Source organism: Manacus vitellinus, unplaced genomic scaffold (genome assembly GCF_001715985.3).
Source record: "Manacus vitellinus isolate BGI_N305 unplaced genomic scaffold, ASM171598v3 scaffold_7_pilon, whole genome shotgun sequence".
NCBI lineage: Eukaryota > Metazoa > Chordata > Aves > Passeriformes > Pipridae > Manacus > Manacus vitellinus.
The window spans coordinates 5777980-5850068 of record NW_021940813.1 but is presented as its reverse complement, the minus strand read 5'-3'; positions in this window follow the sequence as shown (position 1 = coordinate 5850068).

Sequence of the window (72089 nt, the reverse complement as noted above, 5' to 3'; positions counted from 1 at the left end):
GCTCAGAATTTTTAAGAGGTGCATAACTACAGTATTTGAGCACTTTAATTGAAATATTGTTTTATATTAAAAGCATATTTCATCCCTTCTTTGGAATCACAGACTTTGAAATAAATGGCTTCTTTTATTATCAAGCTGGCTTCATGTTATACCAAATTAACTTTCAGTGGTTTAATTACCCATAATATATTCAGCTTAAAAGAAAACTGCATCCATTTTGCCTAGCACAGCAAACCAAAAGTTCTCATAGAAACGGACTGCTTAATGCAGAGAGAATTAATAATTTTCTAGCAGTGAAAGCAGTTATCCATGGCAGTAATATGGAGAATAATTCTGGCAGTATTGGACCAGATTAAATGGACCTGATTAAATGCACCTGATTCTAGCAATTTCTGTGAAGCACTGAAGATAGAAGACTAACCCCATTCCTAAACCCCCCACCACAGGGGAAAATAATTCTTACCTATTTTCCTTCTTGCTGTTCACTGAATATTTAGGATGCCTACAGTGACTCTACTCCCCTTATTTTGGTTAATTGTAAGGCTCTAGTCATCAAATCTCCTGGTCTCCCTGATCCCTATGCACTGGTTTACTGTATTCAGAGGGAACCCATTAACATGCTCTATGTTTGATGTTGTTTACTCTCTATCATGTTAATTCCTTGGTGTGTCATACTATATGGCATGATAAGTTATTAATGTTCTCCAAGACCTCAGATATTTACATTCACTGTTCTTTTATTAGATTAAAAAAACAATACAGTCCATTAAGCTATCTTAAATATTGATAATTATATTAATACTATTAAAATAATGACAATGTTATCCATTTCAAACTTTACTTATTTGGAAAAAAAATCCTTTTGTTTTCATCTGGAGCTTGTTGGATGACTGCACCTACAGTGAAGTGCCAAAATGCAGTCTTCTTATTCCTCCCTCTAGAGACTGAAAAACAAAACAAGAGTAAGTAATTTCAACCACACTGAATAATCATGCTGAGCTCTCCCAGGACAAAATAATTTTGTGGTTATAGGAATTCTGAGGCAGACCTACAGTACATACTTAGCTGCTCTCTGTGGAAAGACAAGAGCTGTTCAAAAGCGCTGATTTAATTATATCAGTCAAAACAGAGTCCTTACACTGAAAACACCAACACTGGTAAGATGTCAAGGATTGCTCTAGAATACCATGGGCCAGGGAACCACCCTCACACAGCCATGACTCCCTTCCTCCTCTTCTCCATCATATACAACAGCTAAGCAGAGACAATAAAAATTATGGGAAAATATTTGGGGGGGGGGGAGTATTTCAACCCATTTAAATTGTAAATAAATCTTATTAAAAACTTGATTTTCAAGCAGCTTTATGTCAAAGTAGATAATAATTATTAAAGATATATCATGTCTTTGATAGTCATCTGGAGTTGTGTGTGTATGACCCATTTGTTTCCTGGGTTAAATTCAAAAGGGAAGAGGTCAGTGACTAGAACATTCAAATCAAAGTGAAAAAAAAGAGCTAAAATACATATAGATTCAATTAGTACTTTTTCTTTTTTTCCTACTGTCATACAAGTAGTATCCAAACACAAATGTCTGAAAGGGGAGGCAGATTTAGAGACTAGTTCCAAACTTCTCACATCTACTGCCCATAAATATAGTCTCCAAAAGTGCTTACAGGAAGTAAGTTTTTGATACCATGTGAAGGACAAGAGGTGTCCTTTCTCATCATAAAGGAACCCTGAAAGAACTCTGTTTACTGCTCTACTGATCAAAAATTAAAATTTTTTCACTTTATGCTTTTCAGAAAGATCAAATTCAAGTCTGATTGTATAAGGAAGAAGAATTGTGTAAGTTTAGTTGTAATCTTATTTTATATTCCTTTGGGTGGCATAAAATCTTGCATCCTGCACATTTCAAATCTAAATGTTAATTGAGGTGCACTGAAAACATTCCATCAGAAATTACCACGTATACACACCATTTAAGCGACTACAAAATACTCTGTAAGACCATTTTAAACATCTTTGTAGGATAATAAGATGATTCAAATAGCTGTCACTGAAGTAAATATAAATCATAGCTTCACTAATCATAAACAAGCATTGTTATAAAAAAAAGTACTTTTTTGTAAGTGAAACTTCTAATGCAGTGCCTTTTTTTTTTTTCCCAAATCCTTCACTGGGGGAAGTGCTGGTGGCTTTATCTTTACTTTAGAGCTGAGTTGAATCTAAAGGTTATCTTGATCATTCAGGTTTTAAAGCTTATATTTTACAAATATTTTGTTCAGACAAAGACCATGCTTTTCCTGAGTCAAAACAGCAGACACATTGTATTCTAAAGGCACTGCGCATTTATAAGGTGACCTTGCAAACGGGCTCTTCAAATCTGTGTAGGTGGGCTCCCCACCTGGAGAATTTTGTTTGCTTGGGTTTCTTGTTTTCCAGAACAAGCATGTACCTCTTCCCCCTACTTTTTGTTCTGATTTTCAACTTGGTCCCTTGTTAACCACCGGTTTGAACAGCTCCTGCCCGGTGTCTGTGTCACTGCAAGTGCTGATGTGTGTGTGTGTGTGCACAGATAGGGGAAGATGGAGGAGAACAACAGTGAGGCTATAAAATTAGGATATAACATTATAAAACACAGCTAATAACTTAACAGTATTCCGTTTTTCAACAACTGTTTCCACCAAGAGCTTATTTCTATTCTTCTTTCTCTCTCCAATTTCTTTTAATCGTAGCTCTGTTTTGAGTCCATGCCTTCAGCAACTTCTGGTTTCATGCCATTCAGTTTTTCAAATCACAGGCACAAGCAGATCTGGTAAAGTTCCTGACCACAGACACCTGAATTTATGGCTGTTTTGTTGGCGTAAATTCCCATAAGTATTTTAGTTGGATTTAGCATTTAAGTCTTCTCTGAGGAATGCTATGATTTTGAAAGGGCATCGGCAAAAAATTTTAGCAGTGAGATTTGTCTGTGAGAGATACAGCATACTCCTACTGTTTATCCTCTTGCCTGACATTTACCATTATTGGACTAACCTGTGGCTAGCCATGGATGTGAAGCTACTTAGAGACTGAATGATGAGTAGAAGGATTGTCAAACCTACCAAAATCTCTGCTGCTCAGTTCCTCTGAAGCCCTTGAGGAGCAGGCAAGTGTCCTCTGCAGTCCTCCATGCTCTGATGAAAAAGGGAGCAGAAGATTTTGGAATTTCTTAGGATAAAAAAAGAAATCCTCACATTGCTAAAAGATTTTATACAGAAAGAAATTCAACTCTAATGTTCAATGTTTGTCAAAGTTGAGGCATTCCGTCAGTACTTCATCACTATAGAGACATGCATATTATTTTTATAGAGGAAGAACTATAAGAAAAGAAAACATAATTGGCTTCTCTTCTCCTACCTGAAATGTGATGGATTGTTATAAGCCTATGATTTACTAATGAGGTAGTATTTATTGCTTTCACAGAAAATAGGGTAATTTTAGCTAATGGAATCATCTTATTTCTAAGAGCTTACTTGTAAGAAAGGAGAACAAGTTAAGAAGCACTCGCCATAGTAGGAGCCCCCATGCCTTTGGCTAAGAATCACTAATTTGCACATCAGAATTGAGTTTGAAAGCCAGTTCACTACCAGATTTATTACAGGATGTAATCAAACTCTCACTGAGCTCCGCATTTCACTGGTGACGCGACATAATCCATTTTCTGTCTGTTAAAACCAGAATAAGCTCTTTCTAGTGTTGAAATGTCAACCATGCAGCCTGACACATGTTTTGATTGAGTTCGGGCGTCCTGTTGGGCCGCCTGAGAAACTGACTTTTAAATCGGTGCTTATGAAGAGCCTTTGGTACATTTATCTTTGCAACTGTCCCCTTGTTCTGTTCACACAGCGTGCTGCAAAGAGAATTTTTTTCTTTCAGTTCATAAAACGTAACTAACCAAACATGTTTCTATGTAAAATTTAAAAATAATATCCATAATTAGATAATAATCAAATTAAAACCTGACAAAGGATGTTCCACTCTACATTCCATTAGATATCACAAAGGAGCAGAACAGCAGGACAGATCAGAAAAAGATAAAATATAAAAGGACTTCAGAAAAGCAACAGAACAGGGAGAGCTGAATATGAGATGAGACAACAAATTGTAATGGAATTGAAGGACAAAAATTTAAAAAGGCATAAAAAGGAAAAGGAAAGTCTGAATGGAGACTGGTATTGTTCAATATGCAATAATAAAAAAAAAAAGTGTGGAAAAGTGGAATTCTTTGAGTTCTTTGCAGCTACTGTTCTAGCCACCTGATTTTCTAAAAATAAAACAAATCAAAACAAAAAAACCTCCTGAATGTGGTGAGGGTGATTTTCTAGTTAAATCATAACCAATGACATGTCTTACTTGGTAAAACTAATTTTATATATTACAGATTGTTAAAGTGTAATTTTTCATTAGAAATTTTCACTTGTGTATTTATCATGTTCTGCATTAAGATACATTCAATTTTCATTTTCCTTTTTCATGTAGACACCATTCAGTTATATGATAGTCAGCAACAGGAGTTCTATCATAACAAAAATATCATGAAAGGTTCAACATTCAGAACAACACACCTTTTTTCCTACATGTAATGAAGGGTTTTGTGCCACACTCACAGGTCACAGAGAAGGAATTTGTAGCAGAATCCCACATTCTAGCTGGCAGTATATAAAAACTGGGACAAAGTTTGTCAGGATCTCTTTTACAAGCCTGTTGGAGTCTCATTTATTTTTTGAAACATCTTGGGAAGGTTAGCATCTTTACTGGTTGGACTCCACAGTGCTCTTTTGTTTGCTCTTTGTATTCCTGTGGTGTCTTTACGATATTATAATGGATTTCACATAAATCTTCTTACTAAATGCGTATAACTATATGTGTGCTGCAGCAGGTTAGATTGGTTTCTGTGGTCATTAAAACGTGGATGCAACAGTCACTGTTCCAAAGCAGAGCTAATGCTAAGCATGATCACCCTGCCTGTTACAAAAGTTGCATTGCTAACTCTATGACCTTGGATGGTGTTTGGTTATCACATACTGCCTTTCATCTTGTGACACAGAAAAGAATTTCATCTTCTTTCACAGTGCAGTCCATTTACTGTATGTCTGAGCATGGTGATTTTCATCCTCAGACAGACATCTATCCTCCTCCAAGGAGATAGACCTTACATTTTAACCAATTGTGTCACTGAGCCTCATAGCACTAACTGGAAACTCAAATGTATATGGTTAACAACTCCTATTTGAATGCTTAAATGCATTAACTTACTCCAAAGTACTTCAAGAACAAATAGATATTTGTAAATTTGCAGTCCATTCAATGGATTCTTCTGATAATTCAAATAAAGAAATATTTTACCATTTAAATCTGTAATGGTAACAGGCAGCTGAATCAAAGAATCATAGAGTTGTTTGTGTTGGACAGGACCTTAGAGATCATCCAGTTCCAAACCCCCTGCCATGGGCAGGGACACCTCCCACTAGACCAGATTGCTCAAAGCCTGATCTGAACTCAACTGTACTGTCTACAAGTTATCTTGAGTACTGTGGAGGTATTTCCTTAGAATCCAACAACAAAATCCTGTGGCATCTGAAATATTGTTCAATGAAGGTGGCTATATAAAAGAACTGCCACTTTCTCCTGTTTACTTAGAATTACACAGTGAAAATGAACTTTTAGTTCTCTGTAGGTGTATTGACAGAACTTGTTTCGGCTTTAAACAAGCAGAATTCCCAGACTTGCTAGAATAAGAGTATTTGGTTGTATTTTAATAAATTAAGGGTTTGTTTTTACTTTTTAACTAGTCAAATAAGAATAAAACTGGCAGCTTGGAAAAAATGCTAATGCATAAGAAAAGTTGGGCTGTAACCCGTGTGACTAAATCCCATCTAATTAATGCTAGCATAAATCCAGAGGAATTCTATGGAAATAAAATTACTTACACTTTCTTTCTCTGGCCTAATGGACTGCAACAGTCAGTCCACATTGTTTAATGTAATAGAATTCACTTTTTATATGCAAAATATTTCAACTGCCAGGACTCTCATGCAAGAAGAAAGGAAGAATCTGAGTAGCTGCCAACATGAACTCTGAATGCAGTACATTTTCATCACATAGTCTCAACAAACACTTCTTGCATTAACTTTACTCTTCATTGAGAATAAATATCTCTTGTAGTTTCATCAGATCAGAAGTATCAGTTCATTAGGAGCAAGTAGGATGGTATTTAATGGAAAGCTTGAACTATTTGTGTCATCATATATTTTTTTGCAAATGTTACAAAAGAGACAGGTGAAAATATTTTGACTTTTAACAGTGACTGTGTCAGTCTAATGAAGCACGAACTTACTTCATGAGCAGGCCATTTCTGCATGACACAAACTTTATGACATACAAAAATAACACAAGCTTAAAAGACATGTCAATAGCAAAAATCATTATTCAATGCCACATACATGTGACAAAAATAATAATATCACAATTCTTCTCCTGCAACATAATAAAAACTTCACAATCACTCAAATGTGTGCAAAGATGTCACTATGCTATTTCTAAAATTCACATAAGAACGACTTTTATAAAACATAATGAACCCAAATCCTCAGGCTTGCATATATATTCAGACTAACTTCTATGTTCTAAGGTCAAACCTTTTATAATTTTAATCATGCAATCATGCGTAATAAGCTAATTTGGTACAATATCCCATTGAATCCCTTGCTGATACATGTTTGATGTTACCCTACTCTTGCTCCCAAATAATTTTTAACACAGATTAGGAAAACAAATAAAATAAAATAGGAAAACAAAAGTTATTTCCTTGTCATTGTGTCCTGACATCACCATCATCCACCCCTTGCAGGAGCCCGGAGATGTACAAGGTACTTCCCATGAGCTCCCTTGCTCCAGAATAACAACACAGCACAACGATTAGAGCAGTGTTTCCAACTGGAAGAGCCAAGATAGGAGGTAATGAGCAGACTAAGCATTTAGAAGTATGGAAGCCTGTGAGTTAAGGTAATAAAACTGCATGACTGCTTGAATAAACTACCTTCCATTATACTAAAAGTCTGTTTGACTCTACTAGGTGTTAATAAAGATGGATTACTATATTCTGAAGCATCTTTGAAGGCTTTTTTTTTCTTTTTTTTCCCAAACATTATGCCTTAGGTCAATAAGATCTGTTTGTTTCGTGTTAATGTTATAGATAAGCTCTATGTTATGTTCTTTTCTTACTCGTCCTATAGATAAGCAACCTTTGCAAACCTAGCGATGAAGACTTTAAAATAAGACCTGACTGCCATGCAGCTCCACAACTCAGAACAACAAAATGGGTTTCCATTAATGAGAACTTTCCATTTAAAGGAAAAAGTGTAAACATTAGAGAAAGGGAGTTGTTTAGATTTCATGATAGAGAATAAGGTGAGAAAATTGATAACATCATGAAGGACTTACATATCCAATTGAAGAAATGAACATGCTCTCAGATAACACTCTTTTGTTCATGTGAATTATGAGTAGATTCTTCATACCTATTTTACTGAAAATAAACTGGTTTTGTGCAGCTCGAAGGTCTAGCAATTTACTAAAAACAGTGTTCACCATCACTCTGATTATTTTACTGCACATTAACTGTGAGAACTAAACTTGCAGCCAGTAAGATGCTCTAGCAAGTGCCCAAAGTCGATGCATATGCAAAATACATGGTTGCAGATACACCAAATGAGTAATTGTAGATGGAGAGGTAACCACCTAGAAAAGCAGGGTTTTTTTCACAAAGAAATAGAAATCAATAAATAATTACAACTTATTTTTGTCCATCTGCACTTGCCTTATGAACAGAGCATGTTTTATTTGGTTGCATGTCTAATCTATCACATCATTAGAGTATCTAGTTATAATCTAGTGTAGCAGCAAGGGTAAACTAGGTCTACTTAGAATATCTACTAGTATAGGCCCATGAATTTTAACTGTTTGGTTTCTATATGTAGTAGAAGCAAACAAAAATATGACTTTTTCTAAATAGCAGAAAAATTTTGGTGAGCCCAAGGAGGTGAAGGGGTAAACAACCCATTGATCAAGAAATGCAGAAATGTCCAGAGCTCTACCGACTATGGCAACAACAAATAACAAAGTATCCCTTCTGGATGCACAGCCTAAGAATCATCAGGATATTCTCTACTGAGTCCTAAAACAAAGGGTACGAAAGAATACTGGAGTTGATGAGAGTTTCTGAATATTCTCAGGCAGGGACACCCCATGACCCTTCACCAGGATCTGAGATACTCTCTCCAGCCTCAGGGAACACAGGGAGCAGAAAAGAGCCCAAGTCCCTGTGTCAACACTGTACACAACATGCCAGAAGGCACCATGGTGGCCCACCAACCTCCCTTTGGGTCTGTGTCATCCCTCCAGTAGAACAGGGAAGTTGTGCAAGTCATGTAATTCCATATATCTGTAATTAAACTGCTTTAGTAACCAAATCCATTTAGCCCCACGCCATCATTTTTTCTTCAACATTGACATCAGGATACTTGAGACAACATAAAAACACTTGACAAGTCCCATTCTTTTAATGAATAAATGCAAAGTTTATATGGGTGAGAAAAATGTAGACCTCTTCTAGATAAGCAAGACAGTAGAAGAAACAGTGGCTAAAATACAGCAATTGCCACTGCACCTTTTCCTGGCTGAATATATGCAGAGACAAATTTAGATGAATTTGAATAGCTTTTAAGACAAATGTTCACAGCACCATCATATTTTATCTTGCTCTAATTGACAACTTATCTATGGAAGAAAATGGTCTTCATAATAAACTTTGTAAAATTGTTTTAGTACGAATTGCTTTCTGTACCTGCAATTAAGAACAGATGCACTCTAAAAAAGTTATCTGTGTCATAATTTGGGGCTTCTTACAGTATATTTGGTGGCTTTTTAAGGAATATTTAAGTACATAATAGTTCTAAGTGAGACAAAGAAGTGCACTATATTTTATGTAACATCTAATATCAATATCACCACATTCCTGCAAGAGCAGACGGATGTAGGAAGTACCTCAACTGACAGGTGTGCAAGTTTCAGAATGTATCCAGAATTCCTCAGGCTGACAAAAGACTGAGGTCAATATGAGTTTTACAGGTGTTTAGTCTGCATAAGGAATATCAAGCTCTCAATATTGTTAGATGGATATTAGAAAATCAATATATTATAGAAAATCAAATGTGGTCTCAAGTTAACCATGTAATTTGATGCTAATCTGATAGACAATTTTTATATTATTTTGGGAAACGATACTGTGTCGGTATGTGAGCCACCAAAAAAACCCCCAAAAATAAAATGAAAAGGAAAAGAAAAAAACACAGAGTATATTAGTAGTACATGCATTCATACTTTAAACGGGGATACAGGTGTGGAAGAAGGAAGTAGTTTTTGGTCACTGATACCAAGATGCCAGACAAAGACCCTTGGGCACCCTGTGCACACTCTGTTCTTAGAGAAGAGCTCACTGGCTTTGGAGCCTCACTTGATGGCTCCCTCCTCCACAGTGCAAAAAGGATTAGTGGGTACTTCTTTTATGAAACACACAAGGCCAATCTAAAAATTGGGACTCCTGATTTTACTAGCCACTGCACAAATACAGAGCTAGGGACAGTGCCTGTGCTAAAGGGATTACAGTAAAAAACAGATTAAATAAAGATTACTGTATCCTCCTTATGTAAGATGGTGGAGAAGCTCAGTTCACATGAGTGAGTTCTTTCAGTCACAAAAAAAGAGGAATAGAAGAAAACAGATTTAATCCTAGACGCCTTGAATATTGCACTCATCATTTGTATTGCCAATATTGTTCATGACACTTGTGAAGTTTACATGCTTATGATCCTTCCTCTCACTACAGCATCCTCACTGCCAGGGACTCACAACTCAATTTTATGCAGAAATCTGCAGAAAATCATGTCTTGTGTTGAAAAGAAGAAACCAGTGAAAAGTTAAAAAAAAAAAAGTCTCTTCTACCCTCTAGATGCATTTTTCATACTCTACCCAGTCAGACATATTTGCATAAGTGTGTTTTAAAAATAAAAAACATATGAGTCATCACATGGCTTTTCTGCAAGAAAGGTACACCAAGGAAAGGTAGGTCTAGGATAAGAACTGCAATAGTGAAAGTGGATTGAAAGCAAAAATGAAGTGTTTGTTATGCAGTTACAGCCTTGGCTCTGAGGGACTCTATGGATGTGGGGCACCCTGGAGGAGCACCACCCCAGGGTCTAGTGTCCATACATGGGACCATACAGAAAGCAAAGATTAACCATGAGACATTCCTCAAGATAAGTATGAAGAGGAAGAAGACACCACCATGTCTGTCCTTTAGCCATGTGCATGAAAAACTAGGTGGAGGGACCTTCCCCACAGGAAAAGAAAGTTCTACTGAACTTACATCCTTACACAATGAGTGGATTAAAATTCTAAATCTTACAGATCACCCATAAAAACATGTCCAGCCTTTACCAGGCAAATGTGATCTAAAAAAACATTAAATCTTCAGCTGAGTTCAGGAAAACACAATCGTAGGTAATCAAGAATTTTAAGTCTGTCAAAGGTCTATAAAAGAGTGCTTTTCAGGCAAAGAACCCCTTCCTCTCTTTTGCTAATGCTGCCTGCATTAGAAGAGAAGACAGTGAAAAGAGTATTCAGGCTACCTTAAAAGCACACATCAGCAGTGAAGGCACCAACGTGTCACCATCTAACTCAGTAGGGACCAATTTATCCAACTTACTTGTTGATGATAAAAAATTTGGCAGCTGAGGATGCTAAAATGCAGAGTTATGATGCTGTCACTGTAGAGAAGTAAACATTTAAATTGTCTGAATGCTAAAGAGAAAGTGACACAGCAGTGTGCTGGGGTTAGGGTGTGACATTCTGCAGCATGAACGGCACTGTGGTGTGGAACATGACCACAAGACTCTTGTGATCAGAGGTGGAGTATCTACAGGGTGGTGAGCCAGTGTCATAGCCTGACTGGATTGCTAAGAAAAAAGGGGAATGAAGTAGAGGTGGAATAACAGCTATTACGTTCAAATACCAGGACTGTTTGTATGACCAAAGTGTGGGGAAAGAAAGACAATCTGGAGAACACAGGGTCTCAGGAAGGTGAGACTGCTTTTCCCTTGGGAGACGGAGCCTTGCAGTGTAAAAATGGTCCACTTCTGCTGTCAAAACAAATCTCTGGAGATGAGAGAAGGGCAGCAGAATACAAAAGACTCTATACCCTGACTGCAAAAGGGAGGATTTTATTAAGGCGGTTAGTAATCTGCAAAAGAAATAAAATGATACAAAGAGTCCTCTTTCAATTCAGAAGGAAGGAAGGAGATCAGACTCTTAAGAGAATGTGAATTCATCTGACCCAACACTACTAAAGTGGAAATTTTGAGGCAATTTTACTTCTGCAGACTTGCTAATGTGTTTAGTATTTTCTTACATATAAGAAAAACAAACACACACCCCAAAGAACTGACTAGGTGAAGATGGGCTGAAGAAATTTCAAGTACTGACAATTTCAAGACATTACAAGAGAGATTCCCTAATGCACACTTCAATGTAAAACTGTTCCTGCAACTAGTGAGTAATATATTTCTAATATTTCTTCCACCAGTTTATAAGCCCAATTTAGAAAAGACACAGCTGTATTGCCGTGAATTACAATGTTGTTCTTATCCATCTGAATTAACAGCAACACCCTTCAAAAACAACTTGCATTTCACATAGCTACAACATTAAAAAAGTAAATAAACTATGCACTGCTTAGGAACAGCATTACTGATTGCAACCAATGCATAAGAAACAACATGTGCCCACTACCCAATTTCTCATCAGGAACATGTAAAACAAACACAATTAAGCCAAAAAAGCCAAATTGCATTAGAAAAATAGAGTTTGCTCTGCGGCTGCATGCAAAATAAGCATGTGAGAAAAATTATCCTGGGTAGTAGTAGTAGTCTGGCTGTAGAGTGAAGTATACACCTTTTGTCTTTGCAAAAACATGGGAACTTACTCATTGCATTGCTCATGGTGTGTCCATGCTGTGACTATAATCACCAGCTATCCAGATAGCCAGGAGATTCAAGCCCTTCATGTCTTCCTAAGACCTGCTCTTTCAAAATGTGGTATGGAAACTAAATAAGTAAACAAGAAACTTTTACTGTTGCAAAACAGGAAACACCTTTGCATTCTATGGCGGCAAGTCTAGAATAAAAAATCTTGGATCTTAACACTTATGGCATTTCTGTGTTGACTTACACTTGAATTTGGGGCCTAACAGTTACTCTAAAAAAACGACCAAGAAGAATCTTGAGTGTATGAGCTTTCACTGCCTGCACATTTGCATAGTATATTCACTGCATTCCCAAAGATAACAGAAACCAAACCTCTTTTATGTCTGGTGTCAAAATGAGTTATAGACTGATATGAAGCAAGCATTTTTAAAAAAGAGAAAGTATGCAATCCTATTATTCATAGGTTACAAATGATTATCCACAGTATCTGTAGAACAATAGAACAACAACTGTTTACAGTTCAGAATTTTGCACGAGGATCTCCAGACTGATACAGTGGGGACTCAGTGACATGTGTGTACCAGCAGGAGGTGGTTGTACTGGTCCAGTTTACCTCAATCTACTACACAGCTGCTGCAGCTACAGGGTCGTGAATTGCCAGGGAAGAGCAAAGCAGTTCTGCTCAGCTAACAGAAGTTTTTAGAACCATTAAACCTTCCCACTCTCAGTAGTTTGTTAAAAATCATATTTAGAACAGATCACATGCTGTGCACTGGGGACTCTGTCATCCAGAGCATTTAGATGGGTCTGTAATACCCCTGTAAGCCGCTTTCTGCCTCGCAGGCTGCATCCCTGAGGGGTAGGTCTTTGCTCTCAGGCTTGCTTTCAGAGACCTTGCTGTCTGCTTGATTAAGTGTGCCAATTATTGGGACAGTGTGGTAGCATCCAATTTCCTTTCTCTCTTAGCCCCAGATGTCTTCTCTCCCCAGCCAGGCCCTATCCTCCTGTAGAAGGCTTCTCAGCGGCTTTTACTGAAGGACCACACCAAGCAACTGGGAAAGCACCACCCAGACTGCCACTGTTCATCAAAAATAATTTTAGAAACTAAAATATTCTGGGAAGGAATTAAGTTTTTTTTTTCTGTTGTCACTTTGGGTGGAAAACTTTGCTGCATCCAAAATTCAGTTTAGCACCAGGAGGTTTGACAGACACATTCTGTCAAATTCTCATAAGGGAGAGTGTCTTCAGAAGACAAAATTTCTGTTTTAACAAAGATTGCTTATTTTATCTGGTATTAATAATGCTGCTTTGGAAAAACAACATGTCCATTTTTAATGCTAACACATACAAGGAAGTTTGCATTGCACAATGAGCTGGAATGTGAATACTCTTTTCAAGTTTCACAAATATTGAAAAAGCAGAAAAGTAAAATGTGACTCAGCTAAACCAGTTGTGAACCACAAGCATGAAAGCTGTAAATGAATAAAGGTAGAGTATTGATTTAACCTAGTAATTATCCAACAAATTTTTGTATGACTTGTCCACTGAAATTGCAGAGCATAACTCAAGGCAGCTCAGTTATTATTCCAGAATCCTAAGGCATATCCAAATTTTACTTCTAATAAAAAGAAAAAAAAAATGTCAAAGTTTTAAGGCATACCTTCATTTTATGGACTCCAGAGCAGACATCTCTGAATTTGGGTCACTGTGAAAAAGGCAGCACAAAAGTTATGATGCCAACAGTAAGAAAGAAGATTGGTAGCGAAGTGCTAATCCCTCCTCTCAAAATTCTCATATCCCTCGTCCAGCAACTCATTAATGTGCAAGCAGTCTTTGGAAGAGGGAGATGAACCTTGACCCCCTTGAAGTCACCATTCTCATCTCTAGACTAGGAAGTCCTGTTCCTTTGGACTGGTTTTAGTGTGGATGGAGTTAATCTCCTTTACATTAGCTTTTATGGTGCTGTGTTTTTTATGTGTGATCAAAACAGTGTTGATAACACACTGATGTTTTAGCTGTTGCTGAGCAGCTCTTGCACAGCAAGCAGTCTGCTTCTCAGACTGCCCTGACAACGAGCAGGCTGGGATTGCAGCCAGCAAGAAACTGGGAGAGGACACAGAGGCAACAGCTGACCCCAACTGACCAAAGGGATATTTGACACTGTATGACCTTGTGGTAAGAAATAAAAGCTGTCAGGAAGAAGGAGGAAGGGAGATATCTGGAGTTATGGCGTTTGTCTTCCCAAGTCTCTGTTATGCATGATGGAATTCTACTTTTCTGCCAATTTTTCTGGCTGCCAATGGAAAGTAGTGAATTAATGTCATAGTTTGCTTTCCTTATGTGTGCAGCTTTCCTCTACCTGTTAAACTATCTTTATCTCAACCCACAAGTTTCTCACTTTTACCCTTCTGATTCTCTTCTCCATTGAGCAGTTGTGTGGGGCTTAGCTGCCTACTGGGGTTAAACTACAACATCCTTCAAACTTGTTTATCATTAGGATCCAGAATTTTCCCAGTAATGGCAAACAGACAGTGCCTGACTTTTCTAGCCTTCCTGGTCGTCTGCTGTCTTGGGAAGATGGGTTGCTTAAATTGATAATCTCATGCTCAGGAAAATGTAAGTGTGCTTTCCTAGAAAAGGCTTCAAGCTCCAGGCTGTAATATGAAAGCTGGGTTTATGCTGCCATTGTCTGCTTCTTTATTCCAAAAGGAGAATACACAGTTGGTTGTCAAAGCCTACCAAAGTAATTTCTGGGGACAAATCTCTATAGACTTGAATGAGAGATGCAATATTACACTGCAACAAATGCTCTAAGCCACACAGGTGGAATTCATTTCTGATTCAGCCTTTAATAGAAAGGGCTGGAGCCGCTGACTTTGTGTAGCTTCCTTATGTGTGTCATTTTCTTATCAACTTGAATTGGAGCTGGTACTTAAATAGGAATTGAATATTGAAGTGCCTGTGTAGACTGCACTTTCTCTGCCACTTTAACCACGTGTAAATCATATCCCAAGTTCTGGTAACTATTTTTTATGATCAAACGGTTATGAGTATCCAATAAAATACCATCAGTGTTTACGTTTGGTATCCCACAAAATATTTTCAATATAATAGGAATAAAATTGAGTCAATTAATAAGCAGGATTATTCCTATCAGTGCTAAGAGATAAACACATGAGGATGGGTAAAAAGGGAAGAAAACTAACCTCATCCACACCTTTTCAGCGAGAGATAATGTACTTGAAACTTCAGGACTTTAGACTGTAGGGAAAAAAGTAAAACCAAGTAACCATACAACCACCTCAAAATTATTCTTCTAAGTTAAAACTAATAAATGTTTAGTTCAAATTAACTGTGGGAAAATAAAACCAACTTCAAACTACAAAAAAAAAAAAAAGAAAACCGGTTCTAAAAAGCTGTAAGTAATCTAGGTACACTCTGTCACTGTTCATTCATTAGATCAAAACTAATGACAGTATTCAATCTTAAGGCAGTGAACTGTAAAACACGACAGAGTTAAAGCTGATGTACTTCGTGGCACTGTGCTTGCTTCCCATGTCTGTGTTTCCCAGACAGGATCCCTTCTCTACCCTCAACACAGGAAAGATGCAGCCATGGATCCTTGTGGGTCACTCAGTGTTTAGGAGCTTCTCAGTCTTTGGAAAGATACCTTGTCACGCTCCCTCAAGGCACTGTCTCCAGCAGGTTCACTGTGCCACAGCAGCAGTGCAAACCATGTCACACAGAGCTGCCAACAATGGTCTTAGAACAAGTTCTGTGCACGAGGGGAGCTGTCACTCAGCTATAGACCAATTTGTGTCTTTCCAGCAATAAGAATACACACACACATATTTAATACACATAACATTGAGTGGTCAAACATCAACACACACACATACAATTTGCATACATATATCTCTCTATTCATTTTAGAGATGAGAGACTCTGAAGCCACAGATGCTGTTATGCTCTGCATATAGATGTGAAAAGATGGGAATGGATGGAGAATATCATATAGACATTTGGGAAGTTACCCATCTGATTTTCTGTGACAAATAGTGCAGTATTTTTAAAGTTTCAAAAATGGGTGGAAGGAGTTGGAAAACAATGACCTCAGACTGTCTTATTATAGATGGCCACAGGGTGTCTAGACATTATAAGCAATCAATAGTCATGGTGATAGAGAAGTGAGTCAATTTTTGAATTTTAACCTTGTTAGGCGAGTTCATCGTACTGCACAGAATAGCTCTTTGGCCAGTTCTTCCTTGGGAGCCATTTCTGGGATAATTAAAGAGTTTGCCTCTCCTCCTCTCCCCCAGCCAAGAGTTTATCCCTCTTGCCTGCAGCCGTGGGTATTTCATTTAACACTCCAGTGCCTCATCAATAATAAAAAAAATCAAATCACCCAGACCACTGAATGGGTGATGATTTTTTTTTCCAGGATGTGACCTTCAAGATGTTAAACAAATTTAAGTTTCCTCCTCTCTTCAGGTTTACGATTTCAAATCTTATAGTCAAGATTGTTGCAAAATCAGGTTGTTATGTTGAATATTCCTCTCAGGGGTCACACACCACTAAAACCCACTTGGGCCCACCAAGGTATTTTGATCTGTACCCAAGTATGTGAACATTCCCACCAATTGTTATGGGATTCAAACAAATCACAGGTGCTTTGGTAAACAGGGATGGAGTCGAGTACATACCTAAAATTGAGCTAGCACTTAATATTTTCTCCAAGCTCAGAATGAATATTGGAACTTTTCATGCCTGCATTGTTCCAGAGATACTCCACTGACTTAGAGTTTTCCACTGTAGTTTTACTAGTTGTATTTGTTCATGACTTTAGCAAAGTTTTTTAGGCTTACCTCTATAGAAAGTTAATTTGCCTGACAGATCATAAAAATGTTTCTGATATGCAAAATCCTCTTTCCCTAAATCACTAATGCTAATGCAACTTACCACAACCCAGTGGTTTTTCATTTGCTTTGCAAAATATACTTTTGATCTGTGTAAATTTCACCACGGTCAAACATCCATACTGGGAACTCATCAGTACCTTTTCTAGCAATAACATTGGAAAGCCACGTCTAGAGAGACTAATGAGCTGCTTCATTAGACGAGGGCACTTCACCTCAGAGTCAAGTGCCTCAGCACAGAAACAAGGAAGAAGCTGTCGTTGTTGGTGGTGCTAGGCAGGCCTCGCAGATAAATAAGCTCCATTCTTCCGCACTATCAGCCCAACGTCTTTTTAAACACTATATTTATTTGAGGGGAAAAACTGGCAAGGAGGATTTTTCTATTTTTCCTTGTGAGGCGTTTCAGATCTTGGTGTCATCATCTACAAAATTCGTATTTCACACATGACAAGATTCGTATAAAAATGTCATGTAGTAGTGCTTGTCATAAACCAAACCCAGACTACATTTAGAGAAAAATATATACAGAGAACAAGGATTTAGGATTAAGTGGAGCTGAAAGCTAAAAGTGAGAGGTGGACTACTTTAAACTGAACTAGAAGTGACTCTGGTTTAATTTTTATTCAGTTAAGTTTTTACCAATTTCTAAGATATTGAAAGCCATGAATTTAATCAGTAAGCAAGAAAAAAAAAATTCTAAAGCAAGTAATATAAAAACAACCAAGTAAAAGAGCAGATATACAGTTGTTGAACACACTGATTGAATAGAACTTACATCAGGGTTAAGTTAGCTAATTTATGTTCAAAGAGGAACTTAACTACAAGAAATATACTTTGGTTTCATCTATGAATGAATATTGTTTAGTGTTGCTTTGATTTCAAGATCATTACAATTTTTGTGTAGATATATTAGTTATCATCTTTTTCTCACAGAAGATAACTTTGTGTGCCAAACATTATAAAAATATTTTCCAAGCTAGACATCTTGGTACGGAACCAAGAACTTCAGTTCTGAGAATTGCTGGATTTTACATGCAGGATGTCTCTGCAACTGATAAGAATTCAGTATATAATAGAGAGAATTCTTTTAAAAAAAACCCCAAATTTACCCTGCAACACTGAAATAATTTAGGCTAGAAACCATTTTTAAAATCCCAAACACTACCTAAAGTTATCCAGCGAGCCATAAATAATCCCAATGTACCAGGAAAAATCAAGAGAGAAAGAGAATGGAAGGAGAAAGGTTGAATACATTTTCAGCTGAAATCAATGCTTGAGGAAAAAAAGCAAAAAATATTCGAAGGGTCATGAGCTAAGTATACAAAAATTTACAGACTAGTTACAATAATTGCGCCAAAATCAGCAACAGCAAAGAAATTACATAATAAAACAAACACAACTAAAGAAGATACACATTTTATAGGTCATATCTATCATCACTTTCTCTTCTCTGCTTTATGATCTGTCTCTAATGTTCCTCATTACTTGCTCATCAAAAAAAAAGAAAACAAAAACTTCCTTTTTTGGTATTAGATTTATTTCTGGGGAAGAAATTACAATTCTTTGTACCTATGAAGTCTTTTCCAGATGATGTTACCTACTGCAAAATAAAACCACAGCTTAAGAAAAGGAAAAAAACAAGGCAGTTTTGCTCCAGCCATGTCTCACCACTGGCATGTCTACAATCTTAGAGAGGGAGAGTTCTAGGAGTTTTGTGAAATAGAAAGGATTTGTGCAGAAAAGTATTTACTCTGGCATTCCTAAGAAACCTTAACCTTAGGACTCGATACAATATAAAATTCAGTCAGTTTCTCTGCTCGCCTTACCCAAATTCATCTTGGAGCAAGATTTCTTTGTACACAGCACAGGGTGACATCTTAAATTGTGTTAGGCTGTGACAATGAGACCTCACTACCTACACTGTAAAACCAGGGTTTCCTGTAAATACATTTCCCATCTATCCATGGGTATGCAGGGATCATAGTCTGCAGACGGATGGTGAGGATACATTTGAAACCATGTGAAGTGATGCAACTACAGCTCATTATCACACAGCAGTACCACACACCACGGTACAGATTTTTATTCCCACTGTGATTTTAAATGTCTCCTTACAAATAAGCTTCTCAGAGGATTAATAGTTGGATTTTTTCTTCTATATGGCACAAGTTCAAATGAGGCAGGCTCAAAAGTCTCTGACAGGCTTGTGCTCTGACATTCGTTTGTCAGGCAGGACAAGGAAAATAGTGGCATTTCCCAAGTACCAGCAAGGTTTACAATAGTAAGCACTGTTCCTTGCAGTATAAATAGAAAACCAAGAAATCAATGACCATGGGGATGTTCCAGTCCCCTATCCCCTGCTGAGTTTTAGTGACAATGCTTGTTTGCTCTTCCTTGGGATCAGAGTTCCCCAGTTCTACCCGTAGAAGATTGAACCAGAGTGGACTACTCAGTCCTGTAAGGTTCAGAATGCTCACCCAGAGAAGTTCTAAAGCATTTTTCATGTTCATATGTCCAGTAAAACCATCTTTGAGAAATTAAATACACTCTGTTAAACTAAATTTTATCATAAGGCTGGTGTTCAACGCACAATGTCACCATCTCCTTTTGAGCTAGCATTCTTATCTTCCCTTTGGGAAGACAAAGAAGTGTTTCTAAGTACTGTTTGGTTTGCTTCATTTGTTATATATAGTTATTTGGTCAGCTTACCTCACCGTGGGCAACCCAATAAGTTTTTATGCTTCAGTTCATATATAAGTAAAATATATATTTATACAGATACTTGCAAACTTAAGGGAGTTAGGTGTTCAGCTAAGACTGAAGTTTTGTGTGCTCTGGACACAAAACTAATACTGGGACCCTATGGAGATTCTTGACTTATGACTCTTCCAGAATAGAGTTTATAGGGTGTGTGCCTTCTACTCTAAGAATTATATTTGCAAAGCTATCTAGGTAAAGCTCACCAACACAATGGGTGATTTGAGAAATGCTGTGAGATAAGTGTGTTAGTGCTGCTAATTTATAGCAAAGAAAGCACGCGTGAAAGCCAAAAGCTCATTATCACCAGATCCTTTCCAGTTTTTCCCAGATACCCTATTCTACATACAAGTCAGGTCAGGAAAATTCTAATTTACTTTAAGGTGTCTACTGCTGAGACAGTTTGTGGAAAAACAATATCTTGTAGGCCTAACACACTGACCTTGAGTAAAAAGGGCTCCTGTGAAGCTGAAGATATACATTTGTGTGCCTATATACATACAAATGCCTGATTTAAGAGAAATAGCAGCAATGACCTTTCCTAACTATACTTTTGCTTTCACAAGCAATTCAATCAATCAATCAAATTATCTTGTCAATCTATATCTGTCTATATAGGGGGAGAGAGAGACTGAGAGATTTAAGCAACAGGAACACACAATTTAGCAGCTGTGGTACTGCAAAACTGCTTGTAGTCTACAGATGAAAAGAAAACAAGACAAGAGCATTAGCTAAAGCAAGCAATCTCAGCCTTTTTTGCTGGGAATCTTAATTTAGAAAATCTACTCAGGAAGAATAATTGTTCCCATTCGTTATTTTGCTTGGATGACTCTTACAGAACTGCTTTTGCTGTCAATTGGCAAATTCAGTGGAAGAAACAAATTACCCTATTATTAAAGCGTATTTGCAGCAAACAACAGATATTCCACATAAACTGTGCTTATCTGGCCATTTTTCCTAAAATCTTCTAAGAAAATTATGCCTTCATATCAATATACCTTTGTCTAACTTTTGTTTAATGACCGGGTAGATCTCTAGCAGAACACAGTCAGTCCTGCTCGTTCCACATGTACCCCACTGGGCTGTATTCCAGGTCAGGGCAGCCTCACTGACATTTTCAGCGGGTTTCTTGCATTGTTCACAGTTTCTGTGTAGCTTGATTTCAGCCTCTCTCGCTCGTCCTGCTTGGGTTATTTTCTATCAGCATTCCTATTACAAGCTGCCTCTGTTTTTACAGGTGGCAATATAAGAACCTTGAAAGTTTCTTCTAGGGTAATATTTTGCTATTTTTTCCGCATTAATGAGAGTTTGATTTTTATTTCACTTCAGTATTTAATTAGTTCATAAGAAAAGGTGGCTTGGGAATTGACCTGAGTATACTTTTCAAAGTCAGGTATGCAGAATTCAATTTATCTTGCCCGGTTTTTGGGTACTTAGCTTAGCTACTCTTTCAATCTCTCCACATTTAGTGGAAAAAACTTGAATTGCCTTTTAGACTTGTTGTTTTTATTTCCACTGGTGGTAGAAGTAGCCAAGATTAAAAGAAACCATGAACATCTGAACAGAGGACTTTAAAAAATAGGGAGTTAAAATCCAAGCCTGTATTTGTTCCATTCAACTTGTTTCCCTTGAAAAATTATACACGTTTCATTAAACTTTTAATGGAGGTTTTGAAATGTAGGTTGCAGGCCAATCTTTATTCCTGTCATTGAAAATGAAAAAGTTTAACGGATCAATAACCAGTGGATTAATGAGTCACTGATAATAATAACAGGGTTTTACATCAAGAGCACCTATTATCAAGAGCAATCACAAAGTACTTGGGAAGCAGAGTAACAAACTATTTCTGCTTAAGTGGTGTAAGAAACCAACTTCCTTTAGAAGCCAGATAAATAAGGATGGAAAATAATGACCATTGAAGTGAATACTGAGGTACAGTTGCCACACAATCGTGTAGAAGACACAGTACTTGGTTCATTTTAAGGATGTGAAAATAACACTACTTCTCAGCTGTCTGAGCATAATTATTCACTATCAGAAACTAGGCTGGGCACATGAGTTTTGCTGTGTGTGCCCTGAATATCACCAAACTTATTTGGTGTGTTTGGGCACAGCATGTTCCTAAATTGAAAGTCCCTCACATGGAAGATGTTATACCACTAGTCTGTGAAAGCCTGCTTCCATATGCATGAGTCCTAGGTTATGCCAGGCCTCATCAACTGAAAAGTAAGGCTTACAGTCTTCAGGGATGCTTAATATTGCAAGCAAATAGTCAAAAGGCCTTTGCACAATGGTTTAAAACATTAAGAATTCTTTATGTTAGCAGTCAGAAGCAGCAAAGAAAATGAGACAAAGCAATAAAACACTGACATGCATTTGAATTTTCTGTTTCTTTATCATCTGATCATTTTTAGGCCACCTTAGCGGACCAGGATCTTTCCTCTCTGTATGTGAAATTGGAAGTTTCCCTGGTCTGTTCTACACTTTCTTTTTGCTTTGAAGACCAATTTTTCCTGACTACATCCACAGTTTAACTACACTCCTTTGCTGTGAAAGCACAATGCTTTCATTCTCTGTGCTTGCATTTCTTTTATTTCTGTGAAGGCAAGCTGTCTAGTTTTCCAGGTCCAGTGTATGTACCTAACCTCCTCATTCTGCTTTTTGGTAAACCCTCCCAGTTCCAACTCCCCTCAGCTGCGGTCTCAGCATTGTTATCATTTCATGTCCACATGTTACCATGTAACAGAAAGCACAAAAATTTACAGCTTTCCTTTGCCCAAGCCTGGAAGTGACATGGTATGGCCCCAGCTGTAGGCAGCCGACTGCTGGAACCCCATTAAACTCTGTAGCATGGCAATTTTGTGAACGCAGGTGGTATTCCCAAGGTTCATTTAAATATCCTTCACACACAAATAGGCATTAGTCATCGCTGCTCCTTTTAATTGTGAATGTATTCAGCACAGTCAAAATGCTAAGTTTGGTAACAAGCTATGATGAGAAAAGTAATCAGCTACCTTGGCTGGAAAACATGGATAGTAAATTCAGTATTGTAGGGACATGTAGGTCTTATGTCCTCTGACAGTCATTGAACTTAAATGGCAGCAATCTTTAAAATAAATTTTGCTTTTGAATGGCTGAAGGACAGAGAAAGAAATGGTCCTCTACATTTTATTTTCCCATTTCCACTGGAAACATGAAATGCTCTTGTTCACAGTTTCGCAGGGAATAAGAAATGCAAGTCCACGTCCATAAGCAAAGACACAAAAAACAAGAGACAAACACAATACAGAGAACAAAGTTTGATTTGGGGGAAAAAAAATAAACAAACGAAATATTTGCTAAGAAACCTTCCAAACCATATTTTTTTTCCAGAAAGAGCATGACTGGCAAAGTCTCACCTGTAGTGACCATGAGGTTACCAAGAGGTGTGGATGAACAGCAACCTAACAACATACGATTACTGAAATTAACAGAAATTTTTTCCCCTCTGACATTAACTGAGTTTCATATATCCTTATCATATATTATTATATTCATATATCATAAATTCATACACAACAATGCAGTTGTGTCCAAAAATAAAATACTGACAGCATATCCATTATTTCTCTCTGTAATTCTGCAGACCTTCAGGAAAACTGTTTCAGAAAAGACAACCTTTTAAATATAATCCCTTTGGAACTTCACGGGAGTGATTCTTACCTTCAGAATGTATCACTTACCACCACCAAAGACTTAAAAACAAAACAATAATGACAAGATGCCCAGAACGAAATAGCTTAAGGCCTATAACACCATATAAGAAACAACTCTTAATTTCCCCTGTGGTTTTCTGTAATCTTTGACACTGCATTTACATTCTGCATAGCTCTCCAACGTGTGCTAGAATCCCAGCACAGCAATACAGAAGTAAAACAGTTCCAAGGGGTTATATTAGGATACTAAGGATCTCAAAGACAATACATTAGCTATTGACAAGTTTCATGAATAATTTTATTGCATTTTTATTACTTTGTAGTAAAAATATCTGTACAAGATGCAACATCATTATTCTTTTCCCTTTCACTTTCAAATGATTTTTTGATATGTTTAAAAAAAATTCCAGTTTCATTTATAGGTCTAAAAATCACCCTTCCAGTTTGAATCTAAAATGTAATTAAAATGCACACTTCTCTGTTAGAGCTGAATGGGCATGAAAATAAGAAATTTCTTTTTGTCCTCTTTTATAACTTAACATTGCTTTAATTTTTAAAAGACTATTTTTTAAAAGCAAGAATATTTTATTTAATAATTTAGTACTCACTTCAATTAGAACAGTTATTTAAACCTTCAATGGCATTACAATTAAAAGTTTGAAAATAGTTTTATGACAATTTCCAGCTTGATACAATTTTCTGCTCTGAAAAGAAAGCATATGCAAAATCACTTTTTTATCTTGGTAGTGTCACGGTATAAGTCTTTAAAACTACCATGCAGGATTCTTAACTGATAATGTATTTCAATATACCTGAGGTGATGCCCTGCATGCAATGGGTCACCTTTTTCAGTGGCTGTAAACTGATGCAACTTTACTGCCTGAAAGAAAGGCACTCTGCCTAGGATCTTGTTCATGCCACTCAGTAGAGAAGGGACAGCTTGTCAACACAGGAAAACCTTTGTCTAATCTGTATGTACCATCTTGATATAATTTGCATGTTCCATCTTGATATAATTTGCCATGTGGCCAAAGTGCCTCATGTCCAAACCCCTCAAGGTTGTAATCCCAGCATCACCTGCTTTAGGTAAATCTGAGAACAGGACAGGACCAGATGCAGATGGGAAGCATTATTTTTCCATACTTAGCATATAGTTATTTACATTTTTTTCAAGGTAAATGCCAAGAGGATAAGTGATGTTGTTAAGAGAGAAGAGCAGCACTGTACAGACACTTTGCAGAAATCTGGATTAGACAAGAAGCCAGACAGGAGAGAAGCTGACCCAGAAAGCATCTCAGCAGTTCTGACAGCTTTAAAAAAGCCATGGCCACCACCACTCTGATACAGAGTGAGTTATACTGAAGCTGTCTGAGGTAACTTACCTAGGGAAAACAGGAATATTTCATATATATTGCAGTGTTTAACCAGCTGTATGTACTACATCTAATGGTGCTAATGTCACTAATAATAGTAGCTACAATAATATACGAACCACACTCTGTTCACAAGGTTCATTAAAATGTTGTCTAACGCTGCCCTTTAGCCCTCTATACTGGTACATTGTTTTACATGGTACTTTTAATTTAAATCTGAAAGACTCTGCCAGACAATTTGGACTGAAATTTTCTGTGTCACTGTCTGTCCCATGCTTCATTTGCTTCCGGTTGGAAAGTCTCAGCTAGCACAAATCCAGTTATTTCTGAGAATGGGACCAGGGAAATTTTTATTCCGCACTTTAAAAGAATTGGATGTTTCCACTGTGCTGAGGCTGGGTCACAGGGAGGGCAGGGAAGGCCTAGATTTGTACTAAGAATGAGAGTTCTCCAAAATGTGCCAGGTATTCAGGTGCCATGTACTTTGTAAAGACATGAAGGCTAAAATCTCTTAACAATTTTCCTAGATTAAATTGTAGTACCTCTAGCCTTAAGCTTAGAGGTACTGAACTGAGAATTTTTCTGCAAATATGGGTTGAAGACACTGCCTCTGGGAAGCAGAACTGAGAAGAGGAAGACTGCCCTTCTCCATTCCCTCAAGTCAGTACAAACTGCAGGACCCATAATTGTTTCCTAGGTCCCAGTTCATTCCTCAACTGTGTCCTGAGGTGAAATAGATGCAAGAATGGAAAGAAGAGCCTATTTCCACAGAAAGGAAACCTTTGTGCATGGGATGTACAGGATCTTTGACATACTCTGGCTTATAACCCTGTTCTGTCTGACTGGCACACCTGTATGGCTGAGCATAACATGGGGATCACCTGCAGTCCCGGTGTCTGACACAGCTCTGATAGCATGTTAGAGGAGGGGAAAGGGAAGAGCTTCAAAACTTAATTGCAAAGGGGAGAACAGCTAGAATTGATAGAGACTAAAGGAAACAAAATGGAAAAGGAAAGTGAGAGTGAGGAACAGAGACTAAGATTTGAACCTATCAGGTTGAGACTTGAACAGAGTGGAAAATATTGGACCTGGGCTGAAAACGGGGAGCTAAGTCTGAGTAGAAAGGAGACCATGGGACTGACACACTTGAGAGTTCATCACTTCATAGATTTTAAATCTTAAAAGATCTATTAACTGATACAGCTAGATCTTAAGGAATGGAATGTTGAAAGAAGAACCAGAGAGGGATTCAGTCAAGGAAGGCTGGAGAAGGTATCAGAGACAGGGCCTTCAACACAGCCCTCCCCAGTAACTTGTCTCAGCCCAAAAGGGGCCTGGCTGGCCAAGCTCGTGGTCTGCTCTGATACAGATCTGACTTCTGTGAAATTAGCTAAGCCGTGAGAAGGAGCTGTGAGGAGCCACATCTGCTGCCTCCACTGAAGCACCTTCTGCCTCACCCTGGGGAGCATTACCAATTGAAGACCCAGCTGCTGTCCCCAGTCCACCTCTGCTCCCCACCTCCAGGCATGTTGGGATGGGGACACCGAGGGACGTCCCTGTCCTGGTTTGCCCCCCTGCTCTCCACCCAGCCTGCCCCACAGCCAGCCCTTGCTGCAGCCTGATCATTCTGAGCTGGGAGAGAGATTGACTTGGCAAAGCAACCAGGAGAGAGTTGGTTGGAGAATCACAGTGAAGACAAGAGGAGGGAATCAATAGGTTTGATGAATAACACTATTATGAGATAGGATATAGAAATTGCTGCATAAGGATCTGAAGAAGGATCTGGAAAAGTGACAACTGGTCAAAAAGCTCATGCTAGAGGAGTGGGGCCAACAGTGAGCCTGGGAAAGAAAGCAAAGGTCTGATACCCAGGTCAGTTACATGGTGTCTGAACGAGTTATCTACATTGAAATTAGAAATCTTATCCCAGAAATGCACATTCCTCTCAACTGAGTTTAAAGGATGTTTAATTCAAGTATAGAAATCCAAACAGCTTATGCAGAAAGCTAGTTGATGCTACTCCCATCTCCAGTGTCTGGGAAGTAAAGTGGATAGACTGAATGAGGAGTGGAAGAGGGGACACTGGGAAGGGTTGTGAGAGGAGAAGAGACTTCAGAAAAGGGTGGATGGAAGGACAGAAGGAAGGCAAGTGTTAAGGTGGAGTGAACAAGGCAGAGGATATTGTACTTGGAGTGAACAGACAAGATGGCACAAAACCTTCCAAAGTCTGGAGCACGTTGCTGAGTGCAGCTGTCCCACCATGCCCTTCCCTGCCAGGAAACACCTGTAGGAACCATTAGGGAGTTGCTTTAGCCTTTTGACTACCTGTGGACAGGCAGAGGAGGATAACCCACTGCTGCTGTCAGTTACTGTGCCCACCTGGTGTGCTGGTCCCAAAGTGCTCAGTCTTTCTGATGATAGTGGGGTAGCTCCACAGGTACTGAGTGAGAGAATTATTTTCCTTGGATTTCTTTATAAAGCAATGTAAAAAACACACTTAAACTGTGGAAATGCAAGCACCCAAGAGTTAGGGAAAGCCATGTTTCAGGTTAACTCTTCCATGCTTATTAACACAGCATGACTGTTCTGCAGCTGTGAAGTGGACAAACAGATTAACTGTGCGGGACTTTCCCTTATTTCTTGTAAAAATTTATGAAAAGAAACAAGCAGGAAATTTCAGGAGAAGCAAGGACATTCTCAAGGAAGTCAAATGCTGAATGGAATAGCTGCCTTTTAGCCCTCTCTCAGCCACAGAGTCCTTTCCTGGTGCTAATCAAGTCACTTAACCAACTGTTCACAAATACTACTCACTACGCTTGATTTTATATGAGCACCTCTGGGTGCTAAGTTTTGAGCAAAAGTTGAAATACAATATGAAATACTCTGCAATATCAATTTCTACAATGAGACTCATCTAAAAGTACGGTATAAATTCATACCTCAATGCCTCTAGGTAATGTAAAAATTCAAACAGAAATATAGGGATTGTTTTTTCACTCAGTGAGATAATGTGATGGTAAACACCACAGAATTTCACTTTCAATGCAATTTCACTAATTTGAAGTAATGGGATATAGAGACATACAGTGAAATGAGAGTTAAAAATAAAAAGATTGATTAGTTACTCTGTGCTCTGGATTGTTCAGGGCACTAGCAGTAAAGGGAGCATGTAATTAAAACTTTATCGGCATGCAGTCATAAAAAAGAGTTAAGTTACACTTGCACTGTTAACCTTAATTAAAGCACTTCTTAGTTTCTTATCTTACAAACTCAATAACATTTTCAGGTGTTGTTAGTCTATTTTGATTACAATATGTGCAACACTCTTATGTGTACCCTGTGGAATGTGTCACATCTGGTCTGCCATTGTTTGGGTTTTTTTCTTGAAAACAGAACTTTGAAAAAATTTGGTATGTTGCCTCCTTACTTTCTCTTTGCCCTTCCTTAGATGGAAAAACTGACTATGCTTAGTTTAATTCAGCATGGCCTCTAAATTCCTGGGCACATATCTGAACATCAGATCAAAGATCAGTCACTTGGTACCTTTCCACTGTATCTTGAAAAAAAAACTAAAACAAAACATAGAAAGTTTAAGCACTTGCGAACCTTTCTGTTCAGATTTAAAGTGATATTTCTACTTATTTGGTCTGAAGACAGGAATATAAAGCAGTTACAGTCCCTGAAACAATAGTCATCTGTACAGTTCCCATAGAACACACAGGAAAATGTAAATTTCAGATGCCATATCAAGTATCAAAATATCTCAGGGTGTAGTATTCTTCCACTGATCAGGATGTAGCCTGACAGCACTGTTACAGGTTAGGTGCAAAGAGATTTAACCAGAATTATTGGTTAAAAAGCCTACAGTTTTCCTCCTGTCAGCAATGCCAATTTTCCGTGACTCTCACTCCAAAGTTACTTCTCATTGTCTCATCTTCCCAAAGTTGTTTCCCACTCTTTTCCCAAAATCTGTTAAAGCGCCAATGCTTATTAAACCACCCCTTGGTTTTTCCACATTCTCTTTGGACAACCTTGTTAAAAGGCAAATCAAGGAATCTATATCAGGATGAATTAGAGAAGCGAGATATTCTGATGAGACTGAAAAATAAATATTAGCAGAAGGAATAAATGCAATGCTCTTTCTCTGTCACTTGTGTCAGTAGGCTCAGTTTGCTCTTTCAGACACATATTCAAGGATTCAGTGAACAGCCTGGGAGGAGAGAGCTTGAGAGTTTGGGAGGAGAGAGAATCTTAAAGTGATGGTGTGCTTTTTCACCAGTTTTATATTCACTGTATGAAAAAAGATAGGCAATGATGCTATGACTGCAGGGTCTGAAGATGGACACTTTGGAAGAGCTCATATTTCTGCATATAAGTGGACATTAATGCTGAGGAAGAACAGTACATTTAAAAATTTGCTACACTTCCTTAAAAATCTAGATGTTGAATAAGCTAAACAGTCAGCACAATTTATTTGACCCTAAGTCCTCTTCAGTCTTCTGTTAGACACCAGTAGGCCTTGTATGAGGCTCCAGGTATATAGAGTCCTAGAATGGTTTGGGCTGGAAGGGACCTTAAAGACCATCTAGTTCCAATGTCCCTGTTGTGGGCCACTAGACTGGGTTGCTCAGAGCCCCATCCAGCCTGGCCTTGAACAATTCCATGGCTGGGGCATCATATGGAGTAGATATGAATGATTTCCAAAAATTTAAACTCCTACAGGCTGAGTTTCAAGCTACAGTACTGAAAAAGTGTTTTAGACTTGGACATGAATGTTCCTGCTGCCTTTGTAGAAAACAGCTACTTCAGGCTTTTAAGTTGGCCCTGACCCAGCATTAACTCCCTCATGGGAAACACCCTCAGACAGTGACACTCTGCATAAGCACAGAAGTTGATTTGCCTACACCTCTTTTCAGGGGCCTAGTCTTAATTTAAGGACCACAAACACGAAAATGAAGCAATATTTTTTAATCTCTTTTTTTTTTAATTATACACAAAGGAGACACCTGAATGCAGAGCAACAGGTATAAGATCAACACGAACAAAATTTCTATGCCTTTTCTTGGCAAAGTCGCAAGTCACAATGTCAGTTGAGGTTAGATCCTCTTGCTGGATTTTAAAGAGAGGCTGGAGAGTGTTTTGGTAACTGGTAAAATCTCTTTAGGAGACTAGAATTTGGTATCTGTAATAAAATCTCCTTCTCCACAGTTTCCAAATAGGGGATCAGGAAAGAATATCCCATATCTTTAGAAAATCTCGTATGTTTGGTTTCCTCCACTATAGATTTTTTCAACTTCTTCCTCTCTGCCAAATGCAAGAGTTTGAAACTGTAGCTCAGTGTCTGTGGGTGCTGCAGATGTCAGCTGCAGAGCTCTGCCTGGATATTTTCTTCCTGCTGTGCAGCAGGCGGGGAAAACAGGGAATTGCTGGTGCAGTGGCTTTCCTGTGGCTCTTACATGATACGGGTGCCCATTTGGCAGCTTCACCAGCACATGAATTTTAGCAGGTTGTGAACTAAACCCAGGGGCAATGCACTCCCTCTACCATGCCAATGCTTTCTAGATTATTTTTTTTAAATGTATACCTTTATAAATATTAGATTACATAATGCTTGCTTTCCCAAGCTGTCTATAGATGCTTTTTACTTGTTTTTCTTTCTTTCTTTTTTTTTTTTTTGTTAACTGAGACTGTCTTGCAAACATATGACTATGAAACTGTGCTAATTATGGAATTAGTTCCAATTTAATGTCTGGTTTATCATAGACCTATTTATGGATAGGCCAAAAGCTGTTCTGGCAAATTAGTAGGAAATGGGAAAAAGAAATATCAGTATGAGCTTCATAACTGTTGGCACTAACTGTGCCTTACTTATGCTCTACTTTAATGATGTTGTTTTATTTTTCTCAAAGAAAAAGCTGGTAGAAGAGGCCTCTATATTCGTAAAGCTATTAAATTCATGATGAAAATAACATTAAGCTAATGTTCTCTGCTTATTTCAGCAATAGAGAAGTGGTGCTATTGGATCATTAAAATGTTTTAGTAAGTTTAGAAAAGAAATAATGGGGACAAAACATCCTTAGTGTCTGTGGAATCTTCTTCACCATCTTATAAAAACCCAAATTACATCATCCCAGCCTAGAAAGCCCACAGCTCTTTTTTGTCATTGTAAATGCATTTTAAGACAGTATTTCAAGCTACCTGTGTCTTTTAAGTAATGGTTGAAGTAGTATTATACAAAGTTTGGAAAAAACTGATTTTTCTTCCATGAGACATTTAGAATGCAGTTCTTGTCTCTCATTTTCTGTTATGTTGGGTAAATGCAATTATGAATGGCAAACTCAAGTGAGGCCACATAATTTAGCATTGTGTTGCCAGCTGTGGCCAGAGTTGGTCATACATTTTCAATTGGCTCTCATTAAGAAAACAAATCTTATCCATTTTCTACTGCATCAATAAAAATGTTCACTCTGGTTTAGAATTTGCTGCATTTTCAGTCGTATCCACAATGCAGACTAATTGTACTCAGCTGCACTCATCCTGGTTGCTGCCAGCCTGCATATGTGGGTTTTCATTGCATGCAAACCAGAGGCCATGGAGATGGGGACATCTGTGCCATGGTACCAGGCTGCAGTCATGGTAGATACCTAGACTTGGAAACTGCAGAGCTCTCCCAGGACCGGTCATCTAGGTAAAAAAAATTCTGAAGAGATTTGAAAGTGAAAAGAAAAAAAAAAATCACTGACTTGAAACCTGAAACTTTAAAATAGTAAACAAATGTATTGACTAAACTTCAAAGCAAATGTATGGTTAGGTTTCTGCTTGAGGTAGTGCTTTGCTCTGTAGATTCAGAGGTGGGAAACTGCCTTTATGCAGCATTTAAATAGCTTCCTTTGCTTTCCAGGTGGAAGTTGGCTGAAATGTATTGTGTCTTTAGGAAAGGAAGAGTCGTTCCCTGATGGCTGGCCAAGAACTGGTGAAGATGGCAGCTGTAGAGGCAGCTGGAATTTCCACCCTCACAGATGGAGTCAAAGTGCTGGGCTGTAGCTGAAACAGGAGGGAGTGAATGAAAACAGAAGGAAGGTAAAAATAGGGAAATAGTAAACCAGATAATGTGTCTTAATAAGACCTAAAGGTTTTCTGCATATTCATGTGTAACAGAGCCTCGAGGAATTCTAGGTTCTTAAAAAAGGCTGTATGCATCATACACACTGTAGAAAGTGTAATTTCTCTGAACAAGACTGTGACAGAGACAGAAAAAAAATCTTTAAATAGCTGAATTTGAAGATGTTGTGGATGCCTTATCCCTAGAAGGATTCAAGGCCAGGTTGGATGGGGCCCTGAGTAACCTGATCTAGTGGAAGGTGTCCCTGCCAGTGACAGGGGGGTTGAACTAGGTGAGTTTTAAGGTCCCTTCCAACCCAAACCATTCAATGATTCTATGAAATTCCTTTATTTCATGTAGAAGAATGGATGGAAATGCAGAGACTGCAAGAAATTTGTCCAAGTCACAGATGAGGATCTCATCTTCCCCTAGTGTTTTTTCTAGGTACTAGGTTGAGTTACAACAGCACAACCACTCTTGGATTAGATTAGGGACAGACCAGTGGCCATTCTCAGACAGTGCCCAGCAGTAGAAACAGGAAAACATAATATGATCTTGTCCCTAGAACAATCTTCTAACATTCAGTAATTTAATGCCTACTGCTCTTACATAACTTTTCCCTGATATCCAAGATCTGACAGGGTAGCCCAACTAGCTAAGCAGTATAACAGGGTGGAAATTGGGACCTCTTAATTTTGCTTCTTCTTTTTTTTTTTTTTCCCAGTGAAAACTGGAACGAGAATACATTTTAAGAAACCAGTTTTAAGCAGAAATTTGAACTAATAATTTGGTTTGGTTTATTAATCTCAAGTAGAAATGGCTATTTGAACAAACTCAGACCTTCTGAGCAGAAGGAAATAAGCCATTGACCAAACAGAAAGGTAGGAATAACATTTTCCATTTTAGACTTTCATCATACTTTGTTAAAAATACTGAGAGAAAGCAAATTTCATGCCAAAGAACTTAGGCCTAGTGGTGTTAGGTACATATGCTTATGTTATAAGAAAGTTGCTGAAAAAAAAGGAAAAAGAGAATTAATAATATGCAAACACAGACTAAGAGAATGTGCTTTTTTGGGACAAAAAAAAATGAAAGAGAAAATCAGAAATGCAATTTCTGCATCTAGGATAGCTAGGGTTTAAATATTAGTTGAGTTTGAATACAAACAGTTATTTTCTTGCAGAGTTCACTGGTTCCCATGTCAATCAGATCGTCCTTAAAAAAAGTTTCAAACAAAAATCTATACGTGGACTCACAAAATGAAATGCATATATAAGTAGCAGTGAATATTATATCTTCTTTATGCAAGTGACCTATATTAAAATTGTGTTTGATCATGAATGTCATGGTTTTAAATAAAAAAATTATTCTACCTTTTAAAATTAAAAGGGCTAACTTTTCAAAGAAATCTAAAAGTAATTACATCATAGCCATGGTGGTGAACAAGTCCACATGGGAGTCAACTGATCACACAAATGTTTGTGAATTAATTTCACTGAAGGTGAAAATCCATTTCAGAAATTTAGAACCTCACAACTGAGACTTTTTTTTTCTCAGTGTAGGACTGGACAGATAATCTGCATCTTCCAAATACCATCTGGAACAAAACTGATACCAGATGCCAAGTGCTAAATCTTTATGGGCTGGATGACCCTTGTTAAGAAAAACGTTACACAGATCTGGACCTACGGAAAAATATATACTGTGGAAGGACAGTGCCTTAACTTCGAAGATTAATTAGTCAGTAGCTGATCCTTTCTAACTGCTATCATCAATCTCCAGTTTAATTTATTCCTAGAACTGCTGTTGTTCCGCAGGGTTGATAATGGATTCATTCTAAGTTCCCACAAGAGAGTATTTGCCTTACATGTTTAGTTCAGTTAGACTTAAATCTCTGTACATTCATCCTCCATCAGGCTCTAGTAAGAAGTCCAGCTCTAACTTTGGGCCTTAGCTCTGTGGTAAATGGATTGTGGATGAATGGCAGAGCTCACAAGGACATGCACTTCCTATTGAGTGAAGCAGCAGGTTGAAAGGTGTGTTTGAACCCTTGGTCCCACATTAAAAATCACACGTTCTAGTGCTTCACTGTGTGGAGTTCATTCTTAGATCAGGTCTTTCAGATAGGAAATTTGTCAGATTTACAGTTTGAGACAGGTAGAAAAGTCTGGCAGCCTGAAGTGAGGCAGCCAAACCTCCCCTACATCCCCAGAGATAAAAATAAGCTTCAAAATCACTCTCAAAGAAATAGGTGAACAGGAATTCCAGTGTGTTGAATGTTTTTGAAGGAGAAAACAAAGCATGTGTGGTTGTCTTTTCCAAACTTGCTGTAATACTAGATTAGAAGCTAATTTTAGACTGGATTTACTTTAAGTTAAAAACAGACTCTGGTAAATAAGAAAACAGGGATTTTTTTTCCCCCTGGAATGCTAAACTACCAACCATGACAAAATGCAGTGACAAAGTGACAGTTAGACAGCCAGCAGAATCTGTGGCATTTACAATTTTGTCAGAGTCCCTCTCTGCAAATGTTTTGGCCTTTGCATATTTACATTCCTTGTGCTTCGTGCATTGATATGCTTCATGTAGTACAGCTTCTACACTCCGTCAGTGCTGCTCCTCCTAGTTTCTGGTCGGCAGGTTTCTGTTGCTTCTTTGTTTCCTTTTTGAATGCAATACGTGCTAATTTTACAGTAAATGCCAGTTTACATTAGCTCAGCTGTCCTCATGACATAATTTGACTTGAAGTTATGCAAATTACTTCTTTCCAGATAACTCTGATTAGCTGTGAAAAACACTCCCTAATTAGTCCTGAGATAATCAGGGAGAAATCACAGTTGATTACATATATTGAATTTGCTTCTACAATTTAAATTGCCATATTTCCTGCCACAGGACCAGTGAGCACTCTATAGAGTGTGCACCTTTCCTTGCCTTGGAAAGCACTTCAATTATTCCCTCACAGCTCCATCAAATCAAACATTTCTTTTTATACTGACTCTAACCAGACAGCTAGGGATCCCTGCTGACAGCCTAAGAGAAATGCCAGCCCAGGTGCAGTACAAATTCTGCCTATTGCTGAAGATAAAGACTAGTAAATCTTGTTGAAAATATATAGGTGTCAGAAAGTTTTACACCTAGCAGCAGAGAGAGAGAGCACAAAAGCAGATCTTTTGATAAAAATGACATTGTCAACTGATATCAAGGTGACAGTTTTAGAGGTCAGTAATTTAGACTGTATTTGCAGCGGAGTTTTGCTGGTTTGCTTCACACTGAACTCTTCCTGTCCCTTAGTGATGACTCAGTAATTGATCATAATCCATTTTACAAATAAACAGGGACAAGTGAACTTCTGAAGGCTCAACATTCAGATTCAATTTGAGTAAACAGATAGATGTTCAAAGGTTTATTCAGAGTTGGGTTTCAATTACCTAATACATCTTGAGTCCTTGAGTTGCCGGGACTGGTAACCTTTTCTACATAGTCCCTAAAGTCTTCTCGATAATAGAGTGCTTTGACAAGGTGAAGAGTAGGTCACATACCTGCTAACAAAACCTCTCTTTATCAGAAACAAGACCACAGGTTGATATTTTCTGTAAGAGAAAGAGGAATGGTAGCTGAGCTTAAGGTCGTTTATTGCTTAACAACTCCAGACACAAACAAGAAAGAATCCAGATTTTGGATTTAATTTGTATAAGTTGAGGATGCTAAGAATTCAGACTTGGATCTGAAGTTTCTGCAGCATCTTCTTCCAAAAGGTATGAGATTTAAACTTTGGATTTGTATCTCCCATTTAGATGAGGTCGAAAACTACTCCTAAAGAGAAGTACCTTTTCAATATTAAAGGAAATCGTAACAGCAAAAGAGTGAAAATGGAGATATTTCAACTTAAAGTTGAACTGCCAATTTGATGAACTAGAGAGATCAAAAAAGGAATTTTCGTCATGTAGCATAAGCTGTTATCATACTACTGATAAGGGTTTTGGTACTTTTTTTTTTTTTAAGAAACGATTGGTGAAGTTTCTTTGGACTATTAGTAGAAATTCTGTTCTTTCAGTGAGAACTTCGTCTTCTTGTTGTTGGGTGATGTTCTGGAGAAACAAAGGCCTATCCTGAAGATTTCTGTGTTGTAAAAGGCAACACAAAGTGCCCAAATGGCACTACTTCTAGGATACCATGGTCACTGCTCCACAGAGGAAAGTAGTGGCAAGGACAGAATATGATCATGAAATGGTTTCCATAACAATGTTTATTACAACCATGGAATCATCATAGAGTAACTGTATCTCCCATCACCTACCCGGAACTCTTTCATCAAGTTCACTTAAGGTATTCTGCAGATGTAGCAATCTCACATGGAAAAAAAAAAAAAAAGAAAAAACTGAAGAGAAAGAGGACTTATCCAAATTGGTATTTGGTTAATATTTGATTTAGAATTTAAAGGTATATATTAACATGACAAAATTATTCATATTTTTTCCAACTTTTTTTCACCTAACATTTTGTCAACAGCATTTTTACAGTTTTTAGGACAAACACATCACATCAGAACAATCACCACAGCCACGGTCTTAACACTGCTCATTTTCTGAGAGGCAGCTGGGACACAGTCAGGGAAAGGGTTGTAGGTCACAGAGATCATTCTAGAAGTTCAGATGCCCTTCTTCACCATGGCTACATTCCCTATCAGAATCAGAAATAAACTCCTTCTATGGCAAATTACCTCACTTGTCAGGGCACATTGAGTCATTGACAGTAATGATAAGTGGTAGATAGTTTCTGTGACTTTATGACAATCTAAATGTGTGTAATATCAAACAACATCAAAACTTTTACGTGCTCACACTGTGACATAGGCACAATACCAGCTTTGTGTCCTTCCCTGTCACAGGCTGCACAATAATTTCCAGTTCATTTCTCTACTGTACAGCTCTCTTGTGCTTCTGCCAGAGCTACTCTTTCTTATTTGCAAGTCAGGGCATGGTTAGAGAGAAGGCTGTGCCCCCAGTCCCTTTTCACCACTCCTCTTCCTCCCTCTTCTTCCAGGGATGTGCTACAGAGTATGCATGATTAGTGGGGGATCTGTTCCAAGGAGAGGAGCAAGGGCAGGAGGGTTACCCCACATCCATGGGGCTAAAAAAGGAGGAAATGTTTCCAAACCCCTTTGGTGTTTCAGAATCTCTCACAAGTTGAAATCTTTCAGGGACACAGCCCAGTCACACAAGGGAGATAATTGTGAAAGAAAGGTTAGTGAGGTACAAAACCACCCAAACCCAATCACCTTATCCCCAGACTCCACTGACTCTTTTTCTAAAGTCTCCATATGTGGAGGTAAAATGAGACTTGGCCTTAATATTAGAAATTATTAAAATGGAATTGTCTCTCAAAGTGAGGTGAAACATTGTGGAGACTAAAGTCGTATAATATCAGTTGAAGTAATTTGCAGGTAAGATATGTCATCCTCCATGACAGTGTTCAGATATGTATATCTACCTTTCAATAGTGAGAATCTGTATTTTCTCAATAAATTCCTATTGATGCTTATACGTGTATATGCAGGTAACTAAATAACCTCAGCGAGAGATTTTTTTATTGTTTTCTTTGCTTTTCATGAAACAGTGGAAGGAAGTTTGGTTTTGAATGAGTTCATCTCCATGATCCATTTATTGTTATTGTAGGATTTCACAAAGGACTCGTTTGCAGCCGATGAAACAAACAAGTCCTGTGGCCCCAGATTTGAACTATACAGAGGAAATCCCACTCTGCCTTTTAAAAGCTGCATTTGACCCTATCACAAAGTAATTCATTCTAATGACATGGACATTTTCACAGCATAACAGTCTGTTTCTACAAAAATCCCAAGACAAAAACATTCTTACCTTATGCAAAAAAAAAAAAAAAGAAGATGAAGTGAAGCCAAACCACTTGATATGAAGGCAAGAAATATCAATCTATGACAATGTTTTGCAGCATGACGACTTTAATTCCATTATACTAAATGACTACTGCTGATATAGTAATTTTTTATGAAACATTTTTAGGGGAAGGGAAGCATTCGATCATTTCAGTCTTGATTATATGGAAACTGAATTGGCTCACTAAATCAAAAAAACAGGGTGGCTGTACCTGCCGAGATACACAATTGTATGTAAATGCTCACTGAGGTCAACAGGGAAACTCTCATGGACTTTAGTAATGCAGAATCATGATTTCAGTGTTCTTATTTTGTCCCTAATGGGTTGTTAAAGGTACTGCTTTGCATAATAATGGAATGGTTACTGAGTTACCAGGACAGAGATAGGTGCATAAGCACTGAGAAAATTCTCACTAGCAAAAGTAGTCCCCTTCCTGAACTTGGTCCTGAAATAGCCATCAATTCAAATATAATTTCCTCCCATCCTTTTGCCCTTATTAGTTGTCCATCTCTGGCCAATGATGACACAAGAACATCCACCAGTTAGTTTACTACCCATCCTTTCTTTACTTTCTTCATCTCTGTCTTTGCCAGCTCTGTTTGATTCCAGGCATTGGGAACAAGAGTCCATAGACTCCATAACTATTTCTCTAGAAGTAGATCAGCAATATTGAGAAAACTGGCTGTAAATAATTTCTTTCTGGTTTATTAAAGAAATACAACATGTACTTAGAACAATTAGAGGACCAGTTACCCAGATTACTAGTTTTGGTTGCTATTTTTGTATCTTTGAAGTGCATAAAGGTGACATACCATTTAATCACTTCACAAAGCACCTTTTGGAAAGGGAAAACTTTCACTAATAGAGTTTGCTTTTGCTACTATACTTCCTTTTTTAAATTTTGCTGTTCCCTCCCTTATGTTCCCCACTCCGCAACTTCTCTTCTGATCAGCTCCCTGAGGTGCTCTCTGCTCTGACAATGAATTAATTTCTTTTGATTTTATTTCCTCCCATCTCTTCAGCTGTTCTCTGGTTTTTCTCAAAGCTGAAATCTCTAAAGTGAACATATAAGTAGTCTTTCAATACATGTCCTTAAAAGTTACATCTTCTTTTTAAGGGTTTCTGCCTTTTTCTTTTCCCTTCTGCTTATTAGACATAGAACTTCAAAGCTTGAAATGGCCTAAAATAGACATAACAGCCTGTGACTGAGGCACAGGGTTTTATTCAGAACATGGGGTCCAAATCAGGTGATGGTGCTTTGCTCCTACAGTTTGTTTGGGTTCTTTTGGTAGTGATATTAAGTTTTATTATTCATGCTTTTGATGACTTTTAATGTTAATATAGACACTACTAAATGATAATATCATTACTGCCCACTAACACTAATAATCTTGGTGTTGGCACGTTATATCCTTAAATAAAAGAAATCGACTAGACAAGCTTATTATTACAGTATGTGTTTATTTTAATGATCACACTTAATGATTTTCTGTCTGGGTCAGCATTGTTCCTGTTTTGTTATCAGCAATATTCATATCCACCATCTAGTTATGCTTTATGTATGTTCCTAAATAAAACTACACCAGCATTTTAATGATTTCTTCTCACGTGAAAAGAGTTGTATAAAATCCAAACTGCTCCCTTTTAAATAAAGCTTGTAACTATACAAGGTGTGAATCAGAGGTATTAATAATCTGCATTTTCTGTTTATTCTTGAGAGATGAGTAGGTTGATTCTAATCAGATGCAGTTAAACCTCTGCATGAGACATTGCACCATTTGATCAAAAGAAAGAGTAGAGAAAACAGTGCTGTCACAAACACTTCGTATGACATCACTAGAAGGAAAGACAAAATTGACTTCTTAAAAGTGAACTTACCTTATTATGAGTATTATTTGACAGGTGTTTTTCCCTCAGTAATTTCAGTAGAGAAACAAGCAAGTACAGGCCTGATTGCTATTGAACTTTTGACAACGCCTACTGATGATCACAAATATTAGTTTTTTTCTCAGTACCTCACAGTGTCAGTTCATAACGTTTTATTTTGCTTTAAGTAGCTGTCAGAAGTTCACTTTAACTTGCACTTAGATGGAAGAACCAACTTGCCTGTGAGTCTGAGTTAAGTCCATGAGAAACATTGAGGTAAAATGTGTTCTGTAGTGACCAACACATCTGGTCCATCAAGACAGGTCAGCACACAGTCATCGGACTCATTAGGTACCTAGAGTATGCTGAAAGACTTTGTTGGATACTGAATTAAGTGGTCTCTTTAGCGATCTATCAGCTAAAATGCTGAAGGACTAGGAATCTGAAATTTGAGGTGATAAGTCAAAGAAGGAGGAAAGAAAATTCCTCTATTCATCTACAGGAAGAAGAGGAATAGTTTCAGAGTGGTGAAATAGGCAAGATGAAACACATTTAAGAAAGACTTCATCTCTACAGTGTGTCATAATACACGTTAGGGAGCTGCAAAACCAGAGTAATTTCTATAACAAGATTCATTATTTTTGATTGACTTCTACCAGGGAAATTAAAATAACCTGTGCCGAAATAATAAATTACTTGAGATTTAGAAAAAAGATTATCTGCTCTCAATCTTCATTTTCTACTTGACAAAATGGGAAATAAATAATTATAGGTGTATTGAAATATTTAATAATAGTAAGATATTATTAAATATAATTCCACAGAAAGCCTTAAAGAATTCTGGATAAAGCTTCCAGATGACAAAGCTGATTTAAAGACAGCTATTCAGATCATTTGGTAAATTGACTCCAAATACACAGGTATTTGATACAGCTAAAAGTAGTAATGTTGTTGCAGCTGTAGTGGCTTAATGTGTAAAACAGAGGCAAGGTTTGTAGGAAGAGGTTGTTTTTGTATTGCATCAATGGATTTAACTGAAAAAGCACTCCAACCCCAAATCTCACGCACAAAACCCTCTTTAACTGAGGGACAGTTCTTAATATGAGAAAGTAAAAAAAGAGCAAGCTGGCAACAAGGGAGAGGGAAGCTGCGACAGAACAGACGATATCCCAGTGGTTAAATCTGTCACCAGGGACATGAGAGATGCATCCCTTCCTGTTTTGAAATGTGTGAGTGCCTTAGTCTCTGGGCTTTTCAATATTTGGGTGCATATCTGTCTGATTTTGATCTGTTTCCACACAGCAATGAGGAGAGCTCAGGTGCTTAAGGCTTCTCTTTTTTCTTTTCTAAGTATATATACTGATCTCAAAAAAGATATCTCTCCTTAAAAAACTTACCTGAAGTAAATCTAAGTGCATTGTTTACACAGATCATAGTTAAAGGATGTGGGACTTGGTCCTGAAAAGCAGCTATTCTGGAAAGATACCGGGAGTCGTGGTGGATAATTTGTAGTTTATGAACTTTCAGTGCAAAACTGCGACAAGCAGGACTCTCACATTCCTTGAATGTGAAACAGGGATGTTAGCAGGAAGGAGGGAGAAGGTTTGGTCTCCCATATACAGGGCTGAAGAGGCCACCACTGGTGAGCTCTGTGTAGTTCTGACGTGTTCTTCAAAGAGAATACTGCAATTTTAGCAGTTTCGGAAATGATCAACGAAGATTATTGCAGAAGTACAGCTCAGAATGATATGGTTTCATACAGAGAGGAATGATATGCGATTTTGAAACAATCTATATGTAGACATGATGTAAGAAAACCAGTATTTACTTTAAAAGAAACCAAAACGCAATAACGGTCAGTGACTGGCAGGTAAGGCTAGAGAAATTCAGACTGAAATGAAGGTGTATCTGTTAATAGTGGACAGTTAACTATTGAAATAATTGACAAAGAACACAGAAAAAATATTCTATTGGTTGCACTGGATGTGCATTTTTAAAAAAAGTTATCCTCCACTTCATCTGTGAGGTATTTGGTTTGACAAAAGAATTCTTAGACAAAATTGCTTGAACTGCTTTGTGCAGGAATTGTTCAGGCTTCAGACACTCTAGAAACCCTGCAACCACATGCACACTGAAAATAACATCTCATTATATCGTGCCTTTTGCACATTTTAAATCTGAAAGGCACTTAGCAATGAGTAAAAAACAAAACAAAGAAAAAAAGAAACCACAGAGAAAAGCTCACAGACTGATGAGTCAGGGAACTGATGAAGGAGGAAGTAGCAATAGCAATTCCTGGCCTCAAAGATGGTATCAGCTGCCAGAGCATTATGAGCAGCATGGGCTTAGCTCACTGTCTGTCCTTATCATTAACCCTGTTCAGGAACTGGTGGGCACTAGGAGCATTCTCCCCATCAGTAACGGAGAATGCAGGGGTGACACTTCCATACCCGTGATCAAAATGGGTATTTCTGAGTATAGTTATCGAGTATGTGATCTGTCAGACACTGCTGCACCAGCCCTTATCAGGAAGAATTCGTAGGAAGTGACACAGGAGATGGAGACTGAACTGTGCAGTCCTATGTATGGTTTTCAGCTCCTTATTACAATTGTGCACTGTCATTAGCCCTAAACTAACTTCATTAGCTCTCCAGAGACTCTAAGGGATGAACAATCCAAATGATGTGTTTAAAGCTGAGCACCTGTGAACACCCTGTGTTGATTGAGTGTCATGCAAATGAAGCCAAGCAGGAAGCAACTGTGGACAAAAGGACAGATAAAGAAAACAGCCTCAAGTCCTTTCCAGCTTTTCTCTTTTTTTATAATTTTAGGTAAATTTTAGGGACCACTGGAGCCCAGAGCTTTGATTTCTACTTGGTTTAAACATCCTTGCAGTTTAGATGCCACGCTCTCCCTCCCCCTCACTGTTGCAATAAGAGCCGATGCTGCACACCCTCTCTCCTACCCTAAGCCATTATTAGCACATGGAATTTCTGCCTCCTCCTCTGTTTGAAATCCAAGAATTTAATACTAGGAAAAAATCCCAACTCCATCCTACAACCCTTCTTCGTTATTTAATCTCAACAGAGCTATTTGCCAAGAGCCTTTTTTCCCCTTTTCTAATGTTTTCAGGCTAACCTTAGCCTTTAACTCACAAGGTCTGCCCTCATCTTATGACCAGGAGCTGCTCCAAAGGCATCATTAATTCCAGTGCCTGTTGCCTCTTAGCCTCAGGAGCTTCCAGCTTCTTTTCTTTGCTGTCTTCTAATGGTGTGTTATTCAGTTGAAGGCAGTTTCTCACATGAAACTCATAAAGGACTTAGACCTTTTTGTACTGAAACCTTTAGTGCTTTTGTTCATTGCATGGCGACATCTCTCACATATAACATGATCTTAAGTTCAGTGGCAAAATCCTTTTGTATTTAGAAGTAGACAGCCCTCCCACTTGTTGAACATGGGAAGCAATGCAATGTGATACAATGTTTAAACTTTTCCTTAAAAAAAACACATCTCAGCGAAGGTTATTTTGGCAATATAAAAATAGTCACAGAAAAATTAAACAGTTATTTAAGCACAAGGTCTCATATTTGTTCTCAATTTCAACATGTCCCAAATAAGCCTAAGGGCACAATTCAAAGAATTTAGATATTAGACTGCCCCAAAATTAAGAATGTGACCCCAGTAAGATCATTCAAAGAGTGAGTCAGACCTGTGTGCTCTAAGCAATACTTAGAGCTCTAAGTCTGAGCTCTCACGGCTTCCAGAGGATAATGTACAGGGACTGGTGAGAGTTACATGACTCAAAAGGATAATAAAAAGCAAGTAATAATACACTGAGCAAGTTATTGAAAAACTGTAGAAAAGGTAGAGGAGGTGCTGAACTCTCCCCTCTTACTGAAGCTGTGGATCCAAGGCTTATCTCTTCATGGGTCCATGTACCTACAGAGACTTTTGAAGGAGATTCATCAGTGAGAAAGGTAAGCTACCTAGATAAATCTGTGACCTGATTCTTTATCTGTCATTAGCAGATCTTCCTCTCTCCTGCTTCCAGTCGACTAGATGCCACAAGTTTTTTGTACAGAAGAGAGGAGTGGATCATATCTGGGCACAGATGTAGCCTTTGGAGTCAGCTCCATATTCTCATATTCTCAGCTACCTTCTACAGGTTGTAGGCAGATTCCTAATTTCTCTATATTTTCAGAAGTGTCTTTTTCTTATCAATCACCATGAAATACTCTTTGGAAACTTTCAGAGTATCCTATTAGCTATATAGGTAGCCAAGCTGCTTCACTGCAGATTTTTGAATCATCTCAATAGAGACAAGTACACAGTTTTTAGGCACTGAGATGGCACAGCTAGGAAGGCGAAAGTGATATCTCCAAATTTTCTATCCTTTGATTATAAGAGGAATTATGAGAATCATGTCAATAATTCTGATTAGATGATCCCATTTCAAAGAAGAATATGGAACAAATGGATCACTGAGATGAATTTTAAATTTTACAGACATTATGGTAACATAAGATATAAGCAATCAGTCCAAAGACTGACATAATTCAACCAAAATTTCCTTTTTCCACGTGTTTTAAAACAGAAGGAACGATCAAACAGAGCATTCATAATTCCTTTCGTAGTAATAATAAATTCTGTATGTTCTTCATAACCCAAACCCATTTTAATCTATCTTCCCCATGAAAACAATGTGAGAATCAGTCCCACTGGATTCAGCAGTACTCTTGCTGCCTCCTTTAAGCTCCTTTAAACAAAGCTTCTTGTGGAGAAGGCTGATAGAAAGAAAGTAAAAAGTTGATAAAAACAACAATAAAGCCATCTTAATGTCAAGGTAGCACATTATAAATTTTAGGATGAAGACAGATGGATTGCCCCTTTGATAATTTATACAGTTTGGGAGACATTGCAATTTCTTTGGTTTTTTTTCTTTGTGTGTTTTGTTTTGTTTTGTTTTGTTTTGTTTTGTTTTTGTTTTTGTTTTTTTTCCTAACAGTACATAAACACTAGAGCTAAAAGGCCACTTCTTTGAGTGCTGACAGTTATACAAACAGATTTTCTTAAGACAAAAAAGACTACAGGTAGGATACCCTTTTATGGAGTTATAGTTTGGAATGGTAATCTTCATATTAATTGAGCTCTCACTACAACAGGCAACAGAACCCATACTTACATCTGCTCTGTATATTGACAGTAACAGCTGAGAAAAAGTCCTTTAGTGGCCTACTCACATAATTCTGGTGTTAGATAGTGACATTACAAAGTGTGATCTCTTAGAGTAAATTATTTAATATTTACACTAGCCTCTAACAACAGCTGAAGGATTTAGACCCATCAATCTGTGTTTGAAAGATGGAGAGGACAAAATATCTTTTTCATTATGCTTTTCTTCAGCTGTTTTCCGTATTCCCAGTTGTATTCTTTCTTCTTAAGGACTTCCTTTTTTCCCATTACATTAGTGTGTTCACAGAAAGCTGCTATCCTGTTGTAGTATGATATCTGAAATGAAGTTATACAAAGCATTGCTAATGTACTTCCTTCACACTGTTTATAAAACATTTCAAAAGATTTCTTAACCAGCAGAAGGCATCCTGCAAACACCGAAATTCAATGGGATATGTATGTCCACGAAACGTTTGTCTAAAACTTTTCTTTGTTATCAACAGTAAGGTTACCTTTATTTTTTAGACTGCATAATCCACTGAAAATAGAACCGCCCCGATTCCCCTGTATCTTTGCAGTGAAGGGTGAGTGAGGTATAGATTGTAACAATCCTGAGGCTGTGTCATGGGAGGTTTAGGTTGGGTATTAAAAAACGGTGCTTCATCCAGAGAGTGGATGGACACTGGAACAGGCTCCCAGGGAAGTGGTCACAGCACCAAGCCTGACAGAGTTCAAGGAGTGTTTTGATGATACTGATACTCTCAGGCACATGGTGTGACTTGGGGATGGTCCTGTGCAGGGCCAGGAGTTGGGGTCCCTTCTGTGATTCTGTGATTCCTCCTCAAAAGCCACGTGGAGGAATGCTTTAGTAGCAAGATTCATCAGAAGAGTGCTGCAGAGACAGAAACAGAGGAGCACTGGGGGAACTCAGGGAGCCTGCAGGGACAATTAAGATGTTTCATCCCTTTCCTTTCAGTTTCCTCCTCAAGACTTGATCTACCAGCCTTGAGATTCTGCTCATACCACTTTGCAAAACAATGACCTTTAAATCTTTTTCATGCTGACAGACATTCCTAATGAAAGGAGTTTCCTTTCAGAGAACTTCTACAGAGCCTCACAAAGGACTTGTGGCACTTCAATTTCGTTTTAGGCTGCATTCATGTACTTAACTCTGAGGTGATTCACAAAAAAAAAAAAAAAAGCTGCTTTTCTGCTAGAGTGCTTGAGCATGCACAGGCACCAAAAGTTTTCAACACAAAGCTTAAGTAGGTACTTAAAGTTTTGCTACTGTGTATGCTATGTTAGGCCACCAAGCTGTCTGAGCTGCATGACTCAGTGCCTAAGGCTGTCAGGAATTCACAGCTTAGGCATCCCTCTACCAAAGTCCCCCGAGGTCTGGTCTGGTAAGCTTCACATACACTTAATACAGCCTGACAGCAAGAAGGTCACACCAAAGCACAGGAGCCACAGTTATTTCTATTCAAAAGAAGTGATTATTTCAGGTTCCCTTCCTTTCCAGAACTGCACAGTCTTTTAAAGAGCTTACCAGTGAAGCAAGCTGTGCTATGAGCTGTTCAATGATGGTCACTGATACACTCTCAAATTTCTGCCCAGTTTCAGGGATTTTGTATGCTTCGGAATTAAAGAAGTAAACATATTGGTCCAGTCTTATCTGGAAAAAAGGATAACTTGAATAAGATTCTCCAGTCCAAGTCCTAAGTTCAGACAAGGCTTTTAAATCTGACATTTCTGTTTGACTAGCATTTCATCTCTCAGGTTACCTGTTAGTAAGCTGTGTTAAGGAACATAACTCTCCCCAGTGAGTGTGTAAGTATAATCATATGTAAGTATTTAAGTTTCTTAATATGTGACAGTGGGCAGGTGTTGATTACACTATACATTTAATTTTAGGTTCTACAACACTCAGCATGACAATTCCCAATAGGCTTTCTGAATCTGAGCCTTAATGTTTCCAGAAAGAATGGGAATCAGTATTTTGGTTGATACCTAGCCTCAAGGAGTCTTTGCTTCCAAGAGGGATGTGATTTCATTACATTTCTTTTATGAAATAGGTCTCCAACACTCAAGTCACATAACACTGAGTCATCAAACTAAATTCACAATCACCTCCCTGGTTAAAGCCAAACTAGACTTTGGTGAACCAAATGCAGCTAATGATCACTGGATTCATCCTGCTAGATATGGATATAGTCAGTTTTTTCTTTGGAAGGAGTCTGAAATCCTGATGTGCAAGATGATCTGGAAACTTATACTTTGCATCAACTGACTTGCACGAAACCTGCTTTTGCAGTGATATCTTCTAACCACACACAACTCTGTGCTGAGTCTACCATAGCAGTCAGATATTGCTGAACATTCATGCCTGGAAAACACAAGACTCAGCTCCCTTGCAATCTCAAGTGAGTTGAAATGGTTATTGTGCAAATTAAAACATACAGAATAACGCAGTCTCACTCTATTAGATGTCTTCTGCAAATTCCACCTGTTAACAGCTTTAGTAGTCTCTCTAAATATCATCATTTAACTTATGTATTTTTTATTTATTTGGTGGTGTAGCTAACCCTGCAGTAATTTCCCTTTTTTTGTCTGAAACCTTTTCTCAGGGTATCTTGTCCTTCCATATTTTACAGTGTGAAGCAAATGAGAGTCCTGCTTGCTCCTACACTTGCTGTCTACCTTTTAATTCAGCTTCCTCTAGGACAGCATTAGCAAACAACAAGCACAGCCACAAAGACTAACAGCTATTAAAAGTTTGTCTGACTGGCACTGGCACCATAAGGAAAAGAGTTTGAAGAAATTCTTTACCTATTCTCACTACTCTCCCTAAAAAGCCAGGATTCCTGTGTAAGATTTTCTCACACGTTGTTTATGATGAGACCAGAGAGTATCAGATATGATTTGCTTTAGAGACTCTCGTATGCTGAGTATAATCCTCTCCCCCCTTCCCAGGCTGCAAGTAGTTCAGATGTAGGTCAGGCAGTACACAACAACATCTTTCAAACCACTCAACATTATTACCCACAACTCAGCTGCTTGTTCATCAGCTGGTTCTTTGTTGTCTGCAAACTTATTATCTATGGTCTATGGGAAAAAAACCCACACTTTTTTCCAGGATATAATGAAAGTGTCTTATTCACCATTTTATGTTTTTGATGTTTCAGTTCCTGGCTGTTTACTCTACTTTATAAGAGGTCAGTAAGAACTGGGGCATCACAAAATGCATATTCTTGAAGTCACATAATATACTTCTATGTAAGTAATTTTAAGCCCCAGGTATATAGCGAGATCTGGGTAAAGGATTTAGGAAGGTATAGCTTTTAAAATGTCATCCACTCAGATAGATACATATATATATAGAGAGAGAGATATGTATATATATATGTATACAGTCTTTAGATTTGCCCTTTTGCTGCCAGTAACTTGATTTTACTTGTCATCTGTTAGCCAACCATACTTTTTTTTTAATGTGCCAATTATATTAAAAATTAAAATATACTTTTAAAATTTCACAACAGGGAAGTTCAAAGACTGCAATAGTCGTTCCTAATGCAATGTCACTCTTTCTCCAAGGAGTGTGAGAACTGGAGGGACACTTGAATGTTCCCCACATATTCCAAGCACAGCTCAATAAATCTCACCTGTATAGAAATCACTCAGAGAAAAAAGAAATTAAAAAAAATCCACAGGCATTACAAAGATGTATGTGCTGTGATGTAAGGTTTCGTCTTCTTAAATTTTGGCTTCAGAAAGATATCATGCTGTCTGCAGAGTGGTAGATCAGTTGGGAAAAGTTTATTTTATTGTTTTCTGCTACTCTCTGTTTAATTAGTATTTTGATGTTCTGATATTTGGTGTAATGCAAAATTATTTTTTATTTATGCAATAAAACCTATTTCAGGTCTCACACCCGTATTAACAACAACAACAACAAAAAAGAAAGAAATAAAAAGAAAAAGAAAAATAGTAGACACTAATTGGAAGGGGTAATTTGTAAAGTGACTGGGAGATGGCCCAAAACCAAATCTTCAAAAGTTGCCCAACTGGTCCAAGGTCTTTATACAAAGGGCAGCCCTTGGTCTTGTCTCCACTCTATTTTGGGCATAGGTAAGGATTTGGGGGATTACCACTGCTTTTTGATCTCCTAGAGCTTCTGAAAACAAAATGATTGAGAAAAAAAAAGAAAAATAGAGTTTTTCCACTAAGTACGATTTCAGTGCAGACTTCTCTGGTCTAGAATTACTTAAATCAATGATTTAGGATTAGTTCATCTCAAGGAGTACTGGTGCAAGTCCACAAGATAAGGCTGAATTCTGCAGATTTCTTGCTGGGAGTCATATGGAGAGACTTTGAAAAAAACTGCTTAAATTACCTTACATTGTCCAGAAGTTCTACACAGTGCAGTCTCCTTAAAATAATAAAAAAAACCAAAACAACAAACCAAAAATAATAAGACCAAAGAAACAAACAAAAGAAAAACAGAACATAAAACCCCAACCCAACCCCAAAAATCCCTAACAACCAATGTAAAATCAGCTGTCAAGCTGCTGCTATTCATCATGGGTGACCACAAAAATGAGTGGTCTGGAAACAGGACAGGGAGCTTACGGTCAGCCTGGCTGTACATCTTTTCCCTGTGGGCTCAGCGGAAGGTGCCTTATGCTATTTTCTGTTCTGCTGGAGCAGTACACAAAAACAAGGTGCAGGAGGGGGTCCTCTGTGACCTCTGTGCCTTTATAGAAAATCTTACACAGTCATATGATGCAATTGCAGACAGTTAAATTGAGTTTGGGGCATGATTATGATAGCATTGTGCCATTAACAGTCTAAGCCCTAAGCTAGGTCTGGATTCTGCTTTATTTTATTAACTACCTTGAAAAATGCTTATATTAGCTCTGTTCTGCTTTTTCACTATCATGTAGGTGGAAGGACATTCACTGTCTGATGTAGAGAATTTTTGTTCCCCACCAGATTGGGTTATTTTTGCATTCCCAAAGGCAGTTTTCATCATAAATTTCAGCATAGGATCTGCCTGGATAAGGAAGAGGAGGACAGTCAGGAAAAGGGATGGGGAAGTGATAGGAATCAATGGGGTTGCGTGGAGGGACATGTTCCAAAACTGAGACTAGACACAGTTACAGGGGAAGTACAAGGAGGATCACAGAAGGTTTCTAGGAGGGAAAAAAGGTTGTGATAAGAAGCTTCTTGCACAGGCCACCCTTGCTGATACAGCTTGAATAACAACAGCTGTTAAGACAAAAACATGAGTATGAGAATGTGTGTGTAAATCAACACTCCACACTGTCTAAAAACACATTTGGTTCCAAACTGGTCCTGTTAAAGAGGAAAACAATCATCAGTCAGATTAAACCATAACAACAGAATTAAAAAGAGACTTTGGAAGCAAAAACAAAATCAAGTTGAGAAGAAGTATAAACAATACCAAATTTTGTAACACTACAGAGATACCTTGGAGTAAAAACATCAGCAAACATGCTTTGACACTGCTGGAAGTCTCCCTGTTGGCACCATGTCACCTGTCAAGGCCATGCAGAGCAGCAGCATCATCAGATGCCTTGAAAACCCTGCATTCAAGAGGTGGACTGTCCCTCTGGGATGTGATGAGTAGATCTGCACCTCAGTCAGGTGCACAGGTGACCTCAGTAAGGACTTTCTGGCTGTATGGATTAGCAGCCTGCAGGAAATAGTGTGAGTTTACATAAACCTAGAACACCCTAACGAGAGGTACATGCAAGTAGAGGAACTCACCCACTGAGTTATGTGCTGACAACCAGCTTTTCCTAATGGAAGGGATGGTGCCAGTGTATGTGTGCACATGTGTGTGTGATTGTGACTTTTGGGAACTAGCTCTGGAAGTGTGTTTAAAAATGTGCAGGTGTATATTAACATTTGTATATGCCAAGAATTGTATATTGACATTGATCTTGACTATATAGTTCCTGATCTGTCATTAATAAATCAATAAATCACTTTGACCATAATTTATTCTAAACTATGTGAACTGAGAAGTTTTTCCGTGAGACAGGGACTAGGACTGGCAGCAGCTGTGAGAGAGCTAGAAGGTAAAGTAGGTAAGGACCACTGAATAGAGAACAAGGACAGGTTTAGCAAGAAAACTGGGAGTAGAATCAGAAGACACAAGACAGGCTGGAGACTGGAGGTAGATAAAAGGGGTTTGGAGGTGATGTGAAAGACTGTGCAACCTTTTTCCTCAGAGTATGAAATAAAATCTAGGATTCCCAAAACTCATATTTGCTGTCTAAGAAAACACGTATCTTGTCCCATTTTGGTGTTGGTCCAGGAGGAAAACACTTTGCTCCTGTCCTTTACTTAATTAACTCATGGGGAAAAGAAATACTTAAGGTCTTGCTTCTGTTAGTGAATGTAGTAGGTGACAAAACCTTGCCATTGTTTTAGTTTTGCTTCTATTACAGTCGCATCATTTTCTCTCAGAAGAATACGATCATCTCTGTGAAGTTAAGCTGCCAAAAATTAGAAATGGACAGAATCAAGGTTACCATATGACCTTTTTTATATGAAATGTAGTTTTTAATTACAGGAGCACACACTCAGTTCTCTGAAGAATACTCCTACTTAACTCAGTGCATCAAAAGGACTTCATTAGCAGCTGTTCAATGTTTTTCTTAGCCTCATTGTTCAATATGTTGCCCTGGGTCTTATTTAAAAAACACCGTTCAAACCCTGGTCTGAAAACAAAATTATTAATTTCCTCTGGGGCTTTTCTGTGATGCTCATCACCTCAGAATCTGAATTCTTTACAGACGATTCATTCATCATTGTAAAACCCACGAGAAATTTGAGGGCATTATCTCCATTTAGGAGACAGGGAGCTGAAAGCACATTAGATCTCTACTGTTAAAATGTGTAGAGATCTAATGTGTTAAAAAAGCACATTAGATCTCTACTACAGACTTTGAAGAAGCCAATGCCTGTTTCAAAGTATAGATAAACTGAGGGGTCTTATCACACAAAACACACTGGAAAAAGGCAGATACCTCAAACAACAGTTTTAATTGTCCTAGAGACCTATATTGGACTGTATTAGAACAATGGGGTAGCTTCTTTCTGAGACACGGAAAACCCACAGATACTGGGTGTCCAGTATGAAATAGTTCAGACCGCAAAATGGTATTTTAGCATTACACAACAGTTTACATATTAATAGATTAATTCTCAGGGACTTTGGCAGCAACTGAACCTTTCAACATTTTGCAAAGCAGACCTGGCAGTCAAAGATGAAGAGTATACCAGCATTTCAAATTATCGCATACAGAGTTTTCAGAAGGGACAGGTACAGAACTACTTTTCTCAGGAAAACTAAGCCACATCTTCTGTTCCTACAGTTCCCTGCCTCAGTCACTACCAGCTTCTGAAATGAACAAGAAAAAGGGATTTATAAAAAAAAAAAAATTACATTCTTCCATTTCATTATCTAGGCATCTGTGTGTTAGCTGAGGCCAAAGTCCTGTATAGAAAATAGTAAGCAATCCGTGGTTAACACCTTTTTTATAATATTCTGAGAAGAATACCAGGGATCCATGGGGGCAGGGGGTATGATGTCAATGGAGGTGTTCAGCCATTTCCAAATTTTAGTAATTTTAATTGTACTTTCTTATATAAATTAATGTGCAAATGAGTATATGTCCACTTACATATGCAATATAAAGAAGAAGCTTTTTGATTTACCAGCACTGATGAATATAACTAAGAGTGTAACTAGGAAAAAGTCACTAGCAACTGCTTACTCTTTGGAGATAAAGAAAAGCTTTTGAACATTTTGTATTTGATAAGCAGCAATATGCAAAGCTAAAGATCCATTTTCTATTGCTTTCAGGCACAATTAATCTTGAGCAGCCTGGACAGGCAGCTCTTCTGGATTATAGAACTGTCAGAAAAATATGAAAGCTCCACAAATTTCTTGCTAGGGCTCTCTGTGCTATTCCAGCTATGCACTCACTAAGAACCTCAGTAAAGTTTCTAGCCTGGCATTTGATTAAATTAGTGCCACATATATTATAGGAAAAAGTATGCTTTGTGTTTCCAGCTAAATAATGTAAACCTACTCAATTTTACTATATCTGCTCAGTAACTGTTAAAAATAATAATTAAGGATCAGAAAGAATCTACCTCATTGTTCTAATACAGTATATAGGTCTCTAGGATAACTAAAACTGTTGTTTGAGGTATCTGCCTTTTTCCAGTGTGTTTTGTGTGATAAGACCCCTCAGTTTATCTATACTTTGAAACAGATATTGACTTCTCCAAAGTCTGTAGCAGAGATCTAATGTGCTTTTTTAACCCAATGGCCTAATTCAGGTAATTAATTTGTCGGCAATGTTTAATATCAGTTTGTTGAAACAACCCTTAAAGTGAATGGAGACATCTATGAAGAGACTTAGTTCTCAAGTCTTTAGAAAAATTTTCAGAATTCAGGGAGCAAGACATTGAGGGAACATGCAATCTCTGTCTGTCGTCTTTAGCACATAAACACATTTCCTCACATGCTGTTTAGAAATGAGGTTCCAGATAGAACACAGCCTTGTCCTCTCCAGGAAGGAAAAGAGCAATCCCCTTACTACCCTCAGTATTTCCTCAGAGAGTAGAACTGGCCCTGAGTAGGAAATACATCATGTCCCTATAGCAGGTGTGCCAAAGCAGGCAGTGGGAAAGCGATTGCTCCTTCGGAGTACAGATGCTGCATGGACCGGGAATTGTCCACACATACTGAACAATGTCAACTTGAGTAACACTGGAATGGCTGAAATGTTTATTCTCAAATAAAAGAATGACACCTACATTGTCACTAGAATAAATAATTTAATTTTCAGAACTACCAGTTATGTGTACTGTCTAAGCCAAGTCAACAGCTGAGCTCTGGAAAAGCCCTATTGGCAGACAGCTCTTGTAGAATTTCAACATTTAATTGCTTCATATAAATGCCAACCTTAACTGGGACTTCAGAATTTAAGCTTTTTCTGCCTCAAGTTACGTCCAATGAACCGAAACAATTATGGGAGAGATTGAGCAAAAAAATTAAGTGAAGGCTTTCAATCATTGTCCTTGATTTGGCTTTTCATCCAAGTGTAAGTCCTTGCACAAAATTTCAAAATCTTTTTATTTACTTCCTGAGAATAGTTAATTTAAGAATCAGTTTATGGGTACATAAATTAGGATGATTAATAAGAACACATTGTTTTGTTAGGGTTTTTTCCCTTATTTAGAATTCTTAAATTCTTTTTGTTGAATTTTTCTTTCCTCCTTGCTGTCAAAGCAGTGCAGGTCATGTAATTGTCTTAGGTATTCAATGGAGTGGCTTAAAATATCTACTAGCAATAATTAATTTTTAAGAAAAAATTGTGATGCCTTTTTGTCATTTGGTCAATTAATTATTCACCACTGTTACTAAATAAAAAATATCCGCGGTGCATTTACTTGTTTTTCATTCCATTTTGATTCAATGTTGAGGTGTCTCAGTTGATTAAAAGAAAGGCAATCCACTAAGAACAGTATTAATCTGCTTCATAAGAAACTAGAGTGTAATTCTATGCTCTACCACAAACCTTCTGTGTCCTCTGGGGCTGGTTGTTTATCATTTCATCTGATGGCTCCAAGATGAGAATTAAAACACTTTCTGCCTGCCTTCCAGTTGTCTCTTCCTGCTAGAAATACAAACTCTGCCTACCATGCATGGATGTACAAGGCATGGCATTACAGTGCCCCAGTCTCCCCGTAAAAAAAGAAAAAGCCTCCTGCCTTGACACAAGGCCGTGCACACCTCTGTCACTGCACCAAAGCGTTAGAAACACTGCTGGGATCTTGTCCTGCCATTTCCCTGCATGTGCAGTCACCAGTGCAGTGTTTGTGATTCTGGTTAATGACTGGTGTAGTGACTCATAAATATGTCAATTAGGCAGAATAGTTTGTGCAGGAGTGTTTGAAAGGCTATGAAGTGTATGAATGGTAGGAAACACTGTCAACCAAGGGCAAACTGAGAAGCTCCCAAGTTGGGTCTGCTAACACATTGTCAGAACTTTTTAGTATCTCCCATTTCTTTGGAAGGTGAGAGAGCTGTGGCTGCTGAGCTCCCCAAAATATATACTGTTTTATTGAGCCTTCCTTATAGCTTGCCCATTTTTATGCATTGTTAAACTTTTTCAGAGGAACAGGGGGACAGGGAAGGTCTTCTAGCCCTGTGCTATGGCCTTAGCCCAGTATTTGATCAGGTATCTAATAAATTAACTCAGTAGCAAATGTTCACAACTGCTTAGATTTCCTGCACAACTTGACTCTCTCTTAAATATCCTTTGGAAGGAGACCAGAAACATTTGCAAACAGTCTGAACATACATTTTGAGAAGTACACTTTCAAAAATATGTAAATTACCAAGGATCCTAAATGTATGTTTGGCTAGCAATTTGGGGAGTTAAAGTTAAATCTCAGTCTCTCAGAGGGACCTAGGAGTCACAATCACCTAAGTATAATTTTAAATTTACCTTTCTTATTATTACAAATGTTTGTTACTTCCAGGATGATTAACGTCATCTTAACAAGAAATATCAAGCACTCCAGCTAACTCAAACTGATCCAGCAGTTGCTATTAGACCATTTCTAGTGATCAGCAAAACGTATGATTGAACCTTAAAAATGTTGCAGGGGATACTGTTCCAGAATTCTGTTATATCTGGATTCCAAACATTTATCCAGGAACTTTTACATGCATCTAAAAACTAAGAGCAAAGTGGTAACAGTAGACGTGAGGCTGATCACCAAATCATAGAACTTCCATACATGGGGGGGAAGAAAAAAACCCACAAAAAATCAGAATAGAGAGTTATTTCTTGAACATATACATTCAGAAATTTTCTGAAGCTGAATCTGTCAGTAATACTTGCTGTGATGGGGTAGCCTTGGCTAACCAATGTTCACCCACCTGCTCACTCACTCCCTTCTCTCACGTGATGGGAAAAAAACAGACGGAAGTTGAAAAGACTTGTGGATCAAGATGATGACAGTTTAACAAGGAAAGCAAAAGCTCATGCACAAGCAAAGCGAGAAGAGGAATTAATTCAGTGTTTCCCATTGGCATGATTTTTATCCACTTCCTGCATAGCAGGGTTCTAATACACCTAACTGGTGCTTGGGAAGAAGAACACCATAACCCCGTGTGTCCCCTTTACCTCATCCTTTTCACTGAACTTTTACTGTTGAGCATGACATCACATGGTATGGATTATCCCTTTGTCGATTTGGGTAAAGTGTTGCAGCTATGTCCCTTCCTAACCCCTTGTTTACCCCCAGACTACTCATGAGGGGAAGAGGAGGGGCAGGCACAGATCTCTGCTCCATGGTGACCAGTGACAGGACCCGAGGGAATGTCTGGAATTTGTGTCAGGAGAGGTTTAGGTTTGATATTAGAAAAAGGGCCTTCACCCAGAGGGTGGCTGGGCACTGGAAGAGGCTCCCCAGGGAAGTGGTCACAGTGCGAAGTCTGACAGAGTTCAAAAAGTATTTGGATAACACTCTCAGGCACATGGTGTGGCTCTTGGGGATTGTTCTGTGCAGGGCCAGGAATTGGACTGGATGATCCCTGTGGGTCCCTTCCAACTCAGCATATTCTGTGATTCTGTGACTGAATGTGAACAGGGAGAGAAGGGCAGAGTGGGAGACAGAGACAGAGCCTTGATGCTGTTAAAGCACAGTTTGGCAACAGCCAAAGCTTTAGTGTGTTATCAGCACTGCTCTGGCCTCAAATCCAAAGCACAGCATCTCATGAGTTGCAATGAAGAAAGTTAACTCCATCCCAGCCAGACCCAGCACCCTTAGAAAAGGTCTAATAAACCCTTTCTCTTCTCAATAGATAAGACGTTGTTTGCATTGAAGCCTGAATCATACAAAAGACTTGTTTGCTATTCCCTTTTGGTTTCAAGACATTTATAAATGTCAAATTTTGTTTGCAGGGACTAACCCTGTGGTGCACTGAGATGTTTCCATTACATAAAACTGAAATCTGAAAGTCCCATGCAGAAGGGAACTGCCTGCATTGGAGGAATAAGAGGGTCAAATATGTAACTTTGCTGCTGCTTTTACTCATTATTATGTCATATTTTACTTTTTTTGCGTTAGAAAAAGAATTGAAAAAGCAGGGTTTTTTTTATAAATATTTTTCTGGCTTAAATGCTACTCATATTTAATAAAAAATATCCTGATTTCTGCAAAATATACTGATTCTAAGAAGGCTAAAAATAGGAAAATATTGCATTCTCCAGCTGAAAGAAGAGAACTGTAATTTTCAAGGTGAAGTGGATGAGTCAGAATAAAAAGTAGTAAGAGAAGAAGAATCTGTGCAGCAGAAGTTTGCCTGTGTCTCTGTTAGTAGGTACAGAAGTGAAAGGATGCTTTTAAATTGCTGCTGGTCTGTATCCTGAAGCCTTGGTAATGGAAAGAAGATATGGGGTAAACTATTCTGATAACGAGAAAATTAAAGCCTTTAAAGAAAATTGGGAGAGGATCTTTTCATTCACATGACAAAGACCCTTCTTTAGATCTTCTTTGCAAGTGTAGGGGAAAGCACTAAGCAATAATTTCTCTGTACTTTATCTGGATTATTAGGATGAGAACAATTTTAATGAGCATGTAGAATTGAGAGTTTTATTTTGAATCATATTTTTTCAAACCAGACACAGGGTAAAGGGTTCTGGGGCTCAGCTCTATGTCAATGCAATGAAAATCTCACAAAAAAAAAAAAAGCACACTAATTACATATTTCAGATGCTGACATTAAAAGCATTTAAAGAATGCAAAATTTAAAAAAAAACTCTGTCAAAAATTTTTAAGTGCCTTCTTAACCTTTTCTTCCAAACTAAACATGATTTGTTCTTCAGTTGATTGCCATGTAGTAAACAACTAAATGGCAACTACCCAGGGTGTGTAGTGACATGCACTAAAGTTATCCCAGGATATCAGGATTAAGGTATAGCAACAACCAGCAACCAACCAAAAAAGACACACAGAAGATCCAACAAAACTAAAGTGAAATCCAGAATACGGAATAGATATGGAAGAACCCTGACCTGGTGGAGGAAACAGCAGCTATCAAAACATTAAAAAAAAATCCCTTCTGTAACTAAGAAGGAATTTTGGCTAGTTACTTGTTTGGGAACCCATTGTAAAAAAGGGGAAGCATTTAATCTCCTAAACTTTTCTTCTCCCACTTATTTTAATGAGGTGCTAGTCTACGTCAATAAATTCATGACTGTATTTCATATTTAGGACTAATTTCATGTGTAAGAATGATCCCTAATGGGATTCCCATAATACTGAGAGTGTTACACTGGAGTGACTGGGAGTTGACTGTAACCAACAACAGAACAAGCTGACCTGGACTATGCCTTACTCTACTTTCAAATATATGAAGCCAAGAAGAATAATAGAACCATAATCTCTATGGTCCCAATGTTCCCCTATAGGTTACCCTCTGCCTTCATTTGTATCAGAGTCTATCACAGCACTATGTCAGGCACTTCTGTATAGTTTAGAAGGTCTCAGGCCTAAGACCTGGCCAGAATATACAAATATCCCCCTCCAAGAAACCACCTGCAGAGCTATTTCTGAAGTCTGGTCTTTCTTATTCAGCAAACTGCATGTTGCAATGCAGAGAAAATTTCGTGGTCACCCAGCCTGAGGCAGGGTGCTGTTCATGATGTATCTGTACAGCAATACAGGAGAGCCAGAAGAGGCAATATCCAGCCTACTGTTCCTCTGTCATGTCAGTGGTGGGCGAGGGCGTGAGGCTGAGGATGGAAACTGAAGTGACAGAGCCCTGGCTCACAGGCAGGAAGGCTCCCAACTGAGCTGGAAGGGTAACAGGGCAGCTTTGTACAACTGAAAAGAGCTGGAAAGGCAGCATTTAAAGTTCAGTATATAACTGGCTCTGCAAAAAAGAGCTTAGAGAGGAATATTACAAGTAGGGCAAGGGAGCAGAGACACTATTACTTTCATATACATACGCTCCCACAGTTAATAAACTAGAGAGAGAAGACAGATACTAGAGTACAGCAGAAAACAAAAACCATAAGGAGAACATTATTTTTAATATACATATCTGCCAATCAAGCACTGTAATTGTAGTTTCAAAAGGTGACCTGATTGCTTGGCCATTAGCACAGCAGACTGCCTTGTAGGGAAAATAAATCCAAGTCCAGTTGTTGAATATAATAGAAACTTGACTGGGGAGACCTAACAATGACTGTAACCGTGTTAGGAAAAACAAGAGAGAAAAAGCACAGTGTTCCAGTCCATTTTGAAAGATCAGACAATTTTAGGTGCTTCAGAAATGAATGCAAGGACCATATTTATGTAAGAGGACAAAAGGCAATTAGGAAAAAAAGGCTAAAAGAAGTATTGATGGGATATTAGACTCTTCCAATTTTACTGTAGCTCAAACCATCTACTTTCAGTAGTTGCCTTTATTCTCCCACTTTTATTGAACCCTTTGCAATGCTACTCCATGACTGCAAAACTCTCAAGCACACTAGGCTAGAGTCAATGGGTCATTGATACAATCAATCAAAATTAGGATTAAAATTGCATAGCACACTCTACATGCAAACGATTTAGGTTGCTTTCTGATTTTAACAAAGTTGTTCTATAAAGTCATTCTTCTTATATGCCAGATGATAACACTGAGAGTTGATGAAGAGCAATGCCCTATATACCGCATTAATGTCTGCATTAGTTACAAGAGGAACAAAAATATTAATTTCAAAATAAAGTCTTCTCAAACTGTACTTTTTTTTAATCTTCGGGAGGTTTGTGGGTAGAGCATCTTACTATACTTTGTCTAGGTTAGAAGAACCTTTTTACTATGATTAGTTTTCCTGAGTTCTACTTATTCATGGTTTTAACTCCTATATTTTGGCTGGAAAAAAGACTTCATAATTCAGTTCTGATAAGAAAACACCATATGCTAGTATTACTGATGAAAGGTACAGGAAACACATTAAAAGTTATTTGCTGCTCAGTTTCATGTAATAAACTCAATTCTACTGTCTACATTGAATTTGTGGGCTTAATAATATTCCCTTATTAAATTAAAGACCCTTGCGTACCAAAAGAAATGTCACCAGTCAAATAAACAAAATTTTATGTATTGGTTACATGGGAAAAATAATACTAAAACAATTACATTTAAAACGTCTCTCCTTTTGCTTTCCCACTTAATGACACTAGAATTTTTACTGCTGGAAAATAAATTATGTGCCAACCCATATTGTTGAGACATTATCACACTGTTGAATTTCTTGGCAGGTAGAGCATTATTTTTATAGATAAGAAGTTAAATTCAATTTGGAGACTGACTTTCTTTGGTATAATAGTAAAATTACATGAAACTGAGCAACTCTTGCCGCAGTCTCCATCTTTATCTCCTGGGCCTTAACCTCAAATTTATATATGAACCCACTGAATTTTTCTGATGAAGTTTTGAGGCAACTTTTGCTGTACTAGAGTGAAAACCAGCACAGAAACACTAGAGAAAACCTAGAAGGTCAAATATAAATATTTTAGTCTATTTTAAGGTGTTTCAGTTTCCAAGTTCCAGAAGGAAAAAGAAATTTATATCTTTTTATATATATTATATATATATATATATATATAAAATATATATTATTCCCAGGCAAACCAAGGAAAAAATTTTTTACAGAGAGAGTAATCAGACATTGGAATGGGCTGCCCAGGGAGGTGGTGGATTCACCATCCCTGGAGGTGTTTAAGCTGAGACTGGATGTGACATCAGTGCCATGGTCTGGTAACCACGGCAGCGTTGGATCAAGGGTTGGACTTGAGGATCTTGGAGGTCTTTTCCAATCCAGTTGGTTCTACGATTCTATGATTATCTATTAAACTGTTAAACCATACCAGCATTCGGATTTAACTTATAGCACAGTTGTAGAAAGCAGAGATGTTTTAAGAGAGCACGGAGGCAGTTTAACCTTTATGAGCACAAGGTAGTACTTTCTAGATAAAACGGAGCTGACAGATTTGCTGGCAGAGTTATGATTATCTATGCATCACCTATCATTCAAGTTGACAGAAAGATTTTTATTCAAACTTAGTGAGGTGTTGGGTTTTTTTGGGTTTTGGTTTGGTTTCTTTTTTTGTTTTTGGTTTTTTTTTTTTTGTTATTGACAGCTAGATTCATCCTGGAGGCTATCGAGAGCTCTCTAATGCCGCACCAATTGATCCACAAAACATCAATGTTGCCTGCTTCAGCAGGTAATCACTGCTGTGCACAAGGGTTTAACGAGGGCTTGATAAACACTTCAAGAGTTTAATAAGCAAGATAAACATTATAGAACTTAAAATATTCATAACTACAAAACAAGTCCTCCCTCTTTATTTTGTTCTGTCACTGTGTTTTAGAAACTAGACCATTGAGAAAGCTGAAAAACATGCAAAAGAATGGATACTTGGACAAGTAATAGCACCGGGAATCCCACGTCAGTGATGCAGCTCTACTTTCAGTGCCAACTTGAGCTGTTACCTCAAACTAGAAACACATCATTCCCTGGTCATCTTCTGATCATAAGAATTGGTCACAACTTATTGACTCCTCAGTCCCATGACTGCCATCCCTACAACTGCGTGTCTGTAACGTGTCATGTTACTCTTTTAAAAAAAAGATACACGTCCGTATGTACGTACCACGGCTGAAAATCGGTTTGGTCTTGTGTAGGGGAAGGTCAAACACCTGAAAACATACAAAGATTGAGAAGAGAAAAAAAAATTGCCTGCATCACACTTGAACAGCAACTAAGCAAGGAATTCTGACAATGACAGACTCTTCCTGGGCTGTGTCTGAGTGCAGAGAGGAAAGGACTAAAGTGAAGAGCCCACACCAGGGATTTCTCTCTTCCTGAAGAACCAACATCAGGAGATGTGAGTGAGGCCCATGAAGGAGTTCATAGAGCTGAAGGCTTTTCCCCAGTGAGAGATGTGTCACGAAACATAAATTACACCCTTAGACAAGCCCTTTCTACCCATGAGAAGGAAGTTCTGTGACTTCTCTGGGATAAGGTAGAACATAAAACCATACAGTGTTAATAGCTGACATATGAAATATGGAGGTGTTGTGTCTGCTCTCTCCATGTGCACAGAAGAGGAGATACCAATGCAAGAGGGAAGAAGTGGAAGTGTCCACATGTTCTTACTGGGGACACAACTGGCAGGCACCATAAAAGGGAAATACTGTAAGATTGCAGCATAAGATTTAATTGTGACTCAGAGCTTCTGGCATGAGGCTTGCCTTCTTCCTCCTCCCCACCCCACATAATGACAAAAATATTATTAGTCTATTAGCTAATAGCTCTAATTATTACTCACAAGCTCTTTTTCATTGTGCTTCACTGTTTTCATGGGAGCAGTACTTAGATTCTTCTCGCTCAGCAGCAGCACTTTCTAGGGCAGAAATATGAACATTGTTTAGAATACTCTCAGAAAATTGCAGACAGCAGAGATTCATTGATCATGAAGCCCATTTCTCTGCTAAGGAAGGCTTAGTCCCAAAAGCACATTTTCTAGTGTTTCATACAGAATAATGTTAAAAATACCAGTGGTGAATCATCCTCCAGATTAACTCAGGAGGCAATTCCTCAGCAGAATACACTTTTGTGTTTTGTTCTTGTGATTTATTTCTTTGATAGACTAAATTTTAATTTTTTTTTTTATTCTTAGTGATATGGACTAAATTTTAATGTCTTAATTTTATTTTTAGCTATATCTTCCCACAAAGCATTAAATACTTCTCCTTTCATGTAGTTAGCAACCTTCACACATTTCTCACCCATCAAATCTTGCACACTCACCATAATACTCATCCTACTGCCCCCTCTTCACACTCCCATATGGCTGATGGCTGAGGCCTTACTGGAGGGCCATTTGTGATGCAGCATCAGAACCATATATGAATCTGAGCAGATGACACATGGAGTCCCAGAGCATGAGGGAGACAGGAGAACAGAGCTGCAGCTGCTTATGTGCTGTTCAGCTGCAAATGAAAGCATGTTCCCCTGCTCCTCCTGCAAATGATATACCATCCTTCTCACATTAGCAAATGTAACATCTTTTTGACCTGATGCACATCCTTTGTTATAAGAACCACATAGCACCATATCAGACACTGAACCTGAGCAAATGTGAGAGGTTTATCTGAACACAATTTCTTGCTTTCCTTAGTCATCACAGACCTAATTGAGTACCATTAATCCATCTCCTAAATCCTCACCGTCCCCTAGTAATTAATTTGTTGTTGCTTGCTAAATTCTCTCTAATTGATCAATATCTTTCTAGTTAGCATACTGCTGAGTCCTGACCAGTATTTCAGAAGCAGTCATGAGAAAAGCACTGTTATTGTTTATTGGACCTTTATTTGTGCTTGGCGATTTTTAACTAATACTGTTCTCATAAAACACCTCAAAATTCTGGAAAACTCTCTCTTGGCATTATAGCCTTCCACTGGGGATTCATCAAAGCTAGCATAATTTCACCTGAGTGCCCTGAATTATGCCTGGATCCAAATTTTAACAAACAGGTGCCTTATATTACAGACAGGATAAGCAAATAACAGGTGAAGCTTCATGGTGGATGCTAAAATCTGTTTATATTGCTGGTTACATATGTGCTCATAAAAGGTCACATATCCTTGTCACAGGTTTGTTCCTTTTTTTATGTTGAAAACTACACAATTAGTAGAAACACATAAATATCTAAATCTGAGAGGAGAGGGAAGATATTGGACATTTGTCAATAATTACTATCTCTAAACTGGAGTGTGTGTTTGACATATGACAGATGCTCTTTTCTAGACATCCTTGCTGCTTGCTATGAATAGTTCCTGTGTTATACCACTCAGATATATTTATCCAGAATTTTGTGTGTATATGCTTACACATATATATATTTATCCATTTGTGTATACTGATAAATACATATATGTGTGTGTGTGTCTGCATGTGCATGTGTATACATGTATATTTACATATACAGTTGTATACTACTCAAGCATGTGTTACTTCTGCAATTTTTCTGTTCAAATTATTAGAATTTATAATTTTTAGTATTTTTCTTAAAGCTTCAGGTGTTATGATTGTGATCTCACTTGAGAAGCTCATATTTCATTAACAAAGACAAAGAAGGGCAGATTTCTAACCCTTGTGGTGGAAACCCTGAAGACTCGAAACAACCCCAAAGACATGAAATGACGTGAAATAAATGAACATCAAAGATGAAAAAATAACAAACATGGAAATAATGTAGCAGTCTTAAAAATTGCAGTGTTTTAAAATCCCCTACTTTTTTGACTGACTTCTAATTTTTATTAGTGCTTGTTTTTCCTTGCATTCTGGTCAGTATCCATGATGTTTTCCTGAGGCAGAAAGCTACTCTCACATGGGGAACTTCCTTTGCCTCCATAACATGCAAAAACAACAGTTGTCATCAAAAACAGTGTAATCCACCTTGGACTTTCTCCTAATAGGCATGGGTTTAAATGTCTTCTGTGAGTGATACACATGATCCAGTGTAAAGAACTATAAATTTATCTTGGTGAATATTTGGTGAGATGCCAAAAAGATAATTATTTTTACTTTATTGGATTAATTAGCACCTGAGTTTCCAGTAATTCAGTACTTTTGCTATTTCATGAATAACACATCTAAAATATATCAGCAAAGGTACCCAGCAAGTTTTTAATCATTATAGATCAGTTTCCTGTGAACCAGGAATTTCATCAGCTGATGACATTTAGGTAAATGAAATCATCACCTAAATCCTACTTTTTAACCAGAGTTGTCAAAATAGGACATAGGGGTCTGTAAAGTGAATTTAAAGATGACCTAATCAATCTTTACAGGATTTTTTTTTCTCAATCTAAAAGAAGTTCCATCCTCGCAGAAACCTTCTCACCTACAATATTTTTCTATTTGTTTAGAATATCCTACTTTTATATCTTTGCATATAGTAAAATTGAGAGAAAATGTAGTGAAGGAAGGGAACAAATTGCCTGCAATAGGAAAACAGCACTGAAAATTGCAAGTAGCACCATAGGGAATTTGAACTTGCTGCTTCAGAGGTTTGGGGGATGTGACAGTAAGATAAATCTTTGCATAGTTTCAAGGGAAATATTGCACAGTTGCACCAAGGTGTGCTGATCCTGATGTTCTCACCTTTCCAGCCCTGGGGCAAAGTCCATCTCTGAAGTGCAGATACAGCTTTATGATCCTCCAGAGAGAGCACACAGCCAGTGTGTCACCTTGCCATCAAGTGGTATATCTTCCTCTTATTTTTTGAGAAATGTCATCAACACCTTACCACGTCAATGGCTGTTTCACAAAGAATGTGACGCTGTGACTAAATGTTTCATTGTGTTATGGTTTAGCAAAGTACTCAATAGCAGTCACTAACCATCAAGGACATTTGAAACACTCATATATGCTGGAAGCACTAATGTTAATAATGTATAAAATCTCTTGGGTTTTTATCGTTTGGTGCTTTGGAATATAGAAATCTGTGACAGAGCATCATTACTGAAGCCCTATGGCTGTGGGCATTGAGAACTGTGGGGAATTAACAGAGAACAGGTAGGTGCTCTGTAAACTTTAGGAGATGTCTTTAAAAAAGTATCACAAATAATCTGGAATTCTAAAAATAAATCATAACCTTTGCAAGGTGAAAATAGACTCTGACACAAAATATTTCTACATGCTGAACTAGGAGCTGGACCAGAACAGATGAATCAGTAATTAAATAAAGAATATCTGCACTTATTTATGTAATTTTGGCTTCAAGGGCCCAACTCTTGATATTGTTATATTTTTCATGTGATAGAATCATAGAAACACTTAAGTTGTAAAAGAGTATTAAGATCATCAAGTGCATTTGTTAATCTAGCACTGCCAAGTCCACAACTAAACCATGTCCCCAAGTGCCACATCTTCACATCTTTTAAATACCTCCAGGAATGGTGACTCAACCACTTCACAGGGCAGCCTGTTCCAATGCTTGATAACCCTGTCCATGAAGAGATTTTTCTCAGTATCCAATCTAAACCTTCCCTGCTGCAACTTGAGGCCATTTCCTCCCATCCTGTCACTTGTTACCTGTGAGAAGAGACCGATCCCCACTTCACTACAACCTCCTTTCAGGTAGTTGCAGAGTCCAATAAGGTCTCCCCCGAGCCTCCTTTTCTGCAGGCTAAAAAACCCCAGCTCCCTCAGTTACTCCTCTTGAAACAGAACTGCCCCCAGTCCTGAACCCTGGGGAACACCACTGGTGATCAGCTCCCAGCTGGATGTAACTCCATTCCCCACCACACTCTGGGCTTGGACATCCAGGCAGTTTCTTACCCAGCAAAGAGCACACCCATGCAGGCCCTGATGAGCCAGTGTCTCCAGTAGAATGCTGTGGAAAATTGTGCCAAGACTTTGCTAAACTCCAGGGAAACAAAACCCACAGCCTTTCCCTCATCCACTAAGCAGATCATCTTGCCACAAAAGTAGATTAGGTTATTCAAGCAGGACCAGCCTTTGCTAAACCCATTCACAGCAGTAGACAGAATCACACTGAAGTAACAATAGGTGAAGTGAGAGAGCAGAATCAGAACATAAGAGCCTAAGTTCGTCTAAAACAATTTTAAATGGAGACAAAATTGAAAGCACTGATTGGGCAGACGTCTCCAGTATCACAAAGAAGAAGGATTTTTTAATATGTAAACATTGAATGCCTCAGAGAAATGCTGACATGAATAACATTGTGGAGTGTTTTGACAGTTTTTGTAAAAATCAATGCAAAATGCTTGATGTAGGTTTCTTTTTTTTACACTATTTGTACCATGCTATTTGAGATAGTATTAGTCTGGGAACAGTCTGGTACACTGACTGGTAGAACTAGGCACAAGAAAACATGATTACGAATATATTAACATTTGTGAAACCAATATATTGAATTACCAGGCACAACAACTTGACACACCAGACCTTAACAAAAATTAAAACATTAGCAGACATTAAAGCTTACTAGCTTTGGGGAAATAAACATTTCACCTGGTCTACAGATCCTACACAAAATAAAATCATGTTAATTTCTTATTTAAGTCAATAGCTCATTTTTCAATGTACACTTGGGCTCCCAGAAGCAATGTTTCTAAACTAAAATTCTGTATCAAAAATGTTCCCTTAAAATCAGAAAACATCATACACACAGATAAAATTTTTGCTTTCTATTCTCAGAATCATCATGTACAGAACATTCTTTTTACTGCAGTTCTGATGTTTCTTTTCAGAAAATAAATCATTCAAGTCTGTGGCCTTAATTTCCATAAGTAGGAAGGTATAGTTATCTCTGTTTAGGTCTAGTCTTTCTTGTAAAGGGAGTGTCACATGGTCTACCCCTGCATCTGGACAACTCCTCTGCTGGTTACACACACAGGACCTGTGAGGGCTACTCTGCCCAGGTGTCCAGGGCAGGCTACATGCACTGCATGGCTCCAGCCAGGTGGTGGCACATCCAGAAATCCCACAGACATTCGTGAAGATATTCTCTAGTCAGACTCTGTTTTCCAGGGGACAGTGAGTTGATGCCACCAACGCAGTAAGGCTACGTGAAGCTGGGCAAGCTATGGTATTGGAAAAAGACAGGTAGAAGGTTTTTCCAGAAATATTCTTTTTTTTTTTTTTTCTCCTTCTATTCCCCTCCCCTACATGGAAGATATTGTATTACTGAGACCTACTCGCAGCCACTTCAAAAGCAAAGCTCCCATTCCTTCTCCACGTTCTTACTTTGGTGTTGGAAGCAAAGTTTTGGGTGCAGATTTTTACTTCTGCTGCCTTAAGCAAGTGGAAGTCAGGGCAGTTCAGCAGCACCTCTGTTAAGAACCCTGTCTACAATTACTCAATGTTAGAAAATGTACAGCATTTCTATTTCTTTATTAGTCATGGACACATCAATTTTTTTGAATGTGATAATGTCTATTATTCAGTGTTTTCCCAAGCAATGGGATGAGAAAAAGAATATTACCTTTGATTTGATTTGAATAGAAAAAGTTCTTTCATCAAGAGCTATGAATTTTAACATTCTACATTCCTTGCTAAAGAATGAAGTGAGATGTTATCATATGTGACCAAAAAAAATAAGTGAATAAATGTATTTTTACACACTCACTGCACACACACTCATGAAGATTCTAAATTAGAGAACAGTTAGGAAATTGATGTGCTTGTTTATTATAAATGTTTAATAATTCAAATAATTTAGCATCAGCTGATGCCTTTATACACTGTCACCTCTTCATACCAATCACTCATGAAAACTAAAAAAAAAATTAGAAATAAATACATATTTTTAATAAATAATTTTATACAAAACAAATAATTTTAAATTAATTAAAAAATATATGTAAAAAGTGTTGAACCTAGAGATAGTTCTGGGTTTTCTGGTCAAGACCATAATTCGTCTCCCAGCTTCTCCAAAGTGCAGAACTGGGTTTTCAGAAACATAAACTGATGCATTTGCAGTTACAACAGTTCTCTGCATTTTGCCAATATACTATGAATAGCCATAAATAATTAAAACTAAGGTAGCAAATAGATTAGCAAATTTTGTGATAAATTATCCTGACTTTTAAAATTGGAGTTGCTCATTTATAAGCTTAGTAGTAGATGTCCCAATAGTTACTATAAATTAGAGAGTTTCAGTTAATTAGCAGCTACCAGATGTCTCCCATATATTTTTTTCTATACAATAGAAAAACACTAACAATCATGGAAAAATCAATGCAAACAAATGAATGAGAGCTAAAGAGTTCAGCCGAGGCATTCTCCTTGATTCATGCCCAAATCTACAGTATGTTCTTTAAAAATCAAACACAAATTACTGTGATTTATACTGCTCCATGGACAAAAAAAGCAACAGTTGCATGTAATTACATTCTGTTGACACTGCATATCTCTGTAAGGAGGCATCCATTGAAATATTTGCTTTTAGCACTATTAGCTTTTTTGGTCTCTGGAAAAAAGTTCAATCCAGAATTATTGTCTATTTTTCTTTGGTCTCCATGTCAGTAGCTAACTATAAACCAAATATTTGTTCTTCCTCAGCGATTTCTTACTTTTAAAGAGGAGAATGAGGGGGGAGTAGTCTGTAGCCTTATTCTTGTTTTCCGTTTTGTGCACAAACTGGTGAAAGGATGAAGGGAGTAGATCTGTAGAATGAAACAGCTGGAGTGGAAGGTCAAATGCAAATGAGAATCATACACGCCTTTAGACTAGCTCCAGTTTGATCCTATGGGCTGATTTCCTATTTGCACTCACCTGGGGCCCTCCCAGAGTAACTTTTTTTTAATTTTGCCCAAATAATTGTCATCTAAACACTCCGAAACCACTCCACAGTGCAAATCATATAACAATAAGCATGGGCAGCCAGGATATGAACTTCAGAAGGGTATTGAACCAAACTAAAATAGTTGTAGTTGCACATTTCCCTGTAGAGATCCTAGAAATCTACCTCTAGTATAGAATGACTGTGTTCTGGCCATGTTCTCAGGTGCATAACATCATATGGGTATGTTTAAGCATCCTGAGAACATAACAGATTTGCAGAGTCTACATCCAAAGCAGCTCATCACGGTTTGGCATTTCCATTTCTACTGTACCTCAGTCATCCCTGTAGGTAGTTGCCTGATCAGTTTATAAACTGGCCACCAACAGATAAACAATCCTAAGGTGGAAATCACACTCTACCCTGGAGCTATTCTGTTCCAACCAGTGCTAAAAACACAAGGGAAAGTTCACAGTTTTGACAATGTAGTCCAATGTTTTGTTCTCAGCACTGCATGACATCAGTCACAGCAACTTGATAAAGTGACCTGACCCCTCCATTTAGAGTGCCAAAGAAGTGATTACTGGCTTTGGTTTGAAAGAAGAACAGTTTTACTATGAATGCATAATGTATTCTGACCCAAATGCCTAGGATCAATATCACCAGAGCCTTAAGTTCTGAGCGAATTTTCTCCTACAGTTCCCTCCATAAAGTAGGTTGCTGCTCTGAGATCAGAGAATTCCCTCAGGCCACAACCTCATGTATCTTTGTATGCTTCCTATAGGTGATGGACATTCTTTCAGATTCAGAAAAGAACAACAACAAAGAGTTGTTGTACTTTTTAAAGCAAAATAAGAAAATTTTAAAGTAAAAGATTTAAATACAGCAGTAAAATCGTTCAGAGTGATTATTTTCAGTTTCAGCAGCAGCAATTTTTCCTTTCAGCTTGCAGACTGAACCCAACGTTAACCTTTCCTTAGAGCTTACTCTAAGTCTGTTCAGCTCCTTTACACTTAATGGATTCATTCCTGTCACCTGAATTTTACTCAAAATGAAACAGGTAACAACTTAAGTAGGTACTGTCTAACTGTTGACACAAGATAAAAAAAAAAACACGCCAGAATTCTGTGGTAAAACATATCCGATTAAAAAGATATTCAAATCAAGAGGGTAATTGGGAAGGAAAATGATGTCTATCGTAAACACTATCTGTTGAATTTAAAGTGAATCAAAGATGTTCAGCTACAGAGAATACTTGATATTAAACTATAATCAATCAGTTATTTAATTTAATTTTAGAACAAATGGCAGGAAAAAATTGACTTTTCTTTTTAAATGTGGATATTTACATATTTTGAGAAATTATATGAAATGATAAAAAAAATATTGAAGAATACATACAACTAACTTCATAAAAAAAATTCAGGTTTTCTTCAAGTAAGGAGTTATGGAGTCCTTCAGTATGTCTGCCTAACACATGAATTTCTGATAACATACTGAAGTTTTAATGAAGCTGAGAGTTCCTGGCATAATAATACCTACAGCTTGGCAGGCTTGCAAGAGGGTAAAAGCTAAAGCTTAATGCCCAAATTGATCTTGCCATGCACTACTGGAGCAGGAACACCCAGAGCTGTAGTCCTCCTTTCCTCTTCAAATGACTTTCAGAATTCAAAGACTTGATTTAAAAAATATAAAAAGAGAAAATATAAAAAAGAATAAATTACTATATCAAGAGTAGTTTGTGTAGGATGTAAGAGAATCGAAAAGTAACATTTAACACAGAAATTAAATTACAGTTTCAGTTTAAAAAACAGCATACTATACTTTAAATAACTCTCCTGGAGATAGCCATGTGTATCACAGTTATTACAGCATCGTAATAAAACTATGAAATTACAAGTGAAAGGTTGCAAAGAGGACAGGTTAATTCATGCCATTTCCCATTCATGTTATATCCTTGGCATGAGGATGGATTGACTGGAGAAAAGCAGGGGTTACACTTTTCATCTTTCTCACTTTACACAAGAGAGTTCATTGTTTTCTCTCCCACAGCTTTCTTAGGGGTTTACAGTTGGTTTGTTTTCAAACTGGGAAGAAATAAATCTTTCCACTGCACTTCAGTAGAAGCTACAGATAGAAAAAAACATTCAGTACTGAAATGTCCACAATTTTAGAATTCTAGCATTTCAAACATCATGTACCACACTGGAAATTATGTATATATGTATGCAGTCATAACACGAGCACAGGGCTAGGTACTGAAGATGGAGATATAGTCTATTTTCTCATAGAATAGATGAGGTCTTATTTTCTTCTGGTTATTTTTGCTGCAATCTGAATCAATATGCTCAATATCAGCATTAATGTATAGAAAATCATGGCAGCTGAAGGCAGGACATTGCACTGATTGTTTATTTTCATATTTTGGCTGTAACGGACTTGACTGTGCAGGGCTGTAGATTGGGACCAAAGGTCTGAGTGCTCCTTATAGAGCAAAGCATCTGCCTGAGATACCTAGTTTATCACAATTTAGACAGAAAGAGGCTTTTTGTCGTCCATTTCCATTCTCTAAAATTAACCATGCTATGAGCTTCGGTGTCTATAGCGTTACCTGAATCATTGAAACATAGAATCACAGAGCAGGTTGGGTTGGAAGGGACTTTTAAAGATCATCTAGTTGACACTCCCTGCTGTGGGCAGGGGCATTTATCACTAGGACTAGGTCAGGTTGCTTAGAGCTCCTTCCAGTCTGACCTTGAACATCTACCTTCCATCTACAACTTC